Here is a 72,089-nt window from a genome sequence, read left to right on the forward strand (position 1 = left end):
TTCATAAACCTTCTGGTAAGAACATAACCATTGCACCTTAGTACAGTAGGCTAAACATATGTTCACCTAAGAAAACCAAATTATCTTATGCATGATACCCTAGCTTATTGATAAGGTCCTCTGAGAGAAACATAATAATTGTACAATAGTACACTAGGCTATTGGTGTGAATCACTAAGAACAAATTCCTATCATCCAATGACACCAACATGGCATTTCATAATAACATCTTAGGCAATGATACAGTTCACTAGGATTAACACAACAGTTTTCAATAAGTAATCTAGCCTTTTGATCAAATGTTATTGGAAGAGCTACCAATTGTAAAACAGTAACTCAGGCAATTGATACCGTCTAATCAGAGAAACACGTAAGTTACACATATGTTACACAATACGATTCACACTGTCCTTTGAGAGCAACATAATAGTAATACATCAGAACCCTAAGTCATCGATATGGTCAACTGAGAGCAACACAACATTATTCTAAAGAACCAAACCAATTGGTAGCTATACTAAAAGCAACCGAACAGTTGTACAATCCAGTTTCATAACAGTACTCAAGGCAAATGATGATGCAGTTGATACCAAGTATCCAATGCTATTGGTACGGTCTACTAAGAACAACAAAACAGTCATACATTCGTACCAGACACAATTCAAACTTTCCACTGAGAGCAACCCAACAACTTAGCACCTATTTACCTGGTATTATTCAGTACACTGACCTATGAATACTGTCTATTGAGTGAAATAAAACAGCTACACATTAGTATTTTTTGTCTATTGATAATGTTACTGAGAGAAACTTAACATCAATAGTGGTACCTAAGGCAATTGGTAGTCTTCTGAGAGAAACACAACATCTATACATTAATATAACTTGTCTATTCATAAACCTTCTGGTAAGAACATAACCATTGCACCTTAGTACAGTAGGCTAAACATATGTTCACCTAAGAAAACCAAATTATCTTATGCATGATACCCTAGCTTATTGATAAGGTCCTCTGAGAGAAACATAATAATTGTACCATAGTACACTAGGCTATTGGTGTGAATCACTAAGAACAAATTCCTATCATCCAATGAGACCAACATGGCATTTCATAATAACATCTTAGGCAATGATACAGTTCACTAGGATTAACACAACAGTTTTCAATAAGTAATCAAGCCTTTTGATCAAATCTCAATAGAAGAGCTACCAATTGTACAACAGTAACTCAGGCAATTGATACCGTCTAATCAGAGAAACACGTAAGTTACCGTACACATATGTTACACAATACGATTCACACTGTCCTTTGAGAGCAACATAATAGTAATACATCAGAACCCTAAGCCATCCATATGGTCAACTGAGAGCAACACAACATTATTCTAAAGAACCAAACCAATTGGTAGCTATACTAAAAGCAACTGAACAGTTGTACAATCCAGCTTCATAACAGTACTCAAGGCAAATGATGATGCAGTTGATACCAAGTATCCAATGCTATTGGTACGGTCTACTAAGAACAATAAAACAGTCAAACATTCGTACCCGACACAATTCAAACTTTCCACTGAGAGCAACCCAACAACTTAGCACCTATTTACCTGGTATTATTCAGTACACTGACCTCTAAATACTGTCTATTGAGTGAAATAAAACAGCTACACATTAGTATTTTTTGTCTATTGATAATGTCACTGAGAGAAACTTAACATCAATAGTGGTACCTAAGGCAATTGGTAGTCTTCTGAGAGCAACACAACATCTATACATTAAGATAACTTGTCTATTCATAAACCTTCTGGTAAGAACATAACCATTGCACCTTAATACAGTAGGCTAAACATATGTTCACCAAGAAACACCATATTATTTTATGCATGATACCCTAGCTTATTGATAAGGTCCTCTGAGAGAAACATAATAATTGTACAATAGTACACTAAGCTATTGATGTGAATCACTAGGCAATGATACAGTTCACTAGGATTTACACAATAGTTTTCAATAAGTAATCTAGCCTTTTGATCAAATGTCATTAGAGGAGCTACCAATTGTAAAACAGTAACTCGGACAATTGATACCGTCTAATCAGGGAAACACGTAAGTTACACATATGTTACACAATACGATTCACACTGTCCTTTGAGAGCAACATAATAGTAATACATCAGAACCTTAAACCATCAATATGGTCAACTGAGAGCAACATAACATTATTCTAAAAAACCAAACCAATTGGTAGCTATACTAAAAGCAACCGAACAGTTGTACAATCCAGTTTTATAACAGTACTCAAGGCAAATGATGATGCAGTTGATACCAAGTATCCAATGCTATTGGTACGGTCTACTAAGAACAACAAAACAGTCATACATTCGTACCGGACACAATTCAAACTTTCCACTGAGAGCAACCCAACAACTTAGCACCTATTTACCTGGTATTATTCAGTACACTGACCTATGAATACTGTCTATTGAGTGAAATAAAACAGCTACACATTAGTATTTTTTGTCTATTGATAATGTCACTGAGAGAAACTTAACATCAATAGTGGTACCTAAGGCAATTGGTAGTCTTCTGAGAGAAACACAACATCTATACATTAATATAACTTGTCTATTCATAAACCTTCTGGTAAGAACATAACCATTGCACCTTAGTACAGTAGGCTAAACATATGTTCACCTAAGAAAACCATATTATGTTATGCATGATACCCTAGCTTATTGATAAGGTCCTCTGAGAGAAACATAATAATTGTACAATAGTACACTAGGCTATTGGTGTGAATCACTAAGAACAAATTCCTATCATCCAATGAGACCAACATGGCATTTCATAATAACATCTTAGGCAATGATACAGTTCACTAGGATTAACACAACAGTTTTCAATAAGTAATCAAGCCTTTTGATCAAATGTCAATAGAAGAGCTACCAATTGTACAACAAAAACTCAGGCAATTGATACCGTCTAATCAGAGAAACACGTAAGTTACCGTACACATATGTTACACAATACGATTCACACTGTCCTTTGAGAGCAACATAATAGTAATACATCAGAACCCTAAGCCATCCATATGGTCAACTGAGAGCAACACAACATTATTCTAAAGAACCAAACCAATTGGTAGCTATACTAAAAGCAACTGAACAGTTGTACAATCCAGCTTCATAACAGTACTCAAGGCAAATGATGATGCAGTTGATACCAAGTATCCAATGCTATTGGTACGGTCTACTAAGAACAACAAAACAGTCATACATTCGTACCCGACACAATTCAAACTTTCCACTGAGAGCAACCTAACAACTTAGCACCTATTTACCTGGTATTATTCAGTACACTGACCTATGAATACTGTCTATTGAGTGAAATAAAACAGCTACACATTAGTATTTTTTGTCTATTGATAATGTCACTGAGAGAAACTTAACATCAATAGTGGTACCTAAGGCAATTGGTAGTCTTCTGAGAGCAACACAACATCTATACATTAATATAACTTGTCTATTCATAAACCTTCTGGTAAGAACATAACCATTGCACCTTAGTACAGTAGGCTTAACATATGTTCACCTAAGAAAACCATATTATGTTATGCATGATACCCTAGCTTATTGATAAGGTCCTCTGAGAGAAACATAATAATTGTACAATTGTACACTAGGCTATTGATGTGAATCACTAAGAACAAATTCCTATCATCCAATGAGACCAACATGGCATTTCATAATAACATCTTAGGCAATGATACAGTTCACTAGGATTAACACAACAGTTTTCAATAAGTAATCTAGCCTTTTGATCAAATGTCATTAGAAGAGCTACCAATTGTAAAACAGTAACACAGGCAATTGATACCGTCTAATCAGGGAAACACGTAAGTTACACATATGTTACACAATACGATTCACACTGTCCTTTGAGAGCAACATAACAGTAATACATCAGAACCCTAAGCCATCGATATGGTCAACTGAGAGCAACACAACATTATTCTAAAGAACCAAACCAATTGGTAGCTATACTAAAAGCAACCGAACAGTTGTACAATCCAGTTTCATAACAGTACTCAAGGCAAATGATGATGCAGTTGATACCAAGTATCCAATGCTATTGGTACGGTCTACTAAGAACAATAAAACAGTCAAACATTCGTACCCGACACAATTCAAACTTTCCACTGAGAGCAACCTACAACTTAGCACCTATTTACCTGGTATTATTCAGTACACTGACCTATGAATACTGTCTATTGAGTGAAATAAACCAGCTTCACATTAGTATTTTTTGTCTATTGATAATGTCACTGAGAGAAACTTAACATCACTAGTGGTACCTAAGGCAATTGGTAGTCTTCTGAGAGAAACACAACATCTATACATTTATATAACTTGTCTATTCATAAACCTTCTGGTAAGAACATAACCATTGCACCTTAGTACAGTAGGCTAAACATATGTTCACCTAAGAAAACCAAATTATGTTATGCATGATACCCTAGCTTATTGATAAGGTCCTCTGAGAGAAACATAATAATTGTACCATAGTACACTAGGCTATTGGTGTGAATCACTAAGAACAAATTCCTATCATCCAATGAGACCAACATGGCATTTCATAATAACATCTTAGGCAATGATACAGTTCACTAGGATTAACACAACAGTTTTCAATAAGTAATCAAGCCTTTTGATCAAATGTCAATAGAAGAGCTACCAATTGTACAACAGTAACTCAGGCAATTGATACCGTCTAATCAGAGAAACACGTAAGTTACCGTACACATATTTTACACAATACGATTCACACTGTCCTTTGAGAGCAACATAATAGTAATACATCAGAACCCTAAGCCATCCATATGGTCAACTGAGAGCAACACAACATTATTCTAAAGAACCAAACCAATTGGTAGCTATACTAAAAGCAACTGAACAGTTGTACAATCCAGCTTCATAACAGTACTCAAGGCAAATGATGATGCAGTTGATACCAAGTATCCAATGCTATTGGTACGGTCTACTAAGAACAATAAAACAGTCAAACATTCGTACCCGACACAATTCAAACTTTCCACTGAGAGCAACCCAACAACTTAGCACCTATTTACCTGGTATTATTCAGTACACTGACCTCTAAATACTGTCTATTGAGTGAAATAAAACAGCTACACATTAGTATTTTTTGTCTATTGATAATGTCACTGAAAGAAACTTAACATCAATAGTGGTACCTAAGGCAATTGGTAGTCTTCTGAGAGCAACACAACATCTATACATTAAGATAACTTGTCTATTCATAAACCTTCTGGTAAGAACATAACCATTGCACCTTAATACAGTAGGCTAAACATATGTTCACCAAGAAACACCATATTATTTTATGCATGATACCCTAGCTTATTGATAAGGTCCTCTGAGAGAAACATAATAATTGTACAATAGTACACTAAGCTATTGATGTGAATCACTAGGCAATGATACAGTTCACTAGGATTTACACAATAGTTTTCAATAAGTAATCTAGCCTTTTGATCAAATGTCATTAGAGGAGCTACCAATTGTAAAACAGTAACTCGGACAATTGATACCGTCTAATCAGGGAAACACGTAAGTTACACATATGTTACACAATACGATTCACACTGTCCTTTGAGAGCAACATAATAGTAATACATCAGAACCCTAAACCATCAATATGGTCAACTGAGAGCAACATAACATTATTCTAAAAAACCAAACCAATTGGTAGCTATAGTAAAAGCAACTGAACAGTTGTACAATCCAGTTTTATAACAGTACTCAAGGCAAATGATGATGCAGTTGATACCAAGTATCCAATGCTATTGGTACGGTCTACTAAGAACAACAAAACAGTCATACATTTGTACCGGACACAATTCAAACTTTCCACTGAGAGCAACCCAACAACTTAGCACCTATTTACCTGGTATTATTCAGTACAGTGACCTATGAATACTGTCTATTGAGTGAAATAAAACAGCTACACATTAGTATTTTTTGTCTATTGATAATGTCACTGAGTGAAACTTAACATCAATAGTGGTACCTAAGGCAATTGGTAGTCTTCTGAGAGCAACACAACATCTATACATTAATATAACTTGTCTATTCATAAACCTTCTGGTAAGAACATAACCATTGCACCTTAGTACAGTAGGCTAAACATATGTTCACCTAAGAAAACCATATTATGTTATGCATGATACCCTAGCTTATTGATAAGGTCCTCTGAGAGAAACATAATAATTGTACAATAGTACACTAGGCTATTGGTGTGAATCACTAAGAACAAATTCCTATCATCCAATGAGACCAACATGGCATTTCATTATAACATCTTAGGCAATGATACAGTTCACTAGGATTAACACAACAGTTTTCAATAAGTAATCAAGCCTTTTGATCAAATGTCATTAAAAAAGCTACCAATTGTACAACAGTAACTCAGGCAATTGATACCGTCTAATCAGAGAAACACGTAAGTTACCGTACACATATGTTACACAATACGATTCACACTGTCCTTTGAGAGCAACATAATAGTAATACATCAGAACCCTAAGCCATCCATATGGTCAACTGAGAGCAACACAACATTATTCTAAAGAACCAAACCAATTGGTAACTATACTAAAAGCAACCGAACAGTTGTACAATCCACTTTCATAATAGTACTCAAGGCAAATGATGATGCAGTTGATACCAAGTATCCAATGCTATTGGTACGGTCTACTAAGAGCAACAAAACAGGCATACATTCGTACCCGACACAATTCAAACTTTCCACTGAGAGCAACCCAACAACTTAGCACCTATTTACCTGGTATTATTCAGTACACTGACCTATGAATACTGTCTATTGAGTGAAATAAAACAGCTACACATTAGTATTTTTTGTCTATTGATAATGTCACTGAGAGAAACTTAACATCAATAGTGGTACCTAAGGCAATTGGTAGTCTTCTGAGAGCAACACAACATCTATACATTAATATAACTTGTCTATTCATAAACCTTCTGGTAAGAACATAACCATTGCACCTTAGTACAGTAGGCTAAACATATGTTCACCTAAGAAAACCAAATTATCTTATGCATGATACCCTAGCTTATTGATAAGGTCCTCTGAGAGAAACATAATAATTTTACAATTGCACACTAGGCTATTGGTGTGAATCACTAAGAACAAATTCCTATCATCCAATGAGACCAACATGGCATTTCATAATAACATCTTAGGCAATGATACTGTTCACTAGGATTAACACAACAGTTTTCAATAAGTAATCAAGCCTTTTGATCAAATGTCATTAGAAGAGCTACCAATTGTACAACAGTAACTCAGGCAATTGATACCGTCTAATCAGAGAAACACGTAAGTTACCGTACACATATGTTACACAATACGATTCACACTGTCCTTTGAGAGCAACATAATAGTAATACATCAGAACCCTAAGCCATCGATATGGTCAACTGAGAGCAACACAACATTATTCTAAAGAACCAAACCAATTGGTAGCTATACTAAAAGCAACCGAACAGTTGTACAATCCAGTTTCATAATAGTACTCAAGGCAAATGATGATGCAGTTGATACCAAGTATCCAATGCTATTGGTACGGTCTACTAAGAACAACAAAACAGTCATACATTCGTACCCGATACAATTCAAACTTTCCACTGAGAGCAACCCAACAACTAAGCACCTATTTACCTGGTATTATTCAGTACACTGACCTATGAATACTGTCTATTGAGGGAAATAAAACAGCTACACATTAGTATTTTTTGTCTATTGATAATGTCACTGAAAGAAACTAAACATCAATAGTGGTACCTAAGGCAATTGGTAGTCTTCTGAGAGAAACACAACATCTATACATTAATATAACTTGTCTATTCATAAACCTTCTGGTAAGAACATAACCATTGCACCTTAATACAGTAGGCTAAACATATGTTCACCTAAAAAAACAATATTATATATGTTATGCATGATACCCTAGCTTATTGATAAGGTCCTCTGAGAGAAACATAATAATTGTACAATTGTACACTAAGCTTTTAATGTGAATCACTAAGAACAAATTCCTATCATCCAATGAGACCAACATGGCATTTCATAATAACATCTTAGGCAATGATACAGTTCACTAGGATTAACACAACAGTTTTCAATAAGTAATCTAGCCTTTTGATCAAATGTCATTAGAAAAGCTACCAATTGTACAACAGTAACTCAGGCAATTGATACCGTCTAATCAGGGAAACACGTAAGTTACACATATGTTACACAATACGATTCACACTGTCCTTTGAGAGCAACATAATAGTAATACATCAGAACCCTAAGCCATCGATATGGTCAACTGAGAGCAACACAACATTATTCTACAGAACCAAACCAATTGGTAGCTATACTAAAAGCAACCGAACAGTTGTACAATCCAGTTTCATAACAGTACTCAAGGCAAATGATGATGCAGTTGATACCAAGTATCCAATGCTATTGGTACGGTCTACTAAGAACAACAAAACAGTCATACATTCGTACCCGACACAATTCAAACTTTCCACTGAGAGCAACCTAACAACTTAGCACCTATTTACCTGGTATTATTCAGTACACTGACCTATGAATACTGTCTATTGAGTGAAATAAAACAGCTACACATTAGTATTTTTTGTCTATTGATAATGTCACTGAGAGAAACTTAACATCAATAGTGGTACCTAAGGCAATTGGTAGTCTTCTGAGAGCAACACAACATCTATACATTAATATAACTTGTCTATTCATAAACCTTCTGGTAAGAACATAACCATTGCACCTTAGTACAGTAGGCTAAACATATGTTCACCTAAGAAAACCAAATTATGTTATGCATGATACCCTAGCTTATTGATAAGGTCCTCTGAGAGAAACATAATAATTGTACCATAGTACACTAGGCTATTGGTGTGAATCACTAAGAACAAATTCCTATCATCCAATAAGACCAACATGGCATTTCATAATAACATCTTAGGCAATGATACAGTTCACTAGGATTAACACAACAGTTTTCAATAAGTAATCAAGCCTTTTGATCAAATGTCAATAGAAGAGCTACCAATTGTACAACAGTAACTCAGGCAATTGATACCGTCTAATCAGAGAAACACGTAAGTTACCGTACACATATGTTACACAATACGATTCACACTGTCCTTTGAGAGCAACATAATAGTAATACATCAGAACCCTAAGCCATCCATATGGTCAACTGAGAGCAACACAACATTATTCTAAAGAACCAAACCAATTGGTAGCTATACTAAAAGCAACTGAACAGTTGTACAATCCAGCTTCATAACAGTACTCAAGGCAAATGATGATGCAGTTGATACCAAGTATCCAATGCTATTGGTACGGTCTACTAAGAACAATAAAACAGTCAAACATTCGTACCCGACACAATTCAAACTTTCCACTGAGAGCAACCCAACAACTTAGCACCTATTTACCTGGTATTATTCAGTACACTGACCTCTAAATACTGTCTATTGAGTGAAATAAAACAGCTACACATTAGTATTTTTTGTCTATTGATAATGTCACTGAGAGAAACTTAACATCAATAGTGGTACCTAAGGCAATTGGTAGTCTTCTCAGAGCAACACAACATCTATACATTAATATAACTTGTCTATTCATAAACCTTCTGGTAAGAACATAACCATTGCACCTTAATACAGTAGGCTAAACATATGTTCACCAAGAAACACCATATTATTTTATGCATGATACCCTAGCTTATTGATAAGGTCCTCTGAGAGAAACATAATAATTGTACAATAGTACACTAAGCTATTGATGTGAATCACTAGGCAATGATACAGTTCACTAGGATTTACACAATAGTTTTCAATAAGTAATCTAGCCTTTTGATCAAATGTCATTAGAGGAGCTACCAATTGTAAAACAGTAACTCGGACAATTGATACCGTCTAATCAGGGAAACACGTAAGTTACACATATGTTACACAATACGATTCACACTGTCCTTTGAGAGCAACATAATAGTAATACATCAGAACCCTAAACCATCAATATGGTCAACTGAGAGCAACATAACATTATTCTAAAAAACCAAACCAATTGGTAGCTATACTAAAAGCAACTGAACAGTTGTACAATCCAGTTTTATAACAGTACTCAAGGCAAATGATGATGCAGTTGATACCAAGTATCCAATGCTATTGGTACGGTCTACTAAGAACAACAAAACAGTCATACATTCGTACCGGACACAATTCAAACTTTCCACTGAGAGCAACCCAACAACTTAGCACCTATTTACCTGGTATTATTCAGTACACTGACCTATGAATACTGTCTATTGAGGGAAATAAAACAGCTACACATTAGTATTTTTTGTCTATTGATAATGTCACTGAGAGAAACTAAACATCAATAGTGGTACCTAAGGCAATTGGTAGTCTTCTGAGAGAAACACAACATCTATACATTAATATAACTTGTCTATTCATAAACCTTCTGGTAAGAACATAACCATTGCACCTTAGTACAGTAGGCTAAACATATGTTCACCTAAGAAAACCATATTATGTTATGCATGATACCCTAGCTTATTGATAAGGTCCTCTGAGAGAAACATAATAATTGTACAATAGTACACTAGGCTATTGATGTGAATCACTAAGAACAAATTCCTATCATCCAATGAGACCAACATGGCATTTCATTATAACATCTTAGGCAATGATACAGTTCACTAGGATTAACACAACAGTTTTCAATAAGTAATCTAGCCTTTTGATCAAATGTCATTGGAAGAGCTACCAATTGTACAACAGTAACTCAGGCAATTGATACCGTCTAATCAGAGAAACACGTAAGTTACACATATGTTACACAATACGATTCACACTGTCCTTTGAGAGCAACATAATAGTAATACATCAGAACCCTAAGCCATCGATATGGTCAACTGAGAGCAACACAACATTATTCTATAGAACCAAACCAATTGGTAGCTATACTAAAAGCAACCGAACAGTTGTACAATCCAGTTTCATAACAGTACTCAAGGCAAATGATGATGCAGTTGATACCAAGTATCCAATGCTATTGGTACGGTCTACTAAGAGCAACAAAACAGTCATACATTCGTATCCGACACAATTCAAAATTTCAACTGAGAGCAACCCAACAACTTAGCACCTATTTACCTGATATTATTCAGTACACTGACCTATGAATACTGTCTATTGAGTGAAATAAAACAGCTACACATTAGTATTTTTTGTCTATTGATAATGTCACTGAGAGAAACTTAACATCAATAGTGGTACCTAAGGCAATTGGTAGTCTTCTGAGAGCAACACAACATCTATACATTAGTATAACTTGTCTATTCATAAACCTTCTGGTAAGAACATAACCATTGCACCTTAGTACAGTAGGTTAAACATATGTTCACCTCAAAAAACCATATTATGTTATGGTATACTAAGAGCAACAAAACAGTCATTCATTCATACCCGACACAATTTATTTTTTCCACAGAGAGCAACCCAACAGCTATGTACCTGTACTCAGGATATTGAAACTGTCAATATGGGAGCAACATTATATTTATTAATATGAACTGGTCAATTGCTATAGTCCACTGAGAGCAACTTTACAGCTATATCACTGGTATTCATCAACTGGGCATGAAATATAAACTTTGATAAGACCCCTGGAACAAACCAAGAGGTAAAAGGTCATTTTTATTCGACCATTTGATGCCTTTTAGCGATAACTTTTATATGTGGAGCAGAAAAAAATTCCCTAGGGCAGAAAGTAAAAAAAATTGAAAAAAAATTGCAGTATTCCGGTCTCTGTAGACTTAGGCAAGACCACAAATGAGCTACATCGTGATGAAAACAAGTAAGTGGCATCAACGAAACCTGTATTTTAACAGTTTTATAAAACATACGCTTTTGGAACCCAAGATGGGCGATGATTATTAAAAAAAGCCTCCCTCATCTATTTCCTCAACAATAAAAAGGGCAAAAATGCTTCCCTCTCACATCCATTTCTAGAAAATTTGACCCGAGAACCATTATTTCAACTTTATGTGGCCTTAGTTCATTAACTAAACTCTCAGTATATTATAAATGAAACAGAAATTATTGTTAAATGCTTTGAGACTAACTTGAGACCAGGAAAATAATGACTTGCTTGGTTTCTAAGAGAGAAAATTAAATATAAGCATACCCACCCCTAAAAACAAATGGGTTTCACAGGTTGAAAAACAAACTCAACACGATCCAGGAAGCTGTATCATTATGCGTGTCTAAAAAAAAAATAGTTCCATTTAATTCAATGTGATCATTCCACTAAAGTGATAGTTTTCCTAGCAAATGATTCCAGAATCAATACTATAGGCCTAAGATAAGATACCATAAAAGGAAACGAGATATCTGTGATAACCGCTAGTGATACCCGGCTCTAATGTGAAAATACATAAAGGCAAGGTCATCATTTAACAGGAGGTTGATGTCTGTTTTGTAAAAAAAAAACCAAATCATACCATATAGCATGTCTAAACAAAGATTGTTATAAAATTTCAAGCAGCTCTGATGAATAGTTGCTGAGAAATCTCTGATGACTATTTGTTTGAAAAGTAAGGCTACAAAAAAATAAAGGTGTCATTTAACAGGAAGTTGACATCTCATTAGTACAAAAATGAATCCCACCATAAGGCATGCCTAAACAAAAAGTGTGTTAAAATTTCAAGCATCTGCGATAAAAAAAATTGTTAATAATATGGACATACACAGAGAAGGACAGATAGACACACAAGGGTAAACAGTTTACCCCCTCTCCTTCCGAGCGGGGGTATTATTAGTTAATAGTCATATAGTGACCAGGAACGGGATAATACATGGTTAGTAAATTTCATACCTAGTGAGGCAAATTTACTAACCAGGTATCATCCCATACCCGGTCACTACATGACTATGTAATGATTATATCTTACCGACTGCCTTTGTGTTAATGACATAAAATTAATTAAACAATGAAAATCAAGCGTCTTATAACAAAGTTACAAGTTTCAATCTGGGTACGAAACCTGATGTCACAATACTCTAAGAATGATGTCATAATGCTCAAAGGGAAGATACCCCGGTATATTTTGTACTGACTGTGTATGGAATATACACGGTCTCCACGTGACTGCTGTTAGCCAATGATTTCTTTACAATTCAGCAGAAGGTAAGATATACGAAGAAATTGTGACTATATACATATATATGGAATGACTAATAACTGTAATTAACAAAGTTTATTTTGATTGGCTATTTCCTTGCTAAAGACCTTTAAGAAGTCAACTAAAATTTTATGAAATTAAATGAAATTTGCAGAAAATATTTATCAATTATTTATAAATGTCATACTGTAGATTCCATATTTTATGCAAGTACTTCATTCTGCGATTCAATTGTTTTTTATTTAAGACACGAGAATATGAAATAGCAAATTTGTATCCCGATTTCTAATTATCTAAGTTCATCCGAAAAATGAAAATGAAATTTTAAATTCCGCAAGATGTGCTCCTCCCGATTTTATGCAGATATCAATTTCTCACATTTAATTAGGAATTTACAGTATGCTAGTGTAAGAAATCTACTTCTGGCTCTAAGGGATGAAAAAGTATTCTGATCTTCTATTAAGATATTGCTGAACTCTGGAGAAAATGTCTTTTAAAATTCATCTTCTGTATAGTAAATAATTTAATGTCCAATAAAATTGAATCAGTGAAATGTTGAGAAAAAAAATTAAATTAAATTAAATCTGAAATGTTTGAACTTATGAGTACCAATTCAACATTAATTAATAGAATTAAATATGAAACAAGAAGTTTACTAAAGGAATTAAATAGCAAAAGTTAATAATTTCAATTCTAAGAAAAAGTCAGGGACTGCAAAAAAAAATGGTGCCAGAAGAGACTTCCATAATGTACCTGGAAGCTTTGATAACGGTGGTCACTGATTAATGGCTAGTGATTAAGATAACAAGTTCTTTAGCAAAGGAAGTGATGAGGCTTTTCCATCAGTCATCAAAGAATGGAGTTTCTCTTAGAAGACATGGCAGCTCTAAAATATAATAAACAGGATGAAAGTTTACAAAATATATACCTGTTAACCTTTCACTGCTGCTATGTGGGAGAAACTCCCCCTAACCAACTTGGCTAAGGGGGAGAATTTGCATAAACGACGATTTTGCGCGTGAAATGCAAATAGGGACCAAAGTGGTTGTATCAACATCAGTACATAACATAGAACTCACTGAGATGGGGCAATACCTTTACGAGATCACTCTCATCATATTCTATGAAAATCATAGTTTTTAATCTTTATCATTATATCATATATTAATGTGTGGTTTGACACAATATCATATATTATTATACCTTCATATATATTATTTTACCTCAATATGAATATTCTATATAACGCATCATCCAATTGGTTCTAGACAATCACATGTCTGGGCAATAAAACTTCCATAGTCATATTTTGGATTTGGAGGCCTTGTGCACTTTCCTGCAAGAGTTGTCATTCATTTAAGGTATTCGATCCATAATAGCCCCAGATTCAATGAATCTGGGATCATAACAGATATGTATGGACTTAATACGGTAATTAGTATACTTGGACATTATTTTCATATATAAGTATCAACATGTAACAGTGGAACATGTCCTTATTAATGACCGTTCCCTTTTCTTGAAGAGTTGTCCCCCTTTGCTTTTATTCTATAACAAGTGAAAAGCTGTCAATGTGACAGCAAACCGGGTTTTCTTTTATGTAAACTGTATCCATAATCCATGTCAACCCTTATCCAGTGAAATGGAGTACCCTACATGTATATGCAACATTTTGCCAAAAAATGACTAAGTTCAAAAGCTAGTATTTTTTTCATAAATTATCGGAAATCAAAATCCTAGCAATATGCACACCTCTGATATATGTACAATTGATCTGCAAAAGAACAACTTCCTATCTTGAGAACTGTAGGAGTAGTTATCCGTACAATGAGGGTACCCTATATGCAATATTTTGCCAAAAAATGACTAAGTTCCAAAGCTGGTATTTTTTTGATAAATTATCAGAAATCAAAATCCTAGCAATATGCACACCTCTGATATATGTACAATTGATCTGCAAAAGAACAACTTCCTATCTTGAGAACTGTAGGAGGAGTTATCCGTACAATGAGGGTACCCTATATGCAATATTTTGCCAAAAAATGACTAAGTTCAAAAGCTGGTATTTTTTCGATAAATTATCAGAAATCAAAATCCTAGCAATATGCACACCTCTGATATATGTACAATTGATCTGCAAAAGAACAACTTCCTATCTTGAGAACTGTAGGAGGAGTTATCCGTACAATGAGGGTACCCTATATGCAATATTTTGCCAAAAAATGACTAAGTTCAAAAGCTGGTATTTTTTTGATAAATTATCAGAAATCAAAATCCTAGCAATATGCACACCTCTGATATATGTACAATTGATCTGCAAAAGAACAACTTCCTATCTTGAAAACTGTAGGAGGAGTTATCCGTACAATGAGGGTACCCTTTTGGCAGCCGCCCGCCCGCCGTCCGCCCGCCCGCCATTTTCACCATTTTAATAACCGGATTTTTCCGTTGGAAAACCCGGTTAAAAATTATAATTCTAGAAAATCTATATGGTATAAAAATTATTTTCATAAGTTTTTGTATTCCTAAAGATAAAATACATCTTTATGACATCCTGAATGTCGGTTCAATACAGACGCACTTATTGAAGTTGGTTGATTAAAATTTTCCAGAGAGCTATTACTGGTATAATACACCTTTACAGCCACTTGTGAACATGTACTGTTTACCATATAGCAGCTAATTAATTTTGCAAAATTATTGTCAATACAGTATATATTTTAAAATATTTTATAATTAAAACTCTACCAATTCACATACGATCAAATTCATCTGACCCACCCCGTTCCTTACTTTCAGAAATCCAATTTCCAAAGAAATTGGAATTCCAATGTGGCCCCACCCTACTCCTCAAGATTTTTATTGGAAAGAATTAAAATCTACATTATCCGAGGGTGCTTTTAGTAAAGATACAGCTTTTCTAAGCAAGTGGTTTTTAGACAAAGATAATTTTTTTCTATTTTTATAATCCTATGCTATGTAAATTTTAAATAAATGATTTTTGAGAAGAAAATTTCAAATATTTACACTATATTCTTATGTAAAAGTACGACCCTCCATTGTCGCCTCACCCTACCCCTGAGGGTCATGATTTTCACTACTTTAAATCTACACTACATGAGGAAGCTTTCACACAAGTTTCACATTTCCTGGCTGATTGGTTGCTGAGAAGAAGTATTTTAAAGATTCATTCTATATATTGTATGTAAAACTCCAAACCCCCCACCTCCCATTGTGGCCCCACCTTACCACCAGGGACAATGATTTGAACAAACTTGAATCTACACTATCTGAGGATGCTTCCACACAAGTTTCAGTTTCCTGGCCAAATGGTTTCTGAGAAGAAGATTTTTGAAAAATATCAACAAAATTTCATTAAATCCTAATGATCTCCCATTGAAAGAGAGCAGGGCCCCAGATTTTAACAAACTTGAATCCCCTTCACCCAATGATGATGCTTTGTGGCTAGTTTGGTTAAAACTGGCCCAGTGGTTTCGGAGAAGAAGTCCAAAATGTAAAAAGTTTACAGACAGACAGGCGGACGGACAGACAGACAGACGCCGGAAAAAAAGTGATCAGGAAAGCTCACTAGAGCTTTCAGCTCAAGTGAGCTAAAAACCTTAACCTACTCCAGCACCTGAAACAGATGCAATTAGTTGTTTCAAATTTTCCTCACTTTCTCTTATGGTACAATGGAACTCCATATCAGAAAATTGATCCCATTGGACTATGATTTTCTTTGATGAGCTTGTTAAATTTAAAAAACGCTCAAAACATTATCATAATTACCATACTATGTAAAAATATGTAAAAAAGAAAATTTAATAGTACAAACAATTTTAAAATTGCAAAAACACTACAATCTTATCAGTAATTTTGAATTTCATCTAAATCAATGCCTTATAGGGTCATTTCATCAATTTACTTGAATAAAAATAGTTAACTTCTTTATAAATAATGATAATATTTATTTCCTAATAATGATAGAAACTTTTGGTTTACATGAACAAGTGATGATTTTTTTTTCTATAGAAGTTGTTATCTAAATGATGAAACTTGTTGGAAATTTAGTTTGTTCACATAAATGAGAGGATGTACGAAAGAGAAACACACGTTTATCATTATAGTTGCAAGTAAACAACGAATATGCCCTACCAGCATGGAGCTTCATTTTCCATAGGTGGTAATGTTTATGTTCCAGCCTGAATTTTTGTTCAGCAACGACAGACCTCTGGAATGAAAGCTCATCAAATTGTCTCTTTCCTGTTAAAATTTCGTGGTGTGAAGTCAGATTCATTTTCCGGCAAAATGCATGTGTATTGAAAAACTCTGAAAATGAAAGTAAAAGTAGGGAATTTTACAGTTTGGGAAAGGGTGTACATCAAACAATTTCAATTCCTTCCTTCAAATGATAACTAGAACTGTCCTAATGGGACTAATACCCCCGCTAGGCTAATTTCAAATGGGACAAATAATTGAATAGAATAATAATTAAGGTTTGGAACACATACAAAAAAAAATTCTAGAAAAGTAAAAAAAAAAAAAAATAGTTAACAAAGAAAACTTATAATCAAAATTGTCAGAATTTCACTGTAAATACATATCTATAACAGTAATACATTTACAAATGTATGTATTTGATGATATATTTTTTTAATTTAATTGATTTAAAGAAAAACCAACAAAATGACAATAACCCCTCCCTTTGCAGTGTATAGAAATACCGGTAGCCAACCAATGGTCTTCTGTTGATAAAACTTTCAATATCTTTCTAATAAGAGTCTTAACAGATGCAATTAGTTGTTTCAAATTTTCCTCACTTTCTCCTATGGCACAATTGAACTCCAAATCAGAAAATTGATCCCATAGGACTATGATTTTCTTTGATGAGCTTGTTAAATTTAATAAACTCCCAAAACATGACCATAATTACAATACTATGTAAAAATATGTAAAAAAGAAAATTTAATATTACAAACAATTTTAAAATTGCCAAAACACTTCAATCATATCAGTAATTTTGAAATTCATTTAAATTAATGCCCAATAGGGTCACTTCATCAAATTACTTGACAAATAAATTTAAACAACCTCTAAAAATAGTTTAACTTCTTTAATAATAATTATATTATTTATTTCCTTATAATGATAGACCTTTTGGTTTACATGAAACAGTTTTAAAATAGCCCCAAAACCATCACCCATTTTACAGATTATCAATTTCCCCTAAACACATGCTCCATCTGAACCATGGCTCAGATAATGGCTCCCTTGGGACAAATGAATTCAGCCACACTTGTCTTTGATGTTCTCATTAGCTCCTAAGAATTTATCATTGACAAACAAAAACTTTGCATTGTCAGTTGATAGAATACTTATAAAAAATAATTTTTTTTTTATTAATTAAGACATAAAGACAAAAAACTCCATCTGGATGTATTTATATAAATATATTTTAGAGTGTTTTCTATTAATTAATTAATTAATAAAATCTGTAAGGATTACCTCCCTTACTTTTCAACATTAGTGTACAATATATAGAATAAGGAAAATGAAAACTGTCATAAAATCATTAAATCTTGTCTGATCTTAAAAAAAATTGCAGGTGCACATCTTCAGATGGTGTTCAACATATGTACAAATTTTCAAACTGTTCCATGCAGTAATAAAAAATTCTATAGGGGGGACAAAGTTGCGTCTACAGACAGACGGACAGACGGACAGACGGACAGACGGACAGACAGACAGACGGACAGACGGACAGACGGACAGGGTGAAACCAATATACCCCCCTAAACTTCGTTTGCGGGGGTATAATAATAATTCAATTTTGACACTTGCTTTTAAAATTGCAAATACTCTTTTCTTACATGTGTCACGCATTCTGATTTAAAATGTCCCAATAAATGTACATACACAAAGCACTACTTTGTTGTCCTACACACATTCTAAAAATAGTTAAAGGGATATACCCACATGTTGACAAACAGACTCGGCACCATTCAGGAAGTTGCATCATACGCATCTACCATAAATAACAGTTCCATTTAATTAAGTGTGACAATTCCACTCAAGTAATAATTTTCCTAGCAAATGAGTCCAAATTTAATACTGTAGGCCTAAAAAAAATTGTGCCAAAAAAGAAATAAAAGAAAAGAAATTGTCTCTATATGAATGGAACTACAATTGATTAAGTACACAGTTTGATTGGCTAAATCCTTGTGTAACACCTTTAAGAGACTTCCGTCTAATTTTTTCAGCCCTGACGACTCTCGCTGAGATTTATAGTAGACGATAACTTTACAACCAGAAACAACAAGTTCATGATTAAACAACCTGAGAATGCGTCCACACAAGTTTTAGCTTTTCTGGACAAATAGTTTTTGAGAAGGAGATTTTTAAAGATTTTCTCTATATATTCCCATGTAAAATTTGATCCCCCCATGGTGGCCCCATCCTACCATCGGGGACCATGATTTGAAAAACTTAAATCTACACTACCCAAGGATTTTTTGCGGAGAAGATTTTTTAAAATACCAACAATTTTTTTTATAATTCTGAATTATCTCGCGCCCCATTTATACATCATTTGAACTTATTAAAGTGTATAGTACCAAATCAATGTTATTATAGTATCCAGGTGCAAACAAGGGGTATGAGGATTTATCCTGGGTTGTATTCCATACAGCCTGAGGCTGCAGGCCCGAAGTATGGGGACATAACTCTGTCAAAAATTGCTCAATCGTACCCAAAATCAAACTTGACCGAGATATTATGATACTTCTGTATACCAAATTTCATTGCAACCTATGAAAAGAAAATGAACAGAAAGTAAAGTAAGGACCAGTAATAACTAAGATATAATCATCAGAGGGCACCTGCTCCATTATGTAATTTTCTTTTGTACCATATCATAACATATGGTAACTTCTTTGTATTTTCCGTATGAAAAAAAAGGGAAACTTATCTATTATAGTTACTTAAGCAAAAGCTGACATTTAATTAGCTAAACAATAGATTTGAAAGACTGGCCTTCGCAAGTCGCCTGGGATACCTGCGCCAGGTTCCCTGAAGGTGGGAACACTCTGGATCAGGTCTGTCAACGTGGCCAAACTTCGAAGGAGTTGGTCAGTCAACCACTCGCACACTCTTAGTCGCATAGCCGTGGCGTCATCCCCCAAGGGCATGGACCTCCTAAACACAGGGTGAAGGTGGGAGAGCGTCACATGATCCCTCAACTTGTTCGTCCTCTCGGCACAATTGGGAAAGGGGCAGGAAGAGAGTGGCAATCGTCTCCTCCTGCTGTGGGGGCCAGCCATCGGGTCTCCTCTGTCTCCGCCGGCCTGCTCGGTAGGCACCCCAGCGCTGCATTCGTGCCACAATGGTGGCCCCTTAGGGGGCACGCCTGCCATGCCATGGGACGCCCCTGATGTCTGGGGGGGCTTGGGAGAACTGTCAGGAGGCCCTCTGGCAGCAGGAGAGTGTTTTGGGGGCCGACCTCGGCGTGGCTGCTGCCTGAGGGGGATTCGGGAAGCTTGCAGGCACCCGCTGCCCCTGCAGGGGGGCTGGAAGCCAAGACGCTCCCGGTCTCCTGCTTGGCACTCTCAGAGTTCTCAAAGTTCTCCCTAAACCGAATGAGCCATGGGGGGATGTCTCTGTCAACACACTTCTTCAAGCGGTCGTGATTTGCCACCATGACTGCCGACTTGGTCTTTACTTGGTACAGGTGGGGGGTCAGCTTTTTGACTATGATACCTGGGCCCTTCCAGGACAGCCTACGCTTGCAACACTTCCCCTTCACCGTCGCAGTGTCCAGCACATACACAACATCTCCTTCCTCAAAGGGGCGGGTAGTGGCCTTGATGTCATAATCTCTTTTCATCCCTCCTAAGGGGTGTGCAGGCGCCTCCTGGCTGTCCTGCGAACAGTCTGTATTTTGTCTTCAAGGTCCCTCACGTCTCCATATCTGCAGGGCCCTCCTGCAAGGGGGACCTGTACATCAGGCTAGCTGGCGTATTGACCTCTCTACAAAGCATGAGTTTGTTGGCGGTGAACCTTGAATTACGATTGACTGCAGAGCGGAAGGCCCCCGCTATCTGGGCCAGATGCTCGTCCCAACAGTCTTGGGCCTTATCAATATAACACCTTACCACATCCATAAGGGTTCTATTGTAGCGCTCCACCTGTCCATTGGCAGACGGACAGTAGGGGGTGGTGGGGGCCTTATGTATTTCGAGGAGGTCGCACCCAGCAGTAAACAACTTACTTTCAAAGTTGCGCCCCTGATCTGTAAATATCTCAAGGGGGCAGCCGAACCTAACAAAGAATTCGTCCACTGCCACTGTGGCAGTAACCTCAGCTGTCTGGGAGGGGAGGGGGACACAATCCACCCACTTAGTAAACTGGACCACCATGACTAGGACATACTCATTCCCCTTTGGAGTCTTAGGGCGAGGCGCGGTCCCAGGAAGTCAAGGTGCACCCTCTCCATGGGTGCCCCGGCATGATACTTAATCATTTCTGCACTGGCGTGGCACTGTGGGCGCTTTTTTCTACTGCAGGGGCCACAAGTGCTAACAAACCTCTCAGCCCCCCACATCATCCGGCCCCCCACATCATCCCGTACCAATTCAAATGCTCTCTCATCATGGCCTTGGTGCACTCAATCCCTTGATGTCCAGCCGCCGGTACATCGTAGCAGAGTGGCAGACTCTCCTCAGCTCTATGGGGACGACGAGAACTTTCCTTTTCTCTCCCCCCTCCTCTGTCTCTTTCCAAAGGACCCTGTTGTTGTCAAACTGCAACAAAATCCTGTTGATATAATCATGTTTGACAGCTGGACTGGCTAGGAACAATTTGTCTTCCTCCGGCTCCACATCTCCCTGCAGTCAATCCAAGATTAGACTAAGCTCTGGGTCATTTAACTGGCTATGGCTCATCTCCTCGGGGATAAGGCCCACCAAGGAAGGCGGGCCAACCAAGCCTTCTGAGGAAATTCCCATGATACAGGCGAAACTGGGGGTAATGACTTATTTGGATCTGAGACTGGCATGGGCCATTTGGACTGCTCTGACCCTCACAGTCGTCTTTACGGATCCGGCCCATAAGCTTCTTGGAGACATAGCCCAGAGCTGCCTCGCTGATTGAGGGCCAGGCTTCTTCTCGGTCAACGATGATGGGGCTCTGATCCTCCTTAAGGCTAGATTCTTCCCCCAACAAGGGGGAATATGTCCAACTACCAGGCCTAGCTAGAGGGGCCACATTGTCAACTTCATCCGCAAAAGCAATCCAGGACTGGTGGGCTCTAGTACACTTAATGCAGCCACCACAAGGCAAATCACTAAGGTTAACGGTGAAATCCACCCCCCTACACCTGGATGGGGGTGGCGGTCTGTACAGTGCATCAGCGTTCACATGGTGCCTTCCTGGTCTATGCTGGATCACCATATCGTACTGACTAAGCTCCTCGAGCCAGCGAGCAAGCTGATCTTGAGGGTACTTGAAGTTGAGCAACTAAATACGGCTATGGTGATCCATGCGACCGACAAATTTACGGCCAAGCAAGTAATGTCTGAACATGTGCGTGAATCTGACAACTGTTAGGAGCTCCTTCCGGGTAGTGCAATTCCTCCTCTGTTCTGCTGACAGGCTGAGACTACTGTAGGCTATCAGCTTTTCTTGCCCCTCCTGGATCTGTGAGAGCTCAGCACCTATCGCCTCCACTGACGCGTCAGTGTCCAGTACAAACTCGCCCTCGGCAGTTGGGAGGGCTAAGATTGGGGGTGAAGTGAGAGCTTTCCGGAGGGCCTTAAAACCAGTCCGCTGCTCTGGTCCTCATACAAAAGGCTTCGTCGGAACTCGAACAGGCCATATCGGGTGACGAAGGCAGTCTTCTTCCGGTCCTAAGGGCTTATCATAACTTGATGGAAGGCGGAGTTCGCATCCAGCTTAGAGAACCAAATGTTCCCTGACAAAGTGTCCAAACACTCGTCGATCAATGGGAGAGGGAATACATCCTTCCTTGTAACGTTGTTCAGCCTGCGGTAGTCCAGGCACCATCGAACTTGTCAATCCTTCTTACCGATGAGCACCAGCGCTGACGCCCAATCAGACATAGAGGGCTGAATCACCCCAGCATCCAGCATTTTCTTGAGATGCGCCTCTTCTTCATCCAAAAAGAATGCTGGTGTATGCCGCACCCTCTCCTTGATAGGCGCCGCACTGCCAGTATCAATATCATTCTCTAGAGCAGTAAAGTTTCCAAAGTCGAACTCGCTCCAGGCAAATACATCCTGAAATTCTGACAACAATTCAGTGAGCTGGGATTGCTCCTCCTCACTCAGCTCTGCAGAGGATCGTTCTAGCAGGTCCTGCAAATGGGCGGGCACCTTAGGGTGGGATCCCCCAGGCTCACACTCAGCTAAACTCCGGGCCACTCTCCTAGGGTAGGGCACAGGCACATGCAAATCAGCCTCAACTATCTCTCCCAGGAGGCTCCCCTCCTTCAGAGTAATATCCTTTTCCGAAGCGTTCACCATGCAAGCCACGAAGGCATCTCCAGCGGCATGGTAAGTATGGGGCATAAGCAACGCCTCTGACAACTTCTCTATCCCTGGGATGGTCATGAATTCAGACAGACTCCTGTCCAACTTGAAGGGGCACAATACAGCAGAGCCAGCACGAATGCAGACCTCGCGTACTAGCGTCATGCGAGCAACGCTCTGCGTCTCACCTCTACCATAGGTCATCTGCATCTCTTCCCCACACAAGTTCATCACCACGAGCTCCAGGCCCATCTTAGCCTTGTGTTCCAATAGGATGTCCATTACCAACAACTAGTGATGGGTGAGATTTTCATAATCGATAATCGGTTTCCCGCAACTAACTAATTATCGATTATAATCAGAAATTTTTATATTTTATAGTGTAGTGCTAAATAAATGTAAATAAACAAGTTACAATGAACAGACTCATTACTAGGCTTTCGCAATTTGATTTACTTATTATGTTTAGCGATAAAAAAACTATATTCAAAAGATTTTCCTTTGTAGGCAGTCCAACATTAATTTTCTTGAAACCAAAATGCGTCCAAAATCTAGAATGTGCTATATTTCCCGAGTAAGAATATCGAGCTCGTCTGTCATGTCAGCTTTTTTCAGACCGCGCGCCTTTTTAGGGTTTAGATAGTTCACGTCTGGAATATTCTGTTTATGATATGTGCTCGTTGAAAGGGAAAAAACCTTAACCGATTAATCGTAATGAAACCTTTTATGATCGAGCGCTTAGAATGCGATAACAATCAATGGATTTTCGATCATAATCGATGATTGGAACACCACTACCAACAACATCCTGTCCTTAAGAGGGGCCACATAGAGATCCACCTGATGAGTGTGCTGGCCTACACCAAGGTCAAATGGGCCGGCAACAAATCCCTGGAGATGGGCTCCACTTCCGGCTTGCAGCAAAGTGACCTGTCTCTTAATGGGGGGCTTTGACTCCAAATTGTCATAGAACTTCCTCCCAAGTACACTCACTTCTGCCCCGATATCCACCACAGCTTCAATGGGGGCTCCCTGGATCATCAGCTTTATGGTAAATGCAGTCCGTGGGCAATGCTGGCTTACTGTGACACACAACTCCCCCTCCGTAGGGACTGCCTGTGGGTTCAAAGGCATCCGACTTCCATTCTCGCTGTTTCCAGGGGCCCAGACTCTGAGGTCGTATCCACCCTCGGTGGCTCCTGCAGCTCCAGACTGTGGTCCACTGGAGTCAGGATCTCATCACTAGGAACCAGAGGTTCCTCCTCTTCAGTCAGCAGCTTCTCCTCAGAAAACTGTTCAAGTATGGGCTGATTCCTGAAACGCACTCCAAATCCACCACGCTGCTTGGAATGCTTAAGACAGGAGCAACGGGTTTCCCCTGACTAACCAAACTCTGGCTTCACACTCTGCAGGTCCTCTTGATTGTCATTTGTTCTCTGTCTCTCCAACCCAACATCTTGGTCTGGCGTCGGTGTACGCACAGTCCTTGGTGGCTGGTTGTCTCTCCCTTCCCTGAAGCTAGATCTGGATCCTCCATGACCCATATCCTCGCGACATCCACCACGGTATTGAGGGGGCAGTCCCCACCCACACCAGCACCTGCTTCAGTCCTCCTCCCTACATTGGTGGGGCACTTCCTCCAGAAGTGCCCGGTCTCACCACATTTATAACATTGGCTAGCTCTGGGTGCCCCCGGCCCTCCTTGTGGAGGAGGTGGCAGCGACGGAGACATCGGGTCTGCTGGGGCCCTGCCACTCTCCCTCAATTCTCAAACTGCTGTATGCGGCTCTTGAGTTCCTTAATCTCACTCTCCCCTTCACCATCCTTCTGGCTATCTACAGATACCTTGTCCTTATCCACCATGGCCCTAACCACCTCCCGCTTAGGCTTTGGGGGTCTGCTCTGACGCGAATGCTGGAAGTACTGCATGCGGTTGACAGCTTCCTCCACAGTCTTGGGTTGGCCATCCAAAGCATACAAACCCGCCTCCCGGTCCTCCGCTCCATAACACAGACGCGGTTAAGCCTGGGCATGAACATCCGGTAGCTGGGGGAATGCACGAGTAGCCAAGGTGAGCACTCAGTCAGACCACTGTCGCAGGGATTCACCACTATTCTGAGTCGCCGATTGGAAATTAAGTTGATGAGTGAGGTCGTGTGCTGATGAGCGAAAGCGCTTGTCAAACTTCCTGAGTATTTCGCTGAACCTCAGGCAGGGGGTAGTCTCCAGCATCAAAGTGTAATACTCACTGGCCGGGCCCTCCAGGAAGAAACAGAATTGATCATGTTGCTTGGTCTCATTCCACTGTGTGTCACGAAAGGTGAACAAATTTATGAAGGAAGGCTTTCCAGTTCGACTTGCCATCGTAGCGGAGATCCTTATATCTAGGTCTATTCCAGACGGTCGGGTGGCTGGAACTGGCTGGTAGTGCAGCATAGTCTTGAGGATTGTACTGCACCGCAGGCAGCTGCACATCTCCAGTTGAGCCATAGGTCGCAACTCCGGGGCATGGCGAGACCCTGCGGATAACCGCGCATGCTCATGGGGATGATGAGGCGCTGCGGATAACCCCGCGTGTTCAAGGGGATAATGAGGCGCTGCGGATAACCACGCGTGTTCATGGGGATGATGAGGCGCTGCGGATAACGGCACATCTTCATGGGTATGGTGAGATGCTGCAGATATCCGCGCATTTTCAGGGGGACTGCAAGGCGCAGCGGGAGTCTGCGCGTGACTTGTATGGGGAGGTACATCTCTAGCGGGGGGCTCATATACATGGGGTACTGGGATGTATGAATGGTCACCCGGGAGATAGGGTTCCCCAGACAAGGGCTCATGATATTGTGGCTGGACTTGTGCTATTCTACTTCCCTCTCCCTCAGGAATGTAAGGCTGGGGGGAGGGCTCAGGCGTTGGGGCCGCATAACCTGTAAAATACTGGTGCTGCCCAACATTGTCCCCCCCTGCATAGTAACATACTGATCATCCCGGGGCTGGGGTGTGGGGTAATAACAGCTGGGTGCGACCAGCTGGGTTACAGCAGTGCACATACGCAGACCAAAGGATCCCTGTGAGGTATGGACCAAGGACTCCTGGACCCTTATGGCAAGGTACTCCCCCCCCAGGGGAAGGATGGCGAGGCATCCAATGAGGGGGCCTACTACCTGGCATGGAGTTACTATTCCCTGGGGCAGGGCTAGGCTGAGCAAGTGAAGCTTGGGGTTGAGAATCAACAATTTGAGATGCATGTGGCAAATCAACAAGCTGCCCTTGGTTTACACTAGCAGGGTCCTGGGGTTGGTAAGTTGAACTAGTAGGGCAATAGCTACAGGGCTGGGGTGTGGGCTGGTATGTGGGCCTGACATGCCCACCGGGCATGGGGGTTGGAGGGGGACGGGGTGATGGGAGGATCAAGGTCTAGCAGGTGGGGTCTCAAGTCCCCTTGAACATTAGGCGGATGCAGCGGGGTGACTCCAATGGTATCCTAAGGCCCTCGGTTGACAGGAACATCCCTAACAGTTGGGTCACACTTACGGGTAAGGGTCACATGGGAAAGACGTGACATGGGGACCCCTACATAATCGCTAGGCGGGACAAATTCCCTATAACAAACTGGTGAACTGCATCTTACTGAAGAGCCGGGGGACACCCCTGGCTGAATACTACTGGCTGGCCCAGGCACAACAGAGTGTGCCACCTTGACCTCTGGCTTCCTTACTGTACCCTGCCAAACCCCCCTCCCACACTGGGGATAGTCTGCCTGCCCCCCTGGAAAGCGGGATGGGCCGGCAGCCTGATCTACCCTACAAGTGCTAGGAACACAGTAACCAATATTGCCCGGAGTTCTAACACCTACTGTATCTGGGCCAAGATGTCTGCCACTAATATACTCAAACTCCTCATCGGGTGTTAAAGTGTCGTCTAACCCCAAGGCTTGCAAAGCCTCTTCAAATAAAACATTCATGATGAGGGAATGGTACAATACACAAAAAGTTCGAAGTGAAAATCAACACAGACTATGCGAGAAAATGCAAAAATATGTGCTAAATGCAACAAACAATACCTATCAACAATGGAATGAAAACTTTAAATGGGAAAACTATGCACAAAATATGCAGAGGTAAAAATAAATTCATGAATTAACCCTACAATCCTAACCACGTGGTGGCCCCCAAAATGGCGGCTACACCCGTATATCTACAGAAAAAACGCTTAATAAACAGCTTTGACACTTTGCGGGAAAATTATTTTTCCTGTCTTATATATACCATGAGTTCAGGGCAGTGAGTTGGGCGCCAATATGGTGTTTATATACCTAACACTGCCTATGATATTAACCGTGGGTTACCCCGAACTCACCTGTGCATCTCTATCCGTTGCTGTCAACTGCTAGAAAGGCGATTGGGTCCAAATCCCTTTTAGCTTGCGCAGGGGTTCCCACCATGTGACGTCACGGGCTATTAGATAGCCCATACGGGAAACTATTCCACAAACACCACACACACAAGAAATTCAAACTTATTAAATCTGTAAGCGAAAAAAAAAAAAAAAAATGTGTGCAAAGATACAGCTATTACCATATTACATATTCTGGTATTCTATTATTAATATGAAAATTATCCCCTCCCTCACCACAAAAGCTTGGAAAATACACACAAAATCACATATGTATCATTTGAAAGTTAGAAAATTTATTGTAAAAAAAAACAACACTTTTCACATATGCTAATATGTACATATATTCATTTTTAAAATACATGTATTACAACTGTTTGTTGCATGTACATTTATGTAGGATCCATTCATATATGTAGGGGATACAATCAACAGTCAGAGGTAGTTTCTAAATTTTTTGGTAGAGAATTTTGTTACTTTTATAAGTTTCCTGCTAGTTATTAAGTAAGTTGAAACATGTTACCAAACTAACTTTTATACTGTTTGAGGGGATTATTTTTTCAAGCATACTCACATCAATGAATAAAAATGCATGTAGGTATTGTATTGATAGGTATTGTTTAAAATAGGCTTGTGTTTACTGGTCTATATGCCAGTAATTGTCATTGGGATATAGGAAAAGAACTGTAAATATCAAGATTCGCAGATCTTTTAACTTTTTATTTCTTCAAAATTTGAGTATAAATAATTTGCCATTACACGCACTGATCTATTGGGGTGTCGGGAGTCAGGGTCACTGAATTCCCCTGTTGTATTTAGAATTACCATAAAGAGAACTAAAAAATGACATTGAATCCCGCCTACCCAAGACAACACTTAAAAATCATGTTTCTTAAAATGTATTGTGGGGTCCATTGTTACCTGAATTTACTTTTATTATCTATTGAAGTTCATATACCATAAGATTTATAATTAATATTATAAACTTTTGAAATCAGCATCAAATTTTATGACATTTGGGATAAGTAATGAATTTATAGCTTACTTGATGAAAGTAATAGTTTTTTTCTGCTGAGAAATTATATTTCATGCATAACTCCTATGCTGATTTCTATATATTAAATAATGAGCCATTCTGATTCAACCAAAACTGTTAATTGGTATGAAACAATGAAAGGAATGATGTATTATGCATTAGGAATGTAAACATAACTTTAAATACCAACTTGCTATTTGCCAATGGATGAACATGTTTAAAAATTCTCTGCATTGTTAAATTGCAGGAATTGTATTTTTGTAAATAATGCATTTAAATTAATAGCTATAACATCATATCGGGTACCTGTATAATATAGATTGTAAAGATTTAAAGAAGATGATTTGAAAATTCCTGATCCTTGATTACAGTTAAACAGGAAATATGGAATGAAATTAGCAGCCATGTAATACATTGATCTAAGGGGAATAGAGTGTTTCAAATACAGTTCTGTTACAAGGACTTATTTGGTATAAAAAGTGTATATCTGGTAACTGAAAAATAACCTTGTATGCTGAGTAACAGTTTCCAGATAAATTTTTAAGAATTCTTTAAACTGTTCTTCAAACTGCATGGTTATAAGCATTTGGGTTCATCCATGAATTAAAAATTCAAGTTGTTGGCATTTTAAGCAATGGAAACTACAACAATTGGGATTCTGACCAGCATATTTATATTCAGAAGTACTTTTATTTTTATTTTGCAGCTAGGAAATATGCAAGCATTCATAAACATAGTATACATGTAATCAACACATGGATTATTTCTTACAAGTACATTTGCATGATTATATTTTTACATATATATATATATACACTTGATTTTAAAAATTAATTATTTTCAGCATTCTCATCTTTATGCATTTTTTTGTAATTCATTAAAGAAAAAGAAGATGGCAAAGGATGTCATGATCATTTATATTAGAATACTATTTATAACTGGTATGAGTAATAATAACCATGATTATCATAATATATTTTGGTATCTTAATCATTAAATTATTTGAATGAAAATTTAACATCAAGGAAGAAGTCAACTGTTTTTTTCGCACTAAATGAATACATGTACATTTAGCATCATGATCTTTCCTACCATATAATAAAATATTACCAAAGCATTCAGTTATGCAAACAAGAGGCCTGAGGGCCTTATGGCTCACCTAATCAACTGTAGCCATAACTCTGATGAAATTAGAACACTGTATCTTGACAAGTTAGTGAAGTAATTCTTGTTTAAAAAAGATCTTTAAAATTTTCTGCACATGTTAAACGTCAGGTTTTTTTTTTCTTCGAACATTTTGAATTTTTTCTTTTTATTTCTATGTAAAAATTCCCCCCCCCCCCCCCCCCCCCCCCGATTGTGGGCTCACCCTACCCCTAGGAATCATAAGTTGAACAAACTTGAGTCTACACTACTTAAGGATGCTTCCACACATTGGCCAAATGATTTTTGAGAAGATTTTAAAGAATGCCAACAAATTTTTAAACAATCGATTATGAAAATCTTAATCGATCATCAACATCGGGAGTCATTTAGCGACCGACTTTCGATTGTCGGCGATAATCGGCCCGTCACTAATGCTTTTTTTAAACAATTTTCTGACCTCAAGCCTTAGACAAGTCGATGATAAGTCCGGTGCTCTGCTTCAGAGAAAATAGTTTTGAAAAGAAGACTTTTAAATATTTTCTCTATATATAAAAATTTATCCCCTATTGTGGCCCCGCCCTACCCCCAGGGAACATGATTTGAACAAATTTGAATCTACATTATCTGAGGATGGTTACACGCCAATTTGAGTTTTCTTGGCTAAAATAGTTTTTGAGAAGAAGATTTTTAGATTTTCTCTATAAATTCCTATATAAAAATTTATCCCCCAATTGTGGCCCCACCCTACCCCCGGGGACCATGATTTGAACAAACTTGAATCTACACTATCTAAGGATGCTTCCACTCAAATTTGAGCTTTCCTGGCCTAATAGTTTATGAGAAGAAGATTTTTAAAGATTTTCTCTATATATTCCTATGTAAAACTAAATCCCCAAATTGTGGCCCCGCCCTACCCCCGGGAACCATGATTTGAACAAACTTGAATCTACACTATCTGAGGATGCTTCCATTTTAATTTGAGCTTTCCTGGCCTAATAGTTTTTGAGAAGAAGATTTTTAAAGATTTTCTCTATATATTCCTATGTAAAACTAAATCCCCAAATTGTGGCCCCGCCCTACCCCCGGGAACCATGATTTGAACAAACTTGAATCTACACTATCTGAGGATGCTTCCATTTTAATTTGAGCTTTCCTGGCCTAATAGTTTTTGAGAAGAAGATTTTTAAAGATTTTCTCTATATATTCCTATGTAAAACTAAATCCCCCAATTGTGGCCACATCCTACCTCCAGGGATCATTATTTGAACAAACTTGAATCTACACTATCTGAGGATGCTTCCACTCAAATTTGAGCTTTCCTGGCCTAATAATTTTTGAGAAGAAGATTTTTAAAGATTTTCTCTATATATTCCTATGTAAAACTTGATCCCCCCATTGTGGCCCCACCCTACCCCCGGGGACCATGATTTGAACAAACTCGAATCTACACTACCTGAGGATGCTCCCATTTTAATTTGAGCTTTTCTGGCCCAATAGTTTTTGAGAAGAAGATTTTTAAAGATTTTCTCTATATATTCCTATGTAAAACTTGATCCCCTCTTGTGGCCCCTCTCTTCCCCCGGGAACCATGATTTGAACAAACTTGAATCTACACTGCCTGATGATGCCTCCACACAAGTTTAAGCTTTTCAGGCCGAATAGTTTTTGAGAAGAAGATTTTTGAAAAATACCAACAAATTTACAAAAATTCTCAATTATCTCCCCTTTAAAGAGGGCATGGCACTTCATTTGAACAAACTTGAATCCCCTTCACCTAGTGGTGCTTTGTGCCAAATTTGGTTGAAATCTGCCCAGTGGTTCGTGAGAAGAAGATGAAAATGTAAAAAGTTTACAACGACGACAACAACGACGACAACGACAGACAACGGACAAATTGTGATCAGAAAAGCTCACTTGAGCCTTTGGCTCAGGTGAGCTAAAAAAACTAATCGTCGGAAAAATACAATGACAATGCTGTGTATTGGATCAGCTTCCGTATAGGTGTATTGCATGAATGATTTTTTGTTCGTGCGAAATCATGGCGCCATTACCAGCTTTACGGGAAATAAAGTTGAAAGTTATTTTATGAAATTCGGGTATATTTTTTTAGTACATGTACAATGCTTGAATATAATTTAACAAGAGTTTGTACATGTATTTATCTATAATCTATCATATATTGAATATAATTTAACAAGAGTTTGTACATGTATTTATCTATAATCTATCATATAAAAGGGATTTTTTGTTTATTTATTGCTACATAATTTAATACATTGTTTCTGTTAGGTTTCTTTTTCTCTATTTTTCACTATTATTATTCTTTTTTTTCTTAACATTTTTCTTAAAACTCAAATATCTCAAATATGCTTCAATGGATTTTTATGAAAATTTCACGAATAATACATAATATCAAGGTCTTTTATAATGTACATTTTTGTTGATGACGTCACTTCCGGTCGGCCGTTATATTCGTTTTTCTTTTTGTAAAAAGTGATCCTGTCCTCCCTTTTTCACAAAAACGATTAAAGATAGAAAATTGAAAGTTTCAGGAATGATAGATATTTGAATTTCTAGGGCATATCAGGTAAAACTACGATCGTCCGTCACGTCCGGTCCGCTCAAACAGCATTTTTGGAAAATTGTGTTTTAAAAATTTTTTAAATCAAATAATCTACAATTTTTTTCCCATCAGAATATGTTTTAAACTTATCAAATTTTAATATGAGCAGGTTGTCCGTCACTTCCGGTCGTCACCGGAAGTGATTCTAATATTTCGATTTTCGGAATTTGAAAGCATATGCGTTTTGTTGACATTTTTGTACTGAATACAAAACTAAAAACCGTTTTAAAATCCAACAACGCATTGCAGAGATATTGAAGTTTAAAAATGACGTTTTCCAAAATCTGCATTTCGCAGTGTAGGTTGAAAAATTAGTTTAAAAGGAAGTTAATATGATACTAAATCGTACCAAATGTCAACAGTTTAATCTAACCCTATCAATTCAAAACAAACGAAAGACCCACTTGTTGCTCGCAACAAGGTGCTTTCAGGTAATTCAGGCATTCTCCAGAAATTAAGCGTCAAAGTTCTGAAGTGAGAGTCTGAGTAGCTCAGTCGATAGAGTCGTGGACATGGCCCAGGTGACCCGGGTTCAAGCCCCGATTGCCGCAAATTTTTTTTTTACTATTTTTCGCTTAGATCTACGATTTTATCTTTGAAGTGATAAGTTTAATCTAATCTATTCAAAAATCGGACGGAAGACCCACTCGTTGCTCGCAACGAGATCGTGTCTAGTTTCTCATTTCTTATTGGTTTAAAGTAAGGTTGTAAATTAATTAATATGACAGAGTTTTCAGATAACAGAAAATAAGACGTTTAAGCTCCTGACATTTTAATCGGATCGTCAGTAACAACATCACGTGTGTTTAGAAAAAAAAAAACGATGATTTTAATTGATTTGAATTTTGATTATATATCAAATGATTAATAAATATATTTGATGATTTTTTTTTTAATTTATTTAAAAGCAAATGAATTAAAAGGTACCGATTCACGTTGAGTTTTCAGATCACAAAAAATTAACTTCATTTTGAAAGCTCTGACAATTTCTGGGTCCGCATAATTAAGTCGACATTCCTTTTTTTTAATTTCAAAAAGATATACGTTTCAACCATTGTTTAGCCATAACCTATTTATTTCTAAACATACGCTATTTCCATCAACATCTCGGGTAACAATATCCACAGGGTGACACATTGGCCACGGAGTTACATGCGCGGCCACGGTGTGACACGGTACATTTTCTTGAATTTTCCAATACACATACATGGTGTCACACCGTGTACACGATGTGACACAGACCGTTTTTCACCGTGTTTTTTACGTGGTGGGTGTCGGGATACTTGTGACCTGTACTGTGTCTGGTCACATTGTTAACAAGCAGCACTGATTTTTATTAATAAACTGATGAACAAATACTGTCCTCTCAACCAATTGCTAAGCCCCTCTCTATTCTAAAGGTTTCCCTACATTGGGTATCAACTTCAGATGGACAGAAGAATGCTCCATCTCTTCTTTCTATCATCATCCAAATTGACTACACAACTCAACAATTTTTACCTTCACTCAAGAAACAAGCGACATAGCGTAGTGGTAACACTCTCGCCTATTACTCTTAGGGTTCTCAGATCGATACCGATGTGCGGAACCAATTTTTTTTCTTTTTAAATTCTCCGATATTGATTTTTCTCTAATTATCAACATTTTCTGGAATTTTTTAAAATCATTTTGAAAGGTGGAAATGCCTCTAATTGTTCCGTGAACAATTAGTATAGTACTAGTTTTAATTGATTTTCACATTTGAACGTACCTAGATTGATAAATACAAGTAAAATGAGGAAAATGAATGAGCATTGCATTGAAATCTTCAACATTTTCTCTTGCATGAAATATAAGTTTGGTAACTGTTGAATAAATAGTTGCTGAGATACATTATTTTAAAACTCGATGGTCAATTACCATGAATATTAATTCAGCAGTGGCGGCCATCTTGGCGAAAATTAAAGCAGCAGCCTAAGTGTTAATTAAAGTTGCGAAAATGATTTGACAGTGGTTAAGTGTTGATTATTTGTGATATATGGCTGCAATAATGTTAAAATATAGAAATAATAGGTCTGTTCAAAAATTCAGGGAAACTGGAGTCGAAACATGGGGAGAAGCGTAGAACGTCTTAGGTTCCAACATTAACACATTTTCCAGAATCAAAATATGAGGGAGTGGATGAAGGCTATGCCTGTCCACTTCTCAAAAGAGAATAGTGATAGATCAAATAAAACAGCTGTAAAGGAACAACAAGAGATGTGGTTGATCTGAGTTATTAGATTTTAGAAAATGAAGTGTTTGAAAATCTAAGAAAAATAGAAATTGAATTTTAATTTATATATACATGTATCGCATAGCCCCCTAACTCAGTCACTACCCTAACTCCATCACTTTCGGGAAACTCCTCGCCGTTTGAAATCAAGTGCGATTATGACGTCATTTTTTGTATGTCAAAAATTTTCACTCAAATGTCAACAATTTACAACGGTTAAAATTAAGAGTGTGTTAAAACATAACAAAATTACACCTTGTTCATTTAATGTAACAATAATTGCGTGAAATCAGCTAACACCTTTTCACGGGTGCACTAAAATAACAATATTTCTGACACGCGGGGCCTTTTTGATTATTTACCGTGGTCAGTTATTTTAAGAGAGGTCAAGATGAAACATTTCACATGTAATTTATTTTTTATTAAGAATATTAATACATTTTTTCAGTCCGCAATATCGTTTATGCACTACACTTGATGATAACGTCAAATCGCTCATGCCGTAATTTTTGCCTTATACAGGGTTACAGATATATACGGCATGTCGGTATTGAGAATATGCTACATTTATTAAAAATGTTATAAATAAATAATATAATCATTAATATACTCATTATTAATATGAAATATGTAAGGACAGAAATCAAACGGCATCCATACATTCTGAAAAGGTCATTGTGATTTTTGTTACAAGGGCCAATTTTTTTTTTTCTGGCGATCATTTCACTGTGAAATGATACACAATTTAAATTGTATACACCAATTTTACTTATTATAACTTGGCCTAGATACAAGTTGAGTTTAAACTAAATTGTTAATGTGTCTTCATTCCCTGGCGTATCTTAGATCATGTGGGTGACGGAGTTAGGTTCATAAGTAATGATAGCATTAGCTGCAATAATATAGCCCTCTCCCGATTTTTTTTTTTTTTGGGGGGGGGGGGGGGGGGAGAGGGCTACAACTCCATAGGATCTCCATAATGGTGCAAGTGCGGGAGTGATTCACTCCCGCAACGATTTTGTCTCAAATCGTTTATAAATGACAATAACATTTGCATTTCTTACCTGAACTCAAACGTTGTAGATGTCTATGGCATAAATTAATCCAAAAATATCAAGTATAGTCCATATATCGGTTACTTTTCGTGTATGTCAACAACGAAAGTTGAATTTGTCCGCCATGTCTACTGACCTTGACCGGTTTTATTTTGGGACGGCCAATGAGAATTCAGGAGCGGATCTTGAACTGAATATAGGAATTCCCCTATTATAAACATAATTAACGCAGTAAATATGAATTTTCCATTATATACCATTTCCTTAAATGATGTTTTAGTGATATAACGAGGTAAGATCAATTATTTACACTGACATTCACGTTATCAAGCCCATCAAAACTCCAAGCGTACATCCCATAAAATCACGCGAGAACTGTCATGGCTGCTGAAAAAGACGACTGGTAAACATGCTGATGTGTTTTATCTGGTTTTGATTTATATACGATTAATTTGTTCAACCTGAATTGAAAAATTATTTTATCTCAAGGAAGACAAATATAAAATCGATCTTTTCAGACCGAAGTCAGCCGCATTAAAAACCTAATTCTGCACCATAACGGAGATCCTGTGGAATTGTAGCCCTCTCCAGTAAACATCAGATATAAAAAATAGGAGAGGGCTACATTATTGCAGCTATGATAGCATGTGTGATAAACGTTGTATTCAGAGGGCTTATTTGAATAATAATAAAAATATTTTTGTTAATAATTTTTATAAATTATAACGTTTCAGGTTATATTTAGTGATTGCAAATTATAAAAACCGCAAAAAATAATTTGCAGAGAAACGCAAAATGTTTTCTGCTTATGGTGACGGAGTTTGGGTACTCTGTGATAATTAAATGAGATTAAAAATATTTTTCTTTCTTTTTTTAAAATAAAAGTGTGGGCAAGTAAATTTTGATGTGGGTCCCTGGAATGATGAAGATTAGTAGCCCACATGGCTAGCAAAAAAATCAAGTTAGTGTAAAACCCAGGTGATAAAGTCATCATGTCAATTATGAATAAGATCACAACTCAAATGTAAAGTTATCATGTCAATAAGATCACAGCTCAAATTCAACCCTTCACCATCTTGCCAAAATAATTTGTCAAGAAGTTCGTAATATGCAACCCAAAACACGATGGAATAGTGATCGGATTCGGAATAGGTTCTCATATCAGACTGCATGTCCACCGGTGGCGTCAATGAAGAAATCAACTTGAAGATGCAAAATTCGATCGATAAATGAAACCTTATGAACCATACCAACAAAAAATAAATACAAGCATGCATAGTAGTGCCTACGAAATACTTATTACCTTCAATGCCTTAGCTTGGATTACTTTTCGATTCAATAGGCCCAATAGTATACGACGTCTACCATGGTCTACGTTCAGCTTCCCCGCCATCGACACGGATTTCTTGAAGACTTCCGGTTTACGAGCCCGATCTAATTAAAGTTTCATACCAAAAAACTTGTCATTATCAATGTGAATGTAATATTTTTTATATCTATTGTGTAGTCTAAAACATATTTTTTTTCACGAATTTCAAATGAGGTGACCACTCAACCAATCATTACATAAAATAAAATCTCTCTCTCTCTCTCTCTCTCTCTCTCTCTCTCTCTCTGAGATACAATGCATATTTATGAGAGAGAGAGAGAGAGAGAGAGAGAGAGAGAGAGAGAGAGAGAGAGAGAGAGAGAGAGAGAAGAGTAAAAATAGGATTCCAGATGTTCCAATGAGTATCAAAAATCTCATTTTTACCATTTTTATAAAAAAATAAATTTCTGTTTTTCATAGAAGTGCTTTGAAGATGACATTACATAAGAAACACTCAACTGTTTCTCAGCACACCTTGTTTTGTAAATATAGTACTTTAACCAAAGAAAAATGATATTAAGGATATTTTTGCTTTTACCAAAGATGCCTAGAATAAAAGTTTTTTGGGGTAAATGTCACTCCTGAAAATTGATTTTTTCTTCTAAATAATGTTTAAAATTCTCTAAAAAAGATTGAACACAATCACGATTATACAATATATGTATCATATGTTCTATAGTTTCCTCTTCTTCAGGTGACAAAAGGTACCCATTTTAGAGTTAACTTTTTTAATTTTGAAAAAAAGAGTTTGTTGCTAAAATTTTGTTAATTATTCTGTTTTGGAACCATTGAAGTTTACAGTCTTTTGTTGTTATGAAAGGTACAGATGTAGTTTATTGATTATTTTCCAATCCATGTCCTTTATATCCAATAATTCATTCCAGGCACCTTCTTTTACTTGTTGTCACAGAGATATTACTGTGTAAAATATCATGATAGAAGAAGTTTGACTTTTTACATTTCATAACTGTATATATTGTTTTCTCTAATAAGCGGGTTTGCTAATTTTCTTAAAGTTTGGTTTTTGCCCAATTTTCTATTCTAAAAAGTTGACCTTTACATCTGTATAAATATCACAAAACTTATCAAAACTAAAAAAGTACCATCTTCTTCAATGATATCATTGATATATATCTAAACTAATATTATTGTCAAATAGTAGTTGTTTATTAAAAAAAGATTTCCCTCCAATATGGATCAAAGGGTTAAATAAAATAAAGGTGAGTCTGCAGGTACACCAGACTCTATTGTATTATGCAGGTCAACCCATGCTTTAAATGCATCAATCCAGACTTGTTTTTTTAATTATTTCATAAGTATATTGATGTATTCAATACCACAGGATGTAAATTTAATTTTGATTAAAATTAGGCATGAATTGGTTCAAGTCCCCCTGTTTGTAATGTAAAGCTGTCTCTCCTCTACTAATTTATATACATTTATCTCAAAACCTCTCTCTCTATTTTTTATACTGCTCTGCTTTTGTTTGATCTTTCTGTCTCTATGTTTTTCATATTTTTCCTATTTCTATAATCTCTCTCTCTCTCTCTCTCTCTCTCTCTCTCTCTCTCTCTCTCTCTCTCTCTCTCTCTCTCTCTTTCTATCTCTCTGTTTCATTCTCTCTCCCAGGCCCTGTATCTGCTTTTTTGGTCTCCAATCAATCTCTAATTTTCTGTCTCTCTCATTGTCCATCTGTCTGTCTGTCTGTCTATCTGTCTGTCTCTCTCTCTCTCTCTCTCTCTCTCTCCTTATGTATATACATATAAAAACCGCTCTCTATCTGCTTTTCATTTGTCTGATCTTTCTGTCTCTCTGACTTTCATATTTTTTATAACTTCTCTCTCTTTCTCTCTCTTATTCGCTTTCTCTCTCTCTTTATCTCTGTGTTTCATTCTCTATCACTCTATCTCTCTTTCTGAGCTTCTGCATGAGCTTTTTTTAGTCTCCAATCAATATCTCTCATTCTCTCTCTCTCTCTCTCTCTCTCTCACTCTCTCTCTCTCTCTCTCCATTGTTTTCTTGCTAAATGTCTGTTAATCTGACAGTTTATCATATCTTTTTCTTTGACAGATGTTTCTGTCAATGTTATTTATCTGTATCTTTTAACTTTTTATCACTTATTTTATTCCCCTTTCTTTAAAATTCTCATTCTCTCTCTATCTCACTCTGTATTTATATATATATATATCTCTTTTTTATGTACATGTCTTTCTCTCTCTCTCTCTCTCTCTCTCTCTCTCTCTCTCTCTCTCTCTCTCTCTCTCTCTCTCTCAGTACATGTCTGTATAATGTCTTAACCCTGTGTAAAAAAAGCTTTAAATGACTTTTTTAAAATTTATTCTGTCTGATTTGATCTCTCTCTCTTTATATTTTTTCATTTCATGTGATTTTTAATTTAACCTCATCCTCTCTTGGGCCCCTTTTCTTCACTTGTTTCTCTGTCCCAGGCTTGATAAATGCTGCATATGTGTTTCACTGGAGTATCATATTTCTAATCTGACTCAGCTCTGGCATGACATTCCAATGTGGTTTTAACTCCCCAACTAGGCTTGCTATCACACCAGAGAGTTCATGGACCACCCCCCCCCCCCCTTCTCCGAATTTATTCAGCTAGCTATTACATAAAGAAATTTCATGTTACATTATAAAATAGATCTGTTCAAAATGAAATGAAAGTTCAAAGAAAACTATTGTAAAATATGACAAAGGATCAAGTTAAAAAAAATAATGATGTAGTAAATATATTATTTAATGAAAATGAATAAATACATGTGTATATATAACCATTAATTAATCTGCATTTGATTTATCCTGACTGAATTAAATTGGCAATCAAGGTCATATGGAATCTCGGATTAATATATCATTAAGAACAAGAAACTAAGAAAATAAAGACGTACCATTCAGGTTTATTAACACACCTAAACAGAATCAAAATATAACCTAATTTATCACTGTTTATATATCTCATTATTTTTATAAATATAAGTGCATGCATCTCTCTCTCTCTCTCTCTCTCTCTCGTGTTCTCTCTCTCTTGTGTTCTCTCTCTCTCTCTCTCTCTCTCTCTCTCTCTCTCTCTCTCTCTCTCTCTGAGCGCATGCATGGATAGTGCATGGAAACAGGCAGTGTATGAGATATTTTCTATGATGTGTTTATGGAATGGAATGCACTTAGGGTAGTTAATAGCCCAAAACTACTCATTGTTAAAATATGAATTCAAGATGGGATCTGTTATGCCATTCCATATATGAAAAAACATATTAGAAATTGATCCTTAACACTCAATCTTATGTGTTAAAACATGACTTTTTTTATTGGTGATTTGAAAAATTCATCTTATTGTTATGGGTTTGTAATGATTAAATCCCATAATTTGATAGACACAGTTCCCTTTAGGATTAATGAAGAGACATGCCAGCTATTTAGTGTTGATCACAATGTGGTATGTGATTTTAAAGAATAAATTTTGATGATGTGTAATGATTGATGAATGTAAAGTGTTCTTGATCACTTTTGTAATAGCAGAGGAATAGTGCTTATTAGAAATAAGGAATATGAAAGAATTACCCCAAAACTCTAAAGGACTTAATCATTTTTCCTGCAAACTCCCATCTGCACATGAGCACACAGATATAGCATTTAAAAAATCAGTGTATGAGATACATGTAGTTTCCACCAAGATGTGTTCATGGAATTATAAACACTCTGGGTATAGTTAATCGCCTGAAAACCATTCATCGCTAAAACATGAACACAAAATGGGATTTTGCATGTCATTTTTATGAAGAAAAAAAGAACAGGAGAGAATGATCCAATGTGATAAAATATGATATTTTTATAGTCACATTGTGAAATTCATCTTATTCTGATGAGTTTGTAATGATTAAATCTTATAACATTATAGACACAATTTTCTTTGGTATCTGGTTTAGAGGAAGAAATTTTGATGATGTGTAATGATTGGTAAATGTAAAATGTCATCTTCATCACATTTCCAATGCAGAGAAATTGTGCTTATAAGAAATAAAGAATCTGAAAGATTTGACTAAAAAAACTGAAATGTTGAATCTGATGGGACTTAAACGTTTATTTTCCCTCCAAGCTCCCATCTGCACGTGCACACACGGCTAGTGCATGGCAATAGGCAGTGTATGAGATAGTTTCCAAAATGTGTTCATTAAAAGAATGCAACACTCTGTGTGTGAATCGCCTGTAAACCACTCATTGCTAAAATATAAATTCAAAATGGGATTTTGCATGCCATTTATAAGAAAAAAGCCATTAATTAAATGGTCCTTAACATACAATTCAATGTGATATAATATAATGATATTTGATAGTCGATTTGTGTTATTCATCTTAATCAGATGAGTTTGTAATGATTAAATTGTATAATTTGATAGACACAGTTCCTTTTAGGATTAATGAAGAGACCTGCCAGCTATCTAGTGTTGATTGGAATGTGATGTCATTTTTGAGGAATAAATTTTGATGATGTGTAATAGTTGTTAATGTAAAGTAAGGTCATCTTGATCACTTTTCCAATGCAGAGAAATTGTGCTTATTAGAAATGAAAATTGACCAAAAAACTTAAAATTTAATTTGAATCAGATAGGATTTTAACATTTTCCCTCTAAGTCTAAACTCCCATCTGCTTATGAGGAGGACACGGATAGTACATGGAAACTGGCAGTGTATGAGATATTTTTTTAAGATGTGTTTATGGAATGGAACACATCAATAGGGTAGTTAATCGTTAGTCTCAGGGAGAATGTTTCAATTATACCTTGTCCTATATTTTTTCCAGTAAAAGGTTAACTTAAAAGGGAAACAAATTGAAAGGGGGGGGGGGGGGGAGGGGGGCTAGACTAATCATCAAAAATCTTGACAGGCAAAAAAAACAAAAACAAAAAATAACAAAGACACCTATTTCCCAAAATCATGAAAATCCTAATCCGTGTGTGTATGTGTGGTGGTGGTGGTGGTGGTGGGTGGGGGGGGGGGGGCAGTATGCCTAGTACTCTAAAAATAAAAAAAGATCTCACCTGTAAAATTCCCCCCAAATCCAGGGAGGGGGAAGGGGAGCTGGTATATAAATGACTCCAATTTTCAATATCGCTATTAATATTTCAATCTTTTAAGGTATCCCACTCCTCAATGTTTTTGTATCAAGATTTTTCTTCAGAAGTATATCATTGAAATCTGTAGACAAAACAAACTTTAAAAATACAAAGATAATTGGGGATCAATATCCATCCCTCTGAGTTATGGCCCATTTAATTTGACCTTTTTGCACCTAAAATGCAATTTCATCCTGATTAGGATTTGTTGTCAGTATTTTTGATTAAGCAAACTTATTTCTTCAAATATTGTTTTTAATTATGCACAATGGTCACACTGAATAGAGGGATTACGAAAAAAAAATTGTAATAAGCTGAATTAATTTTTGTGTGACCTTTTTGCACTTAAAATAGACAATTTCTTTAATAGTTACAATTGGATTTGAAATAAAAACTTTTTGAATATCAAGAATTTTATAAGATTAATCCAGTTTGCCTAAATATGTATTCAGTATCATTTTGACATAATATAACATGGGGGTCAGTGATGTCAAATTTTAGATATAGGGCTTCAAAGGTAAAATTCTCGCAAAATTTGGCCTAAAAAAATTCAGACATGTTCTATATATTTGCATGTTTTATGCTAAACGGCTATCACATTCTCAAGATTTGATTTTGTACATGTCACACAAAACCTATAAAATATGTTTCAAACCTATCAAATGTTAAAAATGTGAATAATGATTAAAGTATAATAAAAAGAAAAGTATATTGAAAATTCATAAAATTGCTTGTTTCTGTCATTTTCGTCTAAAAAACCTTCCGCACGAAAAAATAGTTTCCCAAAAAACTTGTTTGTTTCTTGAATTCAAATGGATTTTCTTTATGAATGTTGTGTAATTATGAAAAAATAATCTATCTGTGATGATTAAATAAATAAAATCATATTCATTTTAAATATAATGATCATCTGCGCAATGAAATCAAAACATGAGGAGTGAGATACCTTAAGGTTAATTTAGGAACAATTTGTTTGCTGCAAGAAAAAGTGGGGGTGGAGGGGGCGGGGGGGGCGGGGTTGGGGGGTTGGACCCTCCCTAACGCTATGTGCCTAATGGTTAGGTCTAACTTTGCAAAAGAAAGTGGGCTATTAACATGTCTAACATGTTCTTATTATGAAATTGTTTAAAGTACCATAAACTGGAAATGATATAATCATTAAAGTATGTAAAACAATACGAATATACGCCTTTGCACACTCTCTCTCTCTCTCTCTCTCTCTCTCTCTCTCTCTCTTGTTTGTTGGTTGGTTTATATTTGTACTTTTATAATATAAAAGTTGAGATTTTCATCCAAATATGAAATACTCAATAAATAAACTAAAGTATATACAGAATGTTACATATAGATGACTCAATTTTTGTTTATCACAGTTTTAGGTGTAAATGTTATATTGTTGTGGTTTTTTTTAACAACAAATAGTAGTCTTTAATTACCCATGTTAGATTAAATATTTAATACATTTATTTTTTATGTTTTGTCTATAATGTCCTTGTATAAAAATATGCATTAATACTAGTAAGCCTCTGTTATAATACAAAAATGTAAAAAAAAAAAAAAAAAAATCCAATTTTTTAGCTCCTTCCTCACGGTCCAAATGAAATTTTATATATATATTTACATAGTTGAAAAATCACCCACTCCTTCCAATTGTCTCAATTTACATTATATGTAGGATATGTAATGTACATTTTACATAGATTAAAATAACATCTGCTAAATTAACTACTTTTGAAATGAACAAGAAGCAACACTATTTTTACCTTTGTATTGTATTTATGCATCAAATAAGTAGAAAAACATGTAACATTTTAACATTTTTCGTTGATTTCTTATCCGTCTCCAGCTACCCCGGTGTGTTTGATTTTTTTTTTATTAAAGGCAGGCATCACACTGGTAAGTCTTAATTTTTTTTTTAATGGTTGAAAAGGGAGGAGAATTAGAAACCAGAATATTAGATAAGATTTTCATGAAATATGATTGTTAAGCTTAATTTTTTATAAAAACAAGAAATTACATGCAGAACGGCATGTATATTTGTCACTAAAAATGCTTCAATTCATCCAATTTATCAAAATAGGTCAATTTTTAGTGTCTGTGATAATTGTTTTTAGATATGTCTGAGAACTGACACAAGGAATTTGCCACAAGTTTCATAATATTAGGTGAAAGATGTCAACCCACTGCTTTTAATGAAAAACAATACATGGAAGGAATGGTATACATGCAAGGGTATTTCTAAGTGATGTGGTGCTTTTATAATGAAAATATCATGTAGATACATGCAGTACTGAATAAGGTTTCTTATTACAAGAGATTGAACAACAATTGACCTCTAAAAGATTAAGTAAATATGTTTTGCTAAAGACGAACTATATGAATCTACGTTAAATAGAGTAAAGTGGAAATGGTGGATTCACTTAAATGACCATATATATATTTCTTAAACCTCAATGGAATTGGCAATATGGGGTATACTTTTTTTAAGAATTGCATAAGCTTTCTTATTCTGAGACAGGATGTCTTTTCATAGAATGTTAGTGTAAGGTAAAACCTATAAATTTATCAGAAACATTTTTTTAGCCTTGAACTGTGTTTTATGATACTTGTACCTTATTAATTTACATATTGAAAGGAATTTATAATGGTATTTTGAAGCTATTACATTGTACTTTAACAGTGTTATATAGACAACAAGAAAAGAAAGGATTTGGAAAATTGCAGACTTTATAGGATGGAACCCTGAAATGATATAGATGTTCAACATATAATTATATTAATAATATTTCACTAAATTCAAACTTATTGAAATCCCAAAGCAAAATCTTTTTCTTCATATATAGGCAGTAAAATTGAATGATGGGTAACCAAGTGATTGCCAAGTGGTTAACTCAGTTAACACAGCGTTAGCTAACCAATGCGTTAAATTTCTTTTGATCAACAGAATTTAACCACTGCGATAGCTAATCATTTGATTAGGATTTATCACGTTGTTATCCTTCACACAGTGTTAAATTTAACTACCTTTCGAAAAACCGGACCGGACCATTATTCTAAGGATTCATTTCACTAAAAAAAAATTATGATAAGCAATCTTTTTAAAATAAAAACGTTGCATGATAACCGTATATTTGCACACTTTACTCTGCTATTGCGTTTTACGACAGTAATGAGCAATACCCTGCGTAGGGGGCTCAAAATTTCAAACGCGCGACCGACCTTAACACACAATTTAATGTGTTGAAAACAGGACCTTTTTGTTATTGATTTGTGAAATTCAACAAAACTGTTGTTCTTTAGAAATGAAAAGACCTTTCAGCTATATAGTGTTGATTGGAATGTGGTATATGATTTGGAGGAAGTCGTTTTGATGATGTTTAATAATTGGTGATTGAAAAGTTTCATCTTGATCACTTAGACCTTGACCGCCAGACATTAACGTGCCACCTGTTGTGAAAGCAATACTAAATCCTTAGTAATCCTTTTAATTAATTATCTATTATGGCAAGAGTAACTCTCTTTATTCACTCATGTATGTCTTGCCTATAAAGTGGTCGTTATTCACATTCATCATCAGTTGGAGACTGGACCTTGTATTGTCCATGCCGGCTGCATAGATCGTGTAGGAAAAGTTAGGATCGTTAATAAATTGTTAGGTCACATTTTTTCCAAGCTGTGTTTATGGCATGCGAACCACTCACTGTCCAAAAAATGAACAAATAAACACCATATATATGGAAAACATGTTATTTTCACGTTAATAAATAACAATACTTAAAAATGTAGACTCATTGCTTTATACCTAAGAAATGACATGTGGTGATAACGAACAATGTTCAAAATCAGAAGTTCAAAGGAAAAGTACAAGACAGGAGCAGAGGAAACACGGAAGTCTTAAAAAATAGAGGTAGTGTCAGGTACAATGGAGGAGTGAGCATCCTCTTCTGACCGATCACACCCACCGGTTGCTTTTTGTTGCAATCGAGAAAAGCAGAAAAATCCGTTGAAAGGTTTTTCAATTATGGCCTAACAAAAGTATGAAAAACGTCAGTCAGCCTGCAACCAAGTGGAAGATTGTATTTGCTGACAAGGTCGTTGTATCGACCATAGAACTTACGAAAAGATGACTTCAAACGAGATTGTTGATAGCCATGTTTTATCAACTTGTTTGTCAGTATCTTGCCTCGCCTTAGAAACTGTTCATAATAAGTAAGGAAAGTTGCATGACTATAGAAAAATTGAAGACATCACGTTTATCATTAAGTTTTGTTGTTAGGTTACCATCAATTAAATGTCCTTTTCCAGTAAAATATCCAATTATGAAACAGGTGATGCAAACTCTGTGGTATCTTTTGTTTCAAAATCTTTGGAATATATCGAGTCGATGCAAGTATGGAAGTAACAACTGATATGACAACTAATTGTCGATATACCTGAATGCTGAGTTGAAGACCACGGTGAGTGTTTTATTTTTCCACGTACACGTTTTTGAATAAATTCTGCTTCATATGAATACAAAAATAGGTCTGCTAACAATAGGGCGAAATTAGTACCCATGGGAATTCAAACAGATTGTTGGAAGACTTGATTTCCAAAAACTACATAGATGTTGTCTTTCAGAAACTCAAGCATCTTTTTAATATCCACTTCAGAGTACTTATATACACAATCCGAATGGTTTTAAACAAAACAATTTTGCAAATGACCGATGTGACAAGGTAATGAATCTACGTGATCCACTTTTCTTGAAAAACCAGGCATCGATGATGTTAAAAAGCCTGGACTTTGATATAAAATATGTGAATTACCATGAAAGACCATAATGACGTGCCATACTTTTAAGAATGTTTTTTCTGTATATTAATAGATTTCCATATGTACAAGAAATGAGCCAAAAGTAATGTCATACTATGCACCACGTTTCACGCTGACGCTGTATTGTATAAGATGATACGTCCATTTCCATATGAACAAGGGTTGATCCAAAAGTAATGTCATACTACGCAATATTACGGGGCGCTCTCTCCCGTACAGGACTAACACTGGGCCAACCGTGAGCTTTTTCTCTTGTTGTTGGACCCAGCCTCATGAAACCTCAGTGAAGCCAACACGCGTTTTAGATTTAGACTTTTATATAAACTTTACATGAAATATACTTTTACGTGAGTTTGGTATGCATCAGCACCGAAGGTCCGATTCCAACTGACCATATTTTACAATTCAGAATAATATATAATGAACAATGGAACAACACAATGAAGGATTAACATAATAAGTACAGATGTAAGTAAATCAATTATCAAACAGCTATTGAGTAACTCGGGACATTTTAGCAGCATGTACATAAAAGGATTAATAAGATGAAAGAATCTTAAGTGTCAATAAACATAAACAGAAGTCAATTAAAAGATTAGCTGTCCATCACTGATTGTGCCTCAGGTGGGATTAATGCTGCGCGGAATTTATAACGTTTATACAACAGTTGTCGAAATAGATAAAAAGTTTTTGTAGCAATTAACACAAAGTCCGAAAAAGTTAATTTACACAATAATTAAATATAGTCCGAAAGATTGAATTTCACACCGTGTAACTATGCACCACGTTTCGCGCTGGCGCTGTATTGTATAAAATGATACATCAAAACTTTCCTTATCAAAATTCTGATTTAAAGTAAAATTTTGATTAAATTTCATTGAACACTTAACACTTTGTAGGATGATATATACGTGACACGACGCGTCATGAATTTACGTATTTTTTAAGGTTTGTATTTATGCATAAACTACATGCTTCCAAAATTTGAAAAAGACCAAAAACAACACAATATTTTGAAACAGATATATCATATACTTTTCCTAACTGTTTTAAAAATTTAAGGACCGTTACCGTCCATTTCGGACATATACACAATGCCCTTTGTCTCTATATCAGGGAATAAAAATACTCGACATGTGAATAGTGATACGAGGCATTCTTTGCTTCGATGGATAGAAATCATTAGAAAATGTACTGGAACTGACATATCAATCTAAAATTGAGAGCGAATGAAAAGGGTTCCCTTAAAGTGGTTCCAATATTTAATAAAAGCATATGTCACGTTAATAGAAAGAAGGTATTCGCTCTGAAGGAAAGTTAAAACTAGGTTCTTACGTTATGAGCTGTATCATAAAGCTTCGTTCATGACTTCTTGAAGAGAGATCGACAAACTGATCGCACATTAAATAATATCCATCATATTACTCCATCGATTACAAAAAGAGTAATTAGTTGCTTCAGAAATATTTATCATAATGCAGTAATTTTTTTTTAGATCTGAACTGAATTAGGTAGATATCTTAAAGCACAAGTTTTTTGTCGATTTTTCACGATTTTATTGCATCTGTGACATAACTTTTGGATCAACCCTCGTAATTATTCTTTCAAAATATGATACAATACCGACAAACTAAAAATTCAAAATTAAAAAGACTAGCATAGATGTTTGAGGCAGTCATCAAACAGGATGGAAGAGAATTGACAAATGTGTGACCGAACTGGTTATTTAGGCTGACATGAAGTGAGTGCTTGATCAAAGCTAAATAGATAACTTGTATAAAAGATATTTAGCCTCTATTAACACAAAATAATTAGCTTGTTATAAAGATATTTATACCAAACTGAAATAAGTAAGTTTGTAAGAAAAAAAAACACTTCTCATGAATTTTAAAATTGAACTATAGACAACACAGGTTGTGAAATTTAATAGTTACTGGTATTGAGGACTGACCGTTACTACAGCTACCGTCTTCCAACATGACGATGACCAAAAAGACACGAAGTTCTCATGTTGATAATTTGCTAATTATTGATATTTTTATTGCTTTCTAGTTATTTTCGTTCTTTTTGTACATAAATTTGTCCTTTCTGATATATTCTGAAGTAGTCATGTTGTATATTTTATTTGATAAAATGAAATATATCAGAAAGGACACATTTTTAGTGAAATATGAAGCGATAGCATGTTCTTACATTTAACTTAAATCCAATGCAAGCGGTGTTTATAAGTGGACGATGTTGAATACTAACACGAAGTTAAGAAAAAGGTGTCAGTTACTTCGAAGACTGGTGTCAGCTACTATAATTTGAATAAATTGAATAATTAAATCAAATGAAGGTTTAATAAATAAGTAAATAAGCATTAGTAAAATCATTTATAAAAAGTACAATCATATTTTTAACAAAGAGTTTTAACTTTGACATTTATTTCCTGTGTAGAAAAAACTAAAGTTTACTTTATAAGGTAGAACAAATTTATTAAAAAATGTATATCACATTCATTAGACCAGTTCTTGAATATTCTTCTGTAGTATGGGGCGGTTGTAATATGTTTGACATGGAGAGATTAGAAAAAGTTCAGTTAAGTGCTTCAAGGATAGTTACTGGGTTACCCATTTTAGCACCTACAGAATCTCTCTACACAAAAACTGGCTGGGAACCTCTTGTCAGTCGACGTAATAAGGCTAAATTAATAACCATGTTTAAAATTCAAACAAATCAAGTACCTGAGTACTTGAGCAACATTATTCCTCCTGTAACCAAAAATGTTTCAAAATATCACACAAGAAATAGCAAAAATTATATTGTTGCAATCAGCAGAGTAGAACTGTAAGAACTTGTTTCCAATCCTCTTGTGTAATTACACAATAAAATATGTTCAAATCAAATCTGTGTAGAAATGTAAACTGCATTAAAATAAATAATGCAGTAACAGTTTATACATTTAGGAATTAATTCAGGAAAAGTGCTTTTTTGCGTCGTATATCAGAACAAAATATTATGTAAACCTTTATATTTAATCCACTTTATTTAAGACATCCCACCAGCTATCTTATTCTCAATAAACTCAACAGTAAATATGTAGATTGTGAACCAGCACTTCCAAAACTAAGATGAACTTATATATACATCATGTCATAGTACTTTGGGATATAAATAAGCACACAAACAATAAATCTAGATGTACGTGCATTTGGATGTTATTGGGAGATACAGTTGATGGGTTCACTGAATACACCTACCTACATGTATACATTTTTCTTTACTTGTATTTGAGTCTAAATATAATACAAACAACATATGAATGGAATATATGCGGAAATATTTGCGGGAGGAGGGTGGTTGGTAACCGGGGATAATATCTAATAATATTTACATTTGCTTTTCGGGAGGGTGCGAGGCCTATTTTCAATAAACTGAATATGTGATTCTCCGCCAATCCACACATGGCTCATGTTATATCCTTTGAGTATAAAATCCGTTTTCTATATTTCAAGAAAGTTTTCCATCTTATATATTTACATGTAGATCTAAATGAGCCGTTTTTGTAATTTGTATTTTATTAAAATAATAATATGCGGCGAATTATACCTGATCGGCATATAATATAATATAATATAATATATAAAGTTACAAGAGTTTCAATGTGTATGTTATCATTACTTGTAGGAGGTTTTGAAACTCTGTCTCGGGTCTCGGAGGATTTGGATTCTAAATAAGGTGACCAAGCCTTGCTGATTTTTGAAATGGGAGATAAAATTTAAATACAAAAAGGGACACACTTTTTTACAAAACGTATAACAGTCATTCTCAGAATTGCTACTCCATTACACTGGTTACGTTGTTAATAAAGTAAGTTTGCCAGATTGTTTTAATAATTTGGTTTTTCAAAAGAACATCATCTATGATACTTTTTCTTAAAATATTCCCCACATAATTTTTTTTATTTACAAATCTAGCTCAGATTCTTTGCATTGGGGGTGTGGGGTGTGGGGGTGAAATCACAGTAACGGATGCTAATCTTATAAAAGCTGTGGTTTTTTTCAGCAATAAAAAAATAAATAGTTTAAAAATTCACTAATTCTATATATCTTTCAAATTATAGAGCAGTCTTTTGCTAAAACTTTTAAAACCGAGGACACTTTTTATAAAACTGCAAAAAAATTGAATGCCCAGCACGCATGGAAATTGAAGCAAATTTGCTTACATACAAAGACCCATTTCAAAGATTGTTACTTTAATGTGAGAAACATACATATGTCTGAGTAGTGCAAAATGGAAAGATAAAGTAACGGATGTTAGATGAAACTTCAAACTATATTCCTTTATATGATACTATTTAGGTATATCTTCAATAGGTTATTCAATATTCCTAATAATAACGTTCATTGACAAAAAATGTAAAACATATAAAATTTACTTTTCCTCTCTCATTTTATTATTTTTGCCCTTGATTTTTCCCAATACCGGCGGTTGCATTTCTGCTGTGTAAAGTACCGCTGAGGAAAAAAATCATGTTAAATTAAATCAGGAAAGGTTTTACTGCTTTAAGAATATTAATATAGATTTTTTTAAAGAGGGGAATCCGAGAATTATCTTCGTTTGCTGGGGGAAGGGGCCTATTTTCGATAAATTTATTTTGTACGGTATATATAATTTTCAGGTGGGATCCGGACCCCTCTCTCTTCCATATAGAACGGCACATACACCGTGACCAATAATTTCATTCAATAAACTTTTCATGTTGAATAAATTGCTTATAAATCATTATACAAGATAAATACTGAAATGTGTCTTTACATATTTAAACAATGAAAAACATCTACACGATAAAGAAATAACTTAAAACTGTATCTTTGTGTAATAAAGGCGGTAACGGGCGTTGTATTATAACTTCTTTATACATAACAAAGCTCCTTATAATCTGTTACCATTGCTCTTAGAGTCAGTGCATATTTTTACCAAAAAGAAATTATATATACAGCTTTTAATGGGTGCCGTTATAATGAGTGGTATACTCATGTTCTTAATACTTGTATGGGCATTGTCAAAAAAAAAGTCATATACGTCATATGATCGATACACGAATGTACTAGTGCACATGAAGATAAAAACTTTAAGTATCAAATGTTGTGATCTTTCAAAAATGCTGCTGTTGTGGTAATTTTTTTCTTACTAGTGGTTTTTACTTTACTGTTACGTCATGGGTGCCTAGATATTTGAAATTCTCGATTAGTAATATTCGTTTCGAAAATAAAAGAAAAACAACGCTTGTTCACGGTAACACTTGTTAACAAAAAATCATATATTTTATTGTTTTTCTTTATATCATATCTTTATTAACTTTGAATATCGCCAAAAATTAAGCTATATAACTACCCAATGGATAGATAGGATAGGATTATTCAGAGTGTATTGTTTACGCAGAGAAAAAGCGGTAACACTTGTTAACCCATATTCATATTACAGTGAAAAGAATCGGAAGATGGCGATTTTTTTTAACAACGCAAATGTCATACAGTAAAGACTGATCATATATTTAAATACCTACAAAAAAGATATATTCGAATGAAACTTTATTCACACAATATCGTTTTTGGCTTAGTTTCTATCGGAGGTAAGTTTTAGTAACGCTAGTTAATGCTAACATTGCGACAAGTTTTATCAATCCTTGATTAAAAAATATTGACGAATGGCAAAAACTTTAGTCTCTAAATGATGGAGTTTTATTACATCAAAAATATATATTTTCATTTTTTTCCTTTGTCTACTTCAATAGCAAAAAAAAAAATGAAATGAAAAAAATATTTTTTTATTATATATGAATTGGAAGGAAACTTCCAAAATCATTTACATGTACTGCAAAACATGTATAATATTATCCCTTCACTTTAAGAAAGAACGATCTTAACTTGAGCGACAGTGATATTTCAAAATCGAGTCACATAAATGAGAATGACTGATAAATATGTAATGAGTGATACAAAATTGAGCATTAGTGAATCAAATACCACACTAGGGATCTTTGAAAATGTATTTGCTTAATATTCAAGTATGTTTATGATTGAGAATCACATTAATTGTTCACATATTTTGTTGATATTTTCATTTTAAAAAGGATACAGTTTATCTAAGATATTTTAATTTAGAATAGCTTCAGTTTACATCCTTTCTAAGCGTGGTAATAAGATATGTCTTAAGACAAATCCCATGACAAGCCTTCAGATAGATCTTAAGATCTTTTATGAACCTGCAGGCATGTTCACGAAACTTTCCTAAGATATGACCTAAGTGTGTTCCTAAGATATGACTTAGGAAAAAGTTAGGAACATCCTAAGATCAACTTAGGACACGTCTTAAGATGTAGCTCGACGGTTACTTAGAAACATCATAAGTTAGGATATCCTAACCTTCTACAACCATTCTTATTTTCACAAATATTCATTCAGATCTTTGAAAGACTTGTGTAGGGATGAATCATTTAACATTTTGCCAGAGAAAATTGTACGTCTCGATAGTTAACACAAAAGGCCTAAAACCAGTAATTTTAATTTATGCATTTTGATAATTTTACATTTACCTAAATATATATCAGCTACCAATATCAATTTAGTTTGTTTTTCTTTAAATGAACACCCCCCCCCCCAAAAAAAAAATTAAAATTAAAAATATTACAAGCCCCCAAAAATTCAAATAACTGTTCTTTTAAAAAAAGAAAGAAAATATTTATCAGGACAGAATTGGCTTACAGGCAGATAATTATGTAAACAACACGTGTGTTTTGTCATTTCATAATTAACATTAGAGAATCTTGTCATTCAAGTACATGTAATACATAAACACGCGATTTTCAAAGAATTTGAAACGTTATATGAGGAAACACATGTACTCGTACAAACACAACCAATTTCCCTTTAATCTGCAATATATAGAATACACGAACATGTTAAATAAGAAATAAGTTGTAATATATCTCGAAAATATATAAACACAGTTCATTCAACATTACAAATTTTTGAAAGATTATTTTTTTTCTCAGAATAAAGTGATAAAAATTAGGAATGATCACGCATGGTATATGTAACCCGATGTTTTACTTCTTATAGCAAAGGACATTTAAATAATTGCTATCAAAAATTATTATAATCAAAACAATGAATGTAACTCATTTAGTGTACAATGTAGATAAAAAGATAAGTGAATAACTTTCATTCATCCAACAGAGATAGTATTTGCGAAAAAAAATCTTAATTTGTCAGCTCCAAGGCAGCCATATAGCAACGGGGAATTGGTAAGAGTTTGGGGTCCCCCTCCACATCATTTTGTTAAAATGAACATACATGATAGAATAATTAAATATGCCCCCCCCCCCTCCCGGATTAGGAATTTGATGTTTGTAAAATGCTTGAACTGTGGAAAATATTGCCTTATTCTGCTAGTCTTAAGAAAATGCTTCACAACATCCCAATATCCCTAAAAACGTGATTTTATAGCTTTAGGATGGTCTTAGGACAAGGTAGGTGATGTCTTAAAGTTAGGGCAAAGTTATGGCGGTTCCTAAATTTAGGAGAGCTTCGAGAAACAGACTTAAGACTAAGACGTATCCAAAGATGTACTTAGGACACACCATAGTCCTAAGATAGCTTCGTGAACATGCCTGCAGGTCACATGTTTAAAAGCGTTAATAATTTAATTTACTTGTATTCATAATGATTGTGGAATTCTGTTCAGATTTGTTGGCATGTTTAACTCTTACCGTATATATACTAGTAGTTTACTCAACATAATTGAATTCAAAGTTGAAAAATTGACATACATGTAAAACATATTTATTGAATTCCAATACATATGCATAATGTTTCCATCGGTTTGGTTGGTGAGGGGGATGGGGTTTAAACATACAGTGTGCTAATGTGTTTAAAGAAAATGTAAACTATTATAAATGCGCTTATAATATGACTTGAACTCTATTATTGTTCCTTTATGTAATATATTACTATAGCGGTTGTCTGCTTAATTTTACTTGATGTATCACAATTGCTCCCCGTATTGAAATTGAATATCAATAATAATAATTGATGTAATGTAACTTTATCTCCAATAAAAAATATATATTCAACTGCAACAATAATGGTATCAATACAATCATTTAGGCAGTTGCAAACAATCCTTTTGTTAATCAATCAGTAGTTACCGTCATCAAATGGTATAGTTTCTGCCATCGTCACATTTTAAACGTCGATAAAACTCAATATGTAAGTACTAATGACCTGTCATCACTTCATATTTTCAATTCGTCGACGGCGAAAAACGTGTTCTAATATTTCTGCTTAGCAAGTTATCGTCTTGAAAATGTTATGCCTTTTGTGGTCATCGCCATATTGAATGACGGCTACTGCAGTAACGGTCGGAGGCTTAACACCTATGAATAGTGCTTCAAAAGTGATACTTATAATGAAATTCATTCTCATCTGTAACGGAAATAATTATTTCAATAGTAGTTGCAGAGAGAGAGAGAGAGAGAGAGAGAGAGAGAGAGAGAGAGAGAGAGAGAGTATATGGGATGCATCATATTTGAATTTGCTTTCTGGGAGTGGGGTGGGTGGTTCAAAGACCTATTTTTAGTAACTCTACCTAGTGATTGTAATTGGTTTGAATTTTAAACGACCCGACTCCACACCCCATCTATGTTTGCACATGGATAATGTATTATTGAGTGCAAAATCTGTTTTGAAAATTTCAGAAGATTTTCAGTTTTTATGAATCACTCAAGATCTAAATAAACATTTTTTATCTGGTCATCGCCGTATTGAATGACGGCTACTGCAGTAACGGTCGGAGGCCTAGCACCTATGAAAAGTGGTTCAAAAGTGATACTTATAATGAAATTCATTTTCATCTGTAATGGAAATAATTATTTCAATAGTGGTTGCAAAGAGAGAGAGAGAGAGAGAGAGAGAGAGAGAGAGAGAGAGAGAGAGAGAGAGAGAGAGAGAGAGAGAGAGAGTATATATGGGATGCATCATATTTGAATTTGTTTTCTGGGAGTGGGGTGGATGGTTCAAAGACCTATTTTTTGTAATTCTACCTATTGATTTTAATTGGTTTGAATTTTAACCGACCCGACTCCACACCCATCTATGTTTGCACATGGATTATGTATTATTAAGAGCAAAATCTCAGAAAAATTTCAGAAGATTTTCAGTTTTTATGAATCACTCAAGATCTAAATAAACATTTTTTATCTGATCAATGTATCAGTAAAATGATGATAATAATATAAGTATCAATATTAATATGTAATCGGGAGAGAAAATTCGTATATTAATATAAAAATTAATCTATATTTATTTGATAAATAGCGGTCAGTTGGACACAATTTAAAATTAATGATCACGTAACAAATATCATAACATGTACATATATCAAGACAAAAACTTGAAAGCTTGAAATCGAATGTCTCCTCTTTAACTCCAAGACGGTTCCTCTTCACGTTCTTTAGAAATCCCCTCCCTTCCCTAACTCTGAAGTTACAAAGGTTGGATTTTGTATCTAATAACTACTAGAAGGAGTGTTTAACACTATGTCTCAGACCATAGAACTTCGATTCCAAGTATAAGGTGAGAATGCCACGTTGATATCTAAACTGAGTGGAAAAAATACTCTTTAGGGAGCATATTCACTGAATGTATACGTAAATGTAATGTAAATACGAAATCGGCGCGCATAAAATGACTAAACGTCATTGGTAGATCAAATGCCACATTTTATAGAGTAGCTGAATATTCAATATATCTATGATAGACACAATACTATTTGAAATTTGAGTAGTTTGATTTCACTTCACATTATATTTTGTTGATATCTTATTTAAGAAAAAAAGAAATTTATCAAAATTATGTCATAAGATATATCCTAAGACATTTTTAATATCTTAAGATACTTTTATGAACATGATCACTGTATCCATAATAAAGATTTTAAAACCCAATTATGAAGATTCTCTAAATACAAAAAAAAAAAAAAGAAACAAACAAGCATGAAAGTGATTCGTACGTATCTTCTTTCCTTTCCCAAACACAGTTTAGGTAGCATGCGTAAATAAACATTTACTGAACAACTGTGTCTTATTTCATTTTGTATGAATTATATTTTTTTTTCCGTTGTCATGAAGAAGATATTTTGGAACCTTTGTATTATTGCTATTACTAGAAATGTTTCTTCAAAACTGACAAAAAGATGTTGATTTATAAATATCAGTTGCAAATTATTTTTATAAGTAAATAGCATCTAAAATATTAAAGATTTTTTTCAATATGAATCAGATTTAGTTCTAGGAATTGTATCTTGATAAAAAGTACTGCATGGAGAGTTTACTGGGGTATATCGATTTACACAAATTTCGAGTTGAAGGACACAGCAAGTTATTTCTTCTTATCGTGTACAAATTCTGCTTCATATGAATATAAAAATAGTTTTGCTAACAATGGGGCGCAATTGGTACCCATGGCAACTCCAAAAAATTGTTGGAAGACCCGTTATCCAGAAATTGGTATCTTTTCGAAAACATTCAGCAATGTATATGAGATATTGTTGCACAAGATTTACTTAGCAAATTCCCACCTTTTAACTAAAGATTCTCATCCCGTTTTAAAATAATGATTCAGTAGAAGCTAAATTGGAAGTCCCGTGACAATGCTATAGCTTCATGTAGTTATCATAACGGAAATTGTATAGAAATTGGTTAAAGAACACGCGTTATATAGATAGCGTATAATTGTTTTTGCTCATTAAGAAATGTAAAATGAAGTGCTGTGATGAGTTTGTTGACGCTGGGTCATAAAATAAAAACAAACGTCTATCGCTGACTACGTTGCGTCAAATCATTAGTATGGGCGCATTTACTTACATGTATTAGGATACGAATGTCCGTGCGTATAAAATGGAGGTGAGGAAAACACAGCTCTCCAGTAGTCTCCTTTTTTTTACAGCTAAGATTATTACACCTGTGCGCATTCTCACAAGTAATGTTAAGAGATCCATGGGGTTCAACTAATATTTGATTTTCAGAGATTTTTGTATTGAATATTAATGTTGATAAACTTCATTGTAATTAATATGAATATCTATTGTTAAAATGTTGTATCTGAATAAAAGATACTCAACTGGAAGCTGTCTTTCTGCTTCCTCTTTCTATACAGATTAAGACATAGGCTATTCCCCATGTAGAGGAAGATACTTTTCAGTAACACCTTGGCAAGGACACCGCCAGGTGTGGGCAAATTGGTAATGAGATCTCGGGGATCTATTTCATAAATATTATAACACTCCATATGACACACTAGCGGACCATTATGATATGGTAGTAGAAGAGTTAATATATAGCTATCAAGAATATGCAGACATGTTCATAAATCTATCCTAGGGCCATGCTCTTAACAAACGTTAGTCTTAGTTTTAAATCAGTTTCTCTTAGCTCTCCTAAATTCAGGAACCTGCATTTCGTCGTCCTAGCTTTAGATCAGCATTAGTCTAAATCACGATTTCACGAACTATTGGTGTTTTTTGATGTTATTTGTAAAGATCGGCAGAATTATAGGGCGATCAAAATCTTTATTCTCTGAACCTAACAACCCTTTTATAGATACTTTTTAAAATTATACAGCATATTAGCATTGTACGTATATTTTTCTAATAATGAATATAACAAAAAAGTACATTGACAAAAATAAAAAGAGGGACCACCACCCCCCCCTCCCCCATTGCTACGTGCCTTACTGTGAGTTCATGAATTAATCAATTTGTTTTTTGTTTTATTTACAAATATTGTCTCTGTGTGGCGAAAATGAAAATTGTTCATCTATTTAATCATGACACTGATAAAAGTATGTTACATTTATTGCTTTGCAAATTGACCAATAAATTATGAAAATATTTTTGGCTAAAGAGTTAATTTACTTTAATTAGTATAAGCCATGCAAGATGATTTTCACATTTTCATGTTATTCCTGAAAAATAATTGGAAGAGACTTGCAGCTTTGTTTGATGAATTAAGTAGAAAAATTGTGTTTTTCAGAAACAACGACAGAGTAAAAGATAGTGAGTGGTGGCACATTGGTAATGATGTTTGAGAAATTGTAAATCAATTCACTTACTTAGGAATACTTTTCAACTTTAACAACAACTTTACTAAAGCTGAAAAAAACAATTTTCTGAACAAGGTAGAAAAGCATTGTTTGCGCTTAGAAAAAATATACGGGGAATGTTTTATTGGCGGAATTGTTAATTATTGTTCAGAAATATGGGGAAATAATATTGGTTGCAATATCGAAAAACTTCATACAGAATTTCTGTAAACAAATTCTCGGTGTTAAGAAAAATACAAATACTGCTTATTTATATGCTGGATTAGGCCATGTGCCCCTTGTACATTATAGAATGTTTAACATTATTATGTTTTGGAAAAATGTCTAATTATTGACAATTGTATAATTAGACATTGCTACGAAGTTATCTATATTAATTGTGAAGAACACGGTTATAAAAACTGGGTTTTCGATGTAAAGGAAATTCTCATTGACCTCGGTTTCTTTTATATATGGACTAACCAAAAAATAAACAATGGTATTTTACTACTTGTATACCAACGAATTTTTGATCAGGCCAAACAAGATATTTTTGCAAATGCTGAAAATTCGAAAAAGTGTTCCTTTTACAAATATCTTATCGATGATATGCATCTTTAATACTATTTAGGAAAACCTATTCCCATTAAATTACAGAAATATATAATTCAATTACGACTATCGTCACATCGCCTCGCTATTGAAACTGGCAGATATAATATCACAAATAGAGAAAATAGATTTTTTCCACATTGCAAAACAAGTGTTGAAGATGAATTCCATTTTATATTTCTTTGTCCTTTAAACAGAACATTGCGCATATTATACATGAAAGAATATTAATATTAAAAAAAACCTTCTATGTTTAAATTAATTCAACTTTTAATACTGAAAATGTTAAAGATCTTGGCAAATTCATCTCTAAAAGAATGCTATTTGTATTACATAATTGTTAGTCTTTTGTTTTGTATTCTCAACCGGTATATATAGTATAGTATATGTTATTATTGGTACGTGCACAAGTTCTCCTGTAAATACACTACCACCTCATGTTATACATATGTTATACTGATACTAGTAAAATGTAAAGATTAAAGAAATAAAGAATTGAAATTTAATTGTGTAATGTATTTTTGAGGTAGATTAATACCAATTTTTTTATAATCATACTTGTAACTAACATTAATATTCTATTCATTGCAAATTAAAAGTGATTTTATTACTCCCCCCCCCCCCCCAATAATTCTATGAAAAGGTGCTTTTTCGTGTATTACCCGTATGGTAAGAGTGTCTAATTTCAAGAAAATTTCTTGTTCAAATAATCATTGGATTGTATTATATTCTCATGTTTTACTAGCTACTAATTTCCTTGTAAATCTCAATAGATACCTTTATTTTAAAAATGTATACAAATTGAAATATACTGGGTTTTTTTCGTGTTAATTAATTTTTTTCTGTCAAAATTCATAGTGATTTTTCCCCATAAAAGTCTCTTAAATTAAAGTACTGAATATAATATTATAAAATGATTTTTTTAATAAGGTTTTTATAGGATACCGTCGATCTACATCATAAGGTATGTCTTAAGCTGATCTAAGGATTTTTCTAACTTTTTATCTAAGTCATATGTGAGTAACACTCTTAAGTCACAACTTAGGAAAGTTTTGTGAATATGTCTGCTGGTTTATCTTTAGTCTTCTTAAAAATTATATCTCAGAACAATATATTACAGAAAAAATTGAACTGTAATAATGAAGAATTTATTCAGGTGCAAAAATGTGCCTTCACCTTTTTTAATAAAACAAGTTCAAAAAATCCGTTGGTCATCGAATGTATCAAAATCAGGAATTGGAACTCATTTCTGGTGTTGGAAAACTCAGTAGCAACAGACTGTAGTACAAAATCAGCTTGCTTAATTTCAAGACTCATCAAGTACTTCAATCAATAGCCACACCATATGACAGGATCAACTATCTGAAATAAAAAAAGGGTTTTTTAAAATTAAAAAAAAAAACACAAATCAATATGCAAGAAACCGGACAGAAATGTTTTTTTAAAATATTTAATTTTCTACATACATGATTCCCGGTATAGAATTCGTACGGTATAAAAATCGTACAAAACAATTTTAATTTCTTTATTTACCAATTAAGGCCCTCAAGGGGCAACATGAAGATTGTACATACAGCATCCAATGTACATTAAACATTCAATAAACATGTGCAAGAGGGAAAGAGTTGGATGATTGAAAGAGCTAGGACAGACATAAACATTTTATTAGTATATATATATATGTATGTTTCTATACACTCAATACAATGTCCTCTGTATATTTATGTTTAACACCATACATAAATATGTCAAAATACAAATGTACATACAAGTATGAAATAGTTTATCATATGATTAAAAAGTTAAAAACCAATATTTGACCAGGAAATACAAATTAAGGCAATGCTTGCAAACTAGTAAAATGTTTTGCTTTAGATGAAATGAAATAAGTAGTTCCTCTCTTTCCTTTGTAACTTTGCTGCATTGGATAAGAAAATGTTCTTTATCTTCAATTCTATTAAGTGTACACTTTTTACATATTCTTTCGGTTCTAGGTGTGTGATTATATCTGCCCAAATCAATGATAAGTATATGCGCTGATATCTGCAGTCTACAGATTGATTAGAATATGTCATAATATTTTGAATATTAAGACTGTTTAGCGTTTAGCTATGTGAAGCATGGTTCATACTTTTCGTATTCAAACCCAATATGGTTTTACAAAATTTGAGATGTAAAGTTTCAGCTATTAAGTTGTTATAACACTGTTGTATCAATATATCATTAGACTGTTTTATTTTTATGTTATTGACATTAAAGATTCCCCATATTTCAGAGCCATCAAGTAAAACTGGCTTTATAGTGTGGTCAAATACATTTAAGCGAGTGGATATCCCGGGGTTTAGACTCCGGAAATCTTTCCGTAGTTTGAAATAATCTTACAATCCCTTTTTGTGTAACTCAACCTTAGCCAGTGAGAAAGTCCCTGAAGCTGTGAAATGAATGCCTATAAGTATTTGTAACTTGGTACACATTCAATATTGAAAATTTTGAAGCAAAATTAATGTTTTATTGTTCTCCCGGCTTTGTTAAATATGATAACTTTGGTTTTATTAGAATTAAGTTGCATACCCCAGTCATCACAATATTTCTCTTAAGCAATTAATTTTTGCTGGTTATGGTGATGATAAACATTTAGTGAATATTGGTTTTGTGACGGCTTTAAATGTATTTGAAGTTTCCTCGCCTTTTTTTTTTAAGGAATTTGGATATTTTACTTGCCATAATAAAGAAAACCCAGAAAAATGTTGTACATGCCACATTATTTTCACCGGCCAAAACATGTGTGCTAAGAATGGTGAAGGGAAGATAATTCACGTGTTTTGCCACTTTGTTTACAGGTTATTTTTAGACTACGGCATTCCATTTACAAGGACTGCAACTCGTTTGTTTACATTTTAAAGACAGGAATTAAGAACATGTACAATTCCTAGTTTCTGGTTAGATTTAGTGGGTATCTATACTCCGATTTTAAATAATCAAACTCCGATTTTAATTAATCAAAATTAAATCAGTTATATCCAATAAAAAAAAACTTGACTTAAAATTTTCAGCAACACCCTGCTTCAACAACAAAAAGTAAAAAAAAAAAAAAACCCAGAATTTTTTTCTCCTCTCATTGAATGAACATTTTTAGTTTTTTCAAAAAATAGACTACGTTTTTGCGAATGAAAACTTATTCTGTTAAGAACGTCATTATATTTTTGTAAAAACTGTAAATGAAGAAAAAAACTTACATTCACCTATGTTTTAATATTAATTGAAGATATTTCTTTTACAATGAATAACAAAATAAACACGTCTTGTGAGAGTATATTTATCACAAAACAACCCATTTAATGTTTTTATATCATATTGATTTCACGCAAAATGCATGTATGGAATATTTTAAATGGTTCATATTCTTGAAAATTAGACGTGAAATATTAAAAGCTGAGGGTTTATATTTCATATATTTGGCAAATTAAGACGATAGATAAATGTATGACAAATAAAGAAAAAATTGAACCGTTCTTTGGTCCTTAAAGATAATTGTCACATGAAAATGATAATTTTCTGTACCTAGGACAGTGCATCGAATAATTTTCTTGCATCTGAAATGTATACATTCTTGTATTCAAACAAAATTGCAAAATCAGAAAATATTGATCGGTAAAAATCCTATTTTAGATCTCTTGTGTTTTGTTATTTGTATGACAACTTCAACTATTTCCATTCCAATATTATGGGTAAACAAAGTATGCTATTGACACACATATTATATTTTAAAATTAATTAAACGACGCAAATCGATGTAATTCACGGTACACAATTTCATACTAAGTTTTTTTTTTTTTTACAGCAGATTCAAATGAGGAACAGTGGTGATAAAGAGAAAATCTAACCCAGAAAAATAACTGTTACTTTCTAGCGTGTAGTTCATGTGTAAACAAAGGAGGTATTACCTACCGAAAGTACGAATAATATAGCTAAAAGCATGATCACAAGAATACAAGTAATGAAGATACTTACGTTAACAACACCAATGAACAAAAAGTAACCTTAAAATACTCCATTGAACTTGCACAATTCATGAAAACAACAAAAATTCTCCTGAAGCGAACTAGCCTAGTCCGCCATTGTTTTCCAGCTAAATAAACCGCCTGACGTCACAAAATGTATATACAGTTTGAATGCCGGTTTTAGAGCCTGTTAAAATAGAAATTCCGAAGTCTTTTAAACACTACTGAAAAAATCATTGTGATATCTTCAGGTCATATCAATTCTTTACTACTTAAACGTATGCACTCATTCTTTTATTCTTATATAGTTAGAATTATTAAAAGAAAGTCAAAAAACATGCGTGTCGACATTCTCACTATGATTATCAAGGTGGCGATATATACTTCCTATGAGGGTACCCTCCTTCCAAAGATAAAAACACGAAAGCAGATAAGTTTAAAGAAACCAAAGCAAAGTTTTTTTTACAATTAAATGTCAATCTTTCGAATAATAACAAGAAAAACGACATTCAGTAAGCAGATCATACCAAACCAGAAGGGTGCGGAACAATGTCAACACCGATGTGTTGACATTCTTCCGGGTCGACATTGATGCTATGATTATCCGACGCAGTGTTGACCTTATACAGGATTGTCGTATATATATATATATATATATATATATATATATATATATATATATATATATATATATATATATATATATATATATATATATATATATATATATACCTAATACATATTTCCGTCAGCGATATTAGAATGTGATTAAACTGAATAAACTCGAGAAAATGTTGAGCATCTTAACAAAACACATTGCATTATTCAACCATTACGCGAAAGATCATACGTACGAAATACCAAAAGAATGAATTGTATTTTACAGTCATTTCATGCATATCTTTTACAATTTAATGCTATGCTATGGTATGCGATTTTAATGATATGCTATGAGATTTGTATCCTATGCTATGAGAAATTGAAATGAAGTGCTTAATGATATGGTATGCTATGCTATGGTATGCTATGAGATTTGAACAAAATCGCCTCCATACACAGAAGAGTTCCACAGATTTCGAAGTGAAATAATAAGAAGCCAAAGTTTACCACAAATCTATCATGTAAACATTTATTTTTTTCAAATAAAACATTTAAAACCGAGTTAAATAATGTTGTATGCTATGCTATGGTATGCTATGGTATGATATGACGAATGCGATTAATTGAGATTGTATGCTATGGTATGAGATTCCAATGCTATGCTATGAGATTACAATGCTATGCTATGAGATTTCAATGCTATGCTATGCTATGGTGTATGTTGTAAAAGATATGCTTGAACTGACTGTAGTACTTTGTTAATACACCGGATTTTGCGTATTTTGTGAGGTAAACAGTCAACTTTCTGATTTTCGTCTATGTTTGTTTGATACGTAAAAATTACATAATACATCCGATAGTTCCCCAGGTTACAAAGTCTAAATAATATGAAAATGAACGAAAATCTAAACAAGCTAACATAACACAAGCGTCAAATGTGAAAACTGTCAACGCATTGAGTATTTCACCTCAATTTACTTCACAAAATAGGCACCAATGTATCTTGCATGTTTAAGAATTCCCTTTGCACGCGAACTGTTGCATAACATATGTCAGATCGACCCGTATATTTTACGTCCCCCATGTCTGCTTTAAACAAAGAACCTACTTTTACATCGTCCCGTTTTAGAAGTATGCAATACCGAATCCGAAGTTATAATCTGATTGAAAACGCATTTCCTTTATTATTATTTTCGTTTATTTGAAACAAAATTAGCCCATAATGTTTGCAATTTATACTTTCCATAAACATTATTTATGCTAAATTAAGTTGAATTTGACTCAGTAGTTCTAAAGAAGAAGATTTGTTAAAACCCCCTTTTCTACATTTTCTTGGTTTTTGTTGCTTTGAATAAAGATCGGTCTTTCATTTTTGCAATTTATATTTGCCATGTCATAAGAATGCTTTGTGCCAAATTTGGTTAAAATTGGCCAAGAGAGTTTAGAGAAAAGGTTCAAAATGTAAAATGTTTACAAACGAAGAGACAGACGGAACGACGGACGACGGACAAAATGATATCAGAATAGCTCCCTTGAACTTTCAGTTTAGGTGAGCTAAAAAACTGTGTTGAAAAAGGTTAACAGAATGCAAAATACGCATACAAACACTTAATCATAATAATTATGGCATTTTTCAATGAAGTCTACAATTTCATTTTTTATTGTTTTAAAATATCTCTGTGTCAAAGTAAATTAGCACTATTTTTAAAAGTCAAAGGTATTGTAAAGCAAAATATATATTTTATAAATTGAAGAAATATACATTCTTTTTTAATTCTACAATATAAAAAGAAATACTTCAAGCATTTACAGCAATGTATAAGGCTTGTCAAAGAGACAGCTAACATAAAACAATGTTAACAGCCTTGTCAATAAAGTTCTTTTATATTTTATCTATGTTTTTAAAGAATGTCCTTCTGGTTATTATCGAGAAAACTGCAGTTACACGTGTCCCTATCCATCTTTCGGAAGAATGTGTTCTCAGACCTGTTCCTGCAATAGAACATTTTGTAATTTTGTAAATGGATGCATAGAAAGTAAGTTTTTATTTTATGTTATGCCCCCGCCATGTAATGGGCGGGGCATATTGTGTTACCCCGTTCCGTCAATACGTCATAATTTCACTTTCCGATCATAATCTCAACAACCGTTGCACACATTCAACTCCAATTTTATTGTGTTTACAACTATTTTTACTGTGTTTATATGTGCTGTGTCGTTGTCGTTTCAAACGTTTCACATTGTCATCTTCTTCAGAACCACTTGGCTGCTTTTAACCCAACTTGAAACAACACAACACTGGCGAAAGGGATTTTAAGTTTGTTCAAATGAATGGCAACGCATTCTTTTAAGGGAAGATAATTTAGAATTATTGATTTTTTGTTATTTAAAAAAAAATCTTTTTCTCAAAAACAGTTTAGCTAAAAAAGGCTAACTTTTGTCTGGAAGCATCTTCATGTGGTGTATGTTTAAGCTTGTTCAAAACAAGGTTTCCGAGGGAAGAGTGGGGCCACTGTGGGGGAATCAATTTTTACATTGGAACATACTGAGAAAACCTTTAAAAATATTCTTCTCAAAAACTCTTTAGCCAGAAAGTCTAACATTTGTGTGGAGGCATCTTCAAGTAGTGTATTTTTAAGTTTGTTGATTTAAAAAGAAAAATATTTATGGAAACCCAATCAGGATTAAAATCATTTTTGTACGACCTCCCGATTTATCATTTTTTATAGAAAATGTTACAAAATTGAACAAACATGTACGTATCATGGAAAACATAGCACTTAATTTCGGTGAATATTCCATAAATTACCTGGTTTGACAGGATAAATACTCAGGTAAGGTATAGGTAAGTTTAAAAAAGATTTGCACCAAAAAGTAAGAGAGGATAGGATCCCTGCCCTGTTAAGCTACGTGCCTGACGAAGTAACTACTCAAGATTAAAGAATCATAATCAAAATATTTTTCTTCGGTGCTTCAGGTTTTACCTTTATTTCAAAGTTATATAATAATAATTTAATTTTCTTGTAACGCCTCATTTGATTGGTTAATACAGATGGGGGGAGGTGGACATGTATTATATCGTATAACTACCTTGGTATGGGGACGCCCCCTTGCCAACATCTATCCGGAACAACTTTTTTTTTACAAGTAAACCTTACATGTACACTTGCATGCATGTGTATACCGAAGTGAATGAATAGAATATGACTTAGTTTATCTCTTTTTATTTGCATAATATAAATTGAAAATGAAATGTAGTAGTTTATTTTTTTTTAATCAAAAAAAATATGCTACCTACAATATTTCCAAATGAAAAAAAAAATTATCTAGAAATGTCTCACAAATGGAACTGAAACAACTTCACGACAGAAAATAATGAACTTCTACGAAAAGAAGCACACAACTGGATGGGGTGAATCTTTTTCAGGATATGTAAAGGATAAATATAAAAAAAAATATCAATTAATTTTATACAATAGTTACATATGTAAAATAAACGCCTTATTTAACAAAACACCAATTTTAACCCAGAATAGGAATTGCTCCCAAATCTTTCTTTTCAGAGCGCTTTACTTTTAAGCTATCTAGACTTATGGTGTGGTAAAATTATTTTATATATAATATTCTAATGCATGCCTCTTTTCGTATAAACATTTGGCAGGCAAACATATTTCCATTTGATTGAGCTAGGTCCGCTATTATTATGGCCTGTTAACAGGTTAAATACATATGTCGGGACATAAAACATAAACTGTAAATATGAATCCTCTGTTAGCAGTAACAATCTCGACGGCTCAGAGAAAATAAATGAGCGACGCTCTTAGTGTACTTACTGTAAAACCGCAATATAATCAATCCAGTTTCATCATGCTCGGTCATTTCACACACCGCTCCCAATCACAAGTCGATCTCCGAACATGAACTTGCCTCATGTACTTCATCCACGGCCCCAATAGGCCTATCCCTGCAATCTTCACACTTCCTCTGTTCTGAGTTAATGTTTACTTCATTTTTAGCAACTTTACCTTTAAATTTGAGAAGTAAAGTATGAAGTCGCAAACCAGCGTCCAAACACCAAATTCAAATATGACCGGTGTAATGAAGAATAATGACCCCCTTAGAATAATGACCGGGGGTCATTTTCCTACGTAGAATAATGACCCCCCTAGCTGAAGAATAAATTGATTTGTCTGAGGAAAAAAGACCCAGGGGTTATAACATGAAGAATAATGACCCCCATAAAAAGCCCCCCCCCCCCCCCCCCCCGTAAACATGAATAGAAATTGGTTACCCCGTATCCAAGAAATGACTTTGAAATTACTTAATTTTTCACTCTGTTCAACTGATTTTGAAGATATAAACACCGAACTTGTAAATAAATCGCTGTATATATTTTTCATATCCGTAGCAAGCACAGGCAAAACACTCTGACATTGCCACAACTTGATTGTTAACAGTTACGATACTTCTTTTGTCGACATACGGCGGGAAATGACGGAAAAAAAGAAAAATTCATACACAATGAGGATATTGTGTGATAATTAACGAACAATAATCATGAAAGAATAATTGTTGTAATGATATAAGCAATATTCATTGGTGAATGTATTGTCAATCGAAGAATGATACATGTATATATCTTTATGGAAAAGACTAAGGGGCAGGTAACGTAAGAATATGACTACTTCTTACATTCCTTGGGGAAAGTGATTTTTAAAAAGATCATTCTGCGTTAGTTTTGTTTTCTTCTACGTAATACATGAACATCAATATTCTAAACATTTGTTGTAATGTTGTTTTGTGTTCATGAATAGACTTTATTCTTTTGGAGCAAAGTTGTGAAGAGTACCTGACTATAGTAAATCTAAATAGATAATAAACACTGTCGTGTATCCGCGCCGGTAGTGACGTGTTTGGATAAAGTGAAAATGGAGGCTCCGTTTGCTTCTTGATAAGTTTTCGTGTTATTTAAGGCTTACATTGTCTACTTTTACATTAAAAAGATCGTTAGATCCATTTAAAAACATATAAAATCTTCAAAGCTCTATGAAGTTTGTGTCAAAATTATGTAAATAAGCAGTTTATGTCGATTAATTGTGAACAACGGAACAGGTTTGGATGACCTTGTTTTTCAAAATAGAAACGGTTTGGATACGCATCTGATACGGTTTGGATGTGGTTAATATAAGAGTGTAAACAGTTATTTGAATTATCCCCTCACGAAGAGAATATAGCATCGCTACTGTGCGATATACATGCCCTCACTGCAAAGCATGCTTTCAATAAATATGGATATCGTCATGTGATAGACATACGAAGTCACTTTGTTTAAAAACATAAACATACAGGTTAAAGACATGCATTTAAATCAACAAAACTTAATATACCGTAATTTGAATTTCAATTTTACACAAGCTTCAAATAACTTGCAACTGGCTTATTAAAATTGCATACAGAGTGCTTTACAGATATGTTAATTCTGTTGTATATTCATTCTATCGATATTATTTTCGAAAGATTCAGCCTTACAAAAATCTTTACTGACACAAAAAAAACAAGTGTTTACGACAGTTTCAATTAAGTTATGATTCTATAACTTTATAGGTTTTAAACGTGAAAAAATAAAAGAGATCAGTCAAATATAGAAATATATACCAGCTTTAAAAAGTTTAAAGTCTGCAAAATCGTCAAATGATACAAATGTGTGTTTTTTTCTCTTTTAAAATTGAAACGATATAATATATAGATACACTACGCAGAACAACCGTGATAACGTGGATATTCTTAATTATTGGTATCCCGTTATTGTTTTCATGAAAATGAAAAAAAAAATCACTTTTGATACAGAGTATTTAATTTCTCAAACATCATACATGTCTATTTTTTCAAATCAAAAATTGAAACGTTCCCAAGCAACTTTTTAATTTTACAACAGCCTAACAAATGCGTTTTAGCAAATTTTTAACTATGAAATTTTTATCATTATACTTTCATCTTAAATACATACGCGGGTTTTGTACTTTTTTTGCAGTAAAGCCACCTTCATTTCCCGCATGAGTCACCAAAACTTCTTGATATACATAGATACATATTTATCGTTTTGATTGTCTGGTGAGAATTATGATTGAATAAATGTACATATAAAATGGCGATGTTTATTTAGATCTCGTCATCACTTGAATTTTCTGAAATAACTATTTCTAATATCAGAGTAAATATATGACTTGACAGACAACTATGGTTCTTTGTATTATATCACTGGGAGTGAAATAATCGTATAATTTTCTTCGTTTAGCGAAATACTGGCTTTGTATTGAATATAAACGAGGCTCACGTTCATAGTATTATTACCAAGCACTTTCTCCGTTCAACTTACTTCACGATATCATCATATTGTCGATTGCCATAAAAGTAGTAGATAGTTGTCTGTTAAGGTGTTAATATGATGTATTGCTTTTCAGGTTAAAGGTGAAAAAAAAAATATTTTAAAACATTTTATTGTGTTCTTCGAGCTTTAACTCATATTTTCTTTATAAATTAAAATTAAAGAAAGTATTTTTTTGAGATGTTAGTAAAAAAAAATTGATATAACTAGATTTACATTGTTCAGTGTTTTTTCATGTGATGACACTGCGTATCAATTTGTTCATATTAAGTCCAATAAATTCAAATGACGTTTGCTTATTAATATTCAAATATTTAAGCGTACAGTTGCTGTTAATTAAATGAATATAAGTAAAAAGGAATCATTCTTTGTATATTATGAGATGATAATTTCGTTTCGAGCTTTATTGGATTTGACCACGCCCCGACCAAAATAATCAACTCATGATACTCGGTCAAAGAATGATTCCTTATTCGTTAAATCATTTTCTGATCAATTATATACTAAACATACTATTTTATTAGAGGAAAAAATATGCTTGTCTAAATAAATGAACTTAGTCATCCAGTTTTAGCCCCGTTCGTTTGGTTTCATCAGGTTTATAACAATGTTGGACAGGAAAGAAAAAATCACCGTCTGTATATTAAGTTCTTTTTACCTGGCTTTAAGTACACCTTTTGCATGCTGTGTAATTGAATGA

General features: G+C 34.6%; 2 protein-coding genes and 1 long non-coding RNA gene across 3 annotated transcripts; all 3 read right to left on the bottom strand.

Annotated features, from left to right (window-relative positions):
• Window positions 1-12,309: 12,309 nt before the first annotated feature.
• Window positions 12,310-14,803, bottom strand: LOC128169787 (uncharacterized). Its single transcript, XR_008241599.1, has 3 exons — window positions 14,530-14,803; window positions 14,060-14,192; window positions 12,310-12,388 (listed from the first exon to the last, which is right to left on the bottom strand). It is a non-coding gene; the product is annotated as an uncharacterized LOC128169787 (long non-coding RNA).
• A 5,737-nt stretch (window positions 14,804-20,540) lies between these two features.
• LOC128169783 (uncharacterized) lies at window positions 20,541-21,188 on the bottom strand. The gene has a single exon (XM_052835856.1). It carries the CDS (start codon window positions 21,186-21,188, stop codon window positions 20,541-20,543), a length of 648 nt encoding a protein of 215 aa, XP_052691816.1.
• A 70-nt stretch (window positions 21,189-21,258) lies between these two features.
• LOC128169784 (uncharacterized) lies at window positions 21,259-21,720 on the bottom strand. Its single transcript, XM_052835857.1, has one exon. The coding sequence runs from the start codon at window positions 21,718-21,720 to the stop codon at window positions 21,259-21,261; it is 462 nt and encodes a 153-aa protein (XP_052691817.1).
• Between the last annotated feature and the right edge of the window lie 50,369 nt (window positions 21,721-72,089).

This window comes from Crassostrea angulata, unplaced genomic scaffold (assembly GCF_025612915.1).
Source record: "Crassostrea angulata isolate pt1a10 unplaced genomic scaffold, ASM2561291v2 HiC_scaffold_213, whole genome shotgun sequence".
NCBI classification, from domain to species: domain Eukaryota; kingdom Metazoa; phylum Mollusca; class Bivalvia; order Ostreida; family Ostreidae; genus Magallana; species Magallana angulata.

What these genes read in the sequence shown, in the direction of transcription:
- LOC128169783 (XM_052835856.1), bottom strand. Translation starts at nt 21,188, where the DNA reads ATGAAAAGAGATTATGACATCAAGGCCACTACCCGCCCCTTTGAGGAA.
- LOC128169784 (XM_052835857.1), bottom strand. Translation starts at nt 21,720, where the DNA reads ATGGTGGTCCAGTTTACTAAGTGGGTGGATTGTGTCCCCCTCCCCTCC.